The 72,089-nt window shown below is 46.1% G+C and overlaps 1 protein-coding gene across 1 annotated transcript; it reads left to right on the top strand.

The window, feature by feature from the left end:
- The first annotated feature begins 20,827 nt into the window (after nt 1–20,827).
- On the top strand, nt 20,828–44,249 carry asmt (acetylserotonin O-methyltransferase). The gene is made up of 7 exons (XM_078222491.1): nt 20,828–20,999; nt 25,215–25,344; nt 34,479–34,547; nt 39,332–39,450; nt 40,510–40,650; nt 42,730–42,852; nt 43,540–44,249. Exons 1-7 carry the CDS (start codon nt 20,828–20,830, stop codon nt 43,749–43,751), a joined length of 966 nt encoding a protein of 321 aa, XP_078078617.1. The 3' UTR covers nt 43,752–44,249.
- Nucleotides 44,250–72,089: the final 27,840 nt, after the last annotated feature.

Consider the following 72,089-nt stretch of genomic DNA (forward strand, 5'->3'; position numbering starts at 1 on the left):
CTTCCCATCCCATCCATACCCATGACAGGTAAGTGATATGTGTGAGAATGAGTTTTGAGGGATTAGGCAATGCAAGAGTTAAATTACCCCACACACTTCCTCAAAACGAACGCTGCTTGGGCTGTGTTAATTTCTGCCAGCTGGAAATAGATTCTGGATTTTTAACATGCTCTTAATTTGAAAAGAGGAGAAATGAAAGTAATAAACTTTGCATTCTTAATATTAAACTGCAATCCAGCAAAGCCTAATGCTGAAAAATATTAAAAGAGGATAATGTTTGATTATATTTCTACAACACACAAAGGTTTTGTGTACTCCCACCGATAAAGAGACAAGGCTGTAGGCAGCTGAGTCAATGTTCTCTCTTGACAACAATAATCAGATTTTTGCAGTAACAAAACCACTTGCGACACTGCACCTACCAGAAGGCAGAAGATGGACCAAAGCCTGTGTATTTTTGCAGAACAGTAACTTTAGAGCAAAACTTAAAATGTAGTTCAATTCTTGCGATGTCTAATCCCCGAAACACACTCATATAAGCCCACATCCTTGCATCTCCTGGGACTCCGCCAATGCTTCTCTGCAAACCAACAGGAGTTGTACAAGAAGGGCCTTGAAATAACTTTTTCCAGCTTCCCCTCTCCCCAGTGTCAGAAGGCTGACCTCTGTTACTCCACATGCTGGGATAGGAGAGGTGGGCAGAAGCATGCATCTGATCCCCTCCAGTCTTCAGCCACACCACCCAAGTTGATGAATTCTTTAAGGTTATGAATTCCCGTGCTTTGGTTGCTGTAGTGTTTGTTTATTTCCCTCTGGTGTAAGGTGACCAGTTTTATTCAGAGAATGAGAAGAGCTGCAATGTGGATGTGTTGAACCCAGTCCTTAAAACGCCTGTATAAAAGATGCACAGTGAAACAGCTTTGAAATATTGAAACAGAAACTTGGAAAATCCCAGCAGGTCTGACAGCATCCGTGGAGAGAGAATAAGAGCCAACATTTCAAGTTTAGATGATCCTTCGTCCAAGCTCTGAGGAAGGGTCATCCAAACTTGAAATGTTGGCTCCATTCTCTCTCCACTGATGCTGTCAGACCTGCTGAGATGTTCCAACATTTTCTGTTTTTGTTTCAGATCCCAACATCCACAGTATTTTGCTTTTTATATTGAAATCTTTACTTTCAATCAGTCGCAGTGTCAAAGTATCATTGACCTTCAATCCCAATCAGATCATTCTGACAAATCAGTATTAGAAGTTTCAAAGAGCTTAAATAAACTACAAGTTGTACATCACCTGGCAGACTGGCTCAGAACATGTAGAAAACTGAAGCAAATAATGTGTGCAAAAAGCAAAACGTGTTGTCCGATTAACGAGCAAGAAGATCGCAATACGATCCTTTGGTGGCTGTGGTTGGATCAGAGATTACACTTTCTAAAAGTGTTTTCAGTAATTCTTTATTAGCAAAATAATATGCTGAGCATTGAGAGTTTGAAAAAAAATAAATGCTCTCTCCCCTGACTTTATTTAGTATGGGTTTTAACAACACCAGGTTAAAATCCAACAGGTCCTGGTGGACTTTAACCTGGTGTTGTTAAAACTCTTACTGTGTTTACCCCAGTCCAACGCCGGCATCTCCACATCTTTATTTAGTATGGCAGCCTTGGCAAATGCTTTAGCGCACCATCTAATTTGCAGTGTGGTGCATGTTCTGTCCTGTGTGAAAATTCTTTGTTTGAAGTTGTGGGAACAGATGCTGTTCCGTTTCCAGTTGACTCTTTACCATCATTTGCTGACTTCCAAATGTATGATCCTTTGTTTGGTTCCACCACATTGTTTGAAATTGTCCTGTATTTATTTTGTGTTTCTCCCCCCGCCGCCCCCCCCTCCCCCCAAACACACATGATTGTTAATTGTTTGTAACTTCCAGTAAACAAAAGCTTTTTTTGTTTGAAATGTCGTTCTCCTTCGTCTTTTTAATTGAGAGACCTAGATTAAAGGCCCAGGTATTTGTAACCTAATTTTCACCTCTTCTAATGTAATTCACCACCACCCTGAAAAAGTTCAGAGTGCTAATTGATTAAAATTCGTACATCCAAAGTGGACTGCATCCATTATCTATTTTCCATGCATAGGATGCATGCCCTATTTCACTTTCAGACTTAGAATCATTGAATCCCTACAGTGCAGAAGGAGGCCATTCAGCCTATCGAGCCTGCATTGACAAAAGTCCTACCCAGGCCCAACCCTATAACCCCACATGTGTACTCTGCTCGTCCCCCTGACATGAAGGGGAAATTTAGCGTGGCCAATCCGCCTAACCCGCACATCTTCGGACTGCGGGAGGAAACCGAAGCACCCGGAGGAAACCCACGCAGACACGGGGAGAACATGTAGATTCCGCACAGACAGTGACCCAAGCCGGGAATCGAACCCCAGGTCCCTGGCGCTGTGAGGCAGCAGTGCTAACCACCGCCACCATGCCATGGTTCATAGTAAGCAGCAGATAAGATTCTTTCTTGTTCATGCAGACATCATAAGGAAGGCCATCATTTATTGCCCAACCCTAATTGCCCTTAAAGGTGGTGACTTGTGTACAAGTAGGTGCCTTGGTACGCATTTTCATAAGGCACTTGAGAATCAGCCACATAGCTGTACATCTGAAATGACATCTGGGCCAGACCTGACAAGGACAGCAGGTTTCCTTCCCGAATGAACCACATGGGAGTTTTATTTATGACAATCTGGTAGTTAGGTCACCGTTGCGGATATACTGTGACCCCTCCAGTCCAGAGTGCTTGGAAGCAAGCCATTTCTACATTTCAGGATTGCAGAATGACTTTAAAATACTGAATTACAAGCGTGAGAACCGGAAAACATTAGATACCTACGTACTTGAAACATAAGACCGAGATAAAACATTACAAAGAAGTAATACATGCTTGTTTTTACTGCGCCCATCCCTTGCAACACCTGAACAGTCAAGGGGCAGATGCATGAATTGTTTGGGTTTGCTCAAAAACTTTCAGAACTGTTAGTGTTTCCAAACAATCGCTGGACTTCTACCGCACGCCCCAGCACGGAATCGGAGCGGGCGAGGGGCGGACAACAGAAATGTCCATTGACCTCAGGCTCGAACGTGGGCGTAAAATCCTGTCCAATATATTTCTGGACTCTGGAGATTGCTTTGTGTGTAGGTTTTTATTCCAGGTTTAGTCTTTAATTAATGGAATTTAAATTCCCTAGCTGTTTGTGGGCGGCACGGTAGCACAGTGGTTAGCACTGCTGCTTCACAGCTCCAGGGTCCTGGGTTCGATTCCCGGCTCGGGTCACTGTCTGTGTGGAGTTTGCACATTCTCCTCGTGTCTGCGTGGGTTTCCTCCGGGTGCTCCGGTTTCCTCCCACAGTCCAAAGATGTGCGGGTTAGGTTGATTGGCCATGCTAAAATTGCCCCTTAGTGTCCTGGGATGCGTAGATTAGAGGGGTTAGTGGGTAAAATATGTAGGGATATGGGGGTAGGGCCTGGGTGGGATTGTGGTCGGTGCAGACTCGATGGGCCGAATGGCCTCTTTCTGTACTGTAGGGTTTCTATGTTTGGTGGGATTTGAACTCATGTCTCCAGCTCATTATTCGAGGCTTCCAGATTACTAGTTTAGTTACAAAACCACTAACCTACCAAACCCCTACAGAGGTAAGACAGTATGATTCAGTAACAAAAGAGAGCTAGAAAATGACCAATTAGAATCTAGTGCAGGATTTACCAATCTTTTTGCTCGTAGGAGGGGCTACATTTGCATATTTTTCTCACACAAACAGAAACTGGGATCAGGAGTAGACCATTCGGTCCTTCAAGCCTGTTCCAGTATTCAATATGATCATGGCTAAACTTCAATCTCAACGCCATGATTCCCACTTTCTTCTCATTCCACTTCCGACATTTAAAATCAAAAAAATCTTGAATACGTTCAGTGACTTGGTCTCCAGTGTTCTCTAATTAGAGAATTTCACAGGTTCACAACCTTTACAGTCCTAAATGGTCTATCCCATATCCTGTGTGCCCTAGTTCTAGACTCCCCAATCAGGGAAAGTATCCTCCCTGCATCTAATCTGTCCAGCCTTGTTAGAATTTAATACATTTCAATCAGATCTTTTCTCGCCCTTATGAACTTTTGGGAATACAGGCCTAATTGAACCAATCTCTCCTCATAGAGCAGTCCCACCAACCCCAGTATCAGCCTAATGAACCTCTGCTGCACTCCTGTTCTGCAAAGTATATCCTTAAGTAGGAAGACCAAAACTGCATGCAGAGTGGGTTCGCCAAGTCCCTGTATAACTTCAGTAAGACATCCCTACATCTGAACTCAAATTCTCTTGTAATGAAGGCCAATATATTATTTGTCTTCCGAATTGCTCGCTGCAGCTACCTCTCCAATTACATTGACTGGCCTCCTAGGATGCCCAGATCTCTTTATAAATCACATTCATCATGTAGGTGTACGATATTCAGCCAAAGGCTTTCTGGTCCAAGCTGATGAGGCAGGTGTCCACACCCCTGTTCCGCACATAGGCAATCATATCCTTGAGTAGTGCGAGGCTATCAGAGATCATCCTGCCAGGAAAAAAGCAGATCTGGTGAGTATGGATCAGTGACTACAGAGCAGACTTAACCCGCTTGGTGATGATCTTGAGAGAATTTTATTCCACATTCGACAGTGAAATGGTTAACCAACTTCTATTATTTGCCCCTTCTGCTTGTGGATGAGGCTCATGATGCCTTTCTTCATTGATTTTGACATGCTCCCAAAACTCTGCCCAGACTGCTTCACTGCAATGCTGACTATAGAACACTCTTCCCAGACTGCTTCACTGCGATGCTGACTACAGAGCACACTTCCTTGACTGCTTCACCGCGATACTGACTGCAGAACACTCTTCTGCCCATTTCCTTTGGCGTGGGGCCAGAGGAAATGGGCGAGGTATTAAATGAGTACTTTGCGTCAGTATTCACCAAAGAGAAGGACTTGGTGGATGATGAGTCTGGGAAAGGATGTGTAGGTAGTTTGAGTCATGTTGAGATCAAAAAGGAGGAGGTATTGGGATTCTTGAGAAACATTATGGTAGACAAGTCCCCAGGGCCTGATGGGATATACCCCAGAATACTGAGAGAGGCAAGGGAGGAAATTGCTGGGGCCTTGAGAGAAATCTTTGTATTCTCACTGGCTACAGGGGAGATCCCAGAGGATTGGAGAATAGCCAATGTTGTTCCTTTATTTAAGAAGGGTAGCAAGAATAATCCAGGTAATTACAGGCCGGTGAGCCTTACATCAGTGGTAGGGAAATTATTGGAGAGGATTCTTTGAGACAGGATTTATTTCCACTTGGAAATAAGTGGACGTATTAGTGAGAGGCAACATAGTTTTGTGAAGGGGAGGTCGTGTCTCGCAAACTTGATCGAGTTTTTCGAGGAAGTGACGAAGATGATTGATGAGGGTAGGGCAGTGGATGTTGTCTACATGGACTTCAGTAAGGCCTCATGGCAGACTGGTGCAGAAGATGAAGTCGCATGCGATCAGAGGTGAGCTGGCAAGGTGGATACAAAACTGGCTCGGTCAAAGCAGACAGAGGGTAGCAGTGGAAGGGTGCGTTTCTGAATGGAGGGCTGTGACAAGTGGTGTTCCTCAGGGATCAGTGCTGGGATCTTTGCTGTTTGTAATATATATAAATGATTTGGAGGAAAATGTAACTGGATTGATTAGTAAGTTTGCGGATGACACAAAGGTTGGTGAATTTGCGGATAGCGATGAGGACCATCAGAGGATACAGCAGGATATAGATCAGTTGGAGACTTGGGCAGAGAGATGGTAGATGGAGTTTAATCCGGACAAATGTGAGGTAATGCATTTTGGAAGGTCTAATACAGATAGGAGATATACAGTAAATTGCAGAACCCTTAAGAGTATTGATAGGCAAAGGGATCTGAGTGTACAGGTACACAGGTCACTGAAAGTGTCAATGCAGGTGGAGAAGATAGTCAAGAAGGCATACGGTATGCTTGCCTTCATCCGCCGGGGTATCGAGTTTAAAAATTGGCAAGTCATGTTGCAGCTTTATACAACCTTAGTTAGGCCGCACTTAGAATAGAGTGTTCAATTCTGGTCGCCACACTACCAGAAGGATGTGAAGGTTTTGGAGAGAGTACAGAAAAGAGTTACCAGGATGTTGCCTGGTATGGAGGGCATTAGCTATGAGGAGAGATTGGAGAAACGTGGTTTGTTTTCATTGGAGCGACGGAAGTTGAGGGGCGACCTGATAGAAGTCTACAAGATTATGAGAGGCATGGACAGAGTGGATAGTCAGAAACTTTTTCCCAGGGTGGAAGAGTCAATTACTAGGGAGGCATAGGTTTAAGGTGCGAGGAGTAAGGTTTAAAGGAGATGTACGAGGCAGATTTTTTACACAGAGTCGTGGGTGCCTGGAACTCATTCCCGGGGAGGTAGTGGAAACGGTTATGATAGTGACTTTTAAGGGGTGTGTTGACAAATACATGAATAGGATGGGAATAGAGGGATATGGTCCCCGGAAGGGTAGGGGGTTTTAGTTAATTCAGGCAGCATGGTCGGTGCAGGCTTGGAGGGCCGAAGGGCCTGTTCCTGTGCTGTAATTTTCTTTGTTCTTTGTTCTTAGGCTGCTTCATTGTGATGGTGACTGCAGGACACTTTCTAAACTGCTTCACTGCAATACTGACTGTAAGACACTTCCCAGACTGCTTCACTGCAATACTGACTGTTAGACACTTCCCAGACTGCTTCACTGCGATGCTGACTGCAGGACACACTTCCCAGACTGCTTCACTGCAATACTGACTGTAAGACACTTCCCAGACTGCTTCACTGCGATGCCAATGAGCAAATTTCAGAAAGATAAGGGTTGGCACAACAATAGCCTCCCAGGCTGCCAACACTGCACTCCCTGTGCCCCACGCACCCGGCTTCTGGGCTCCACCTTTGCCATATCTTCGCTTCCCTCGTCCCAGCTCAATCAGTTCCTCCAATTAGAGCCTGTTCCTCTCCCTCACTTGCTACTGATAGGCTCATTAATCAGAAGCAGAGAAATGGCCTGTGATTGGAGGAGCAGCTCCATGCAAATCTTCCATTGGAGCTCACATCATTAACAGGGAATTTTGTGAACATAGAGTGGGTTCACAGGCTCCACCCAGGCCACAGGCCACACATCAGACAAGCCTGATTTAATACAAAATAATGAAAACAATCGATGGAGAGCATTTTAAGAAAGAAGCAGATGAACCAACTTAAACGCTTAAAAACGCAATTTGAATAACACTTTTTCTAACTGAAATACAATTCTGAAAATTTAAGTATCGAAACTGATACTTCTCACAACATGTTTGCACTTCTGTCCCTTTGAAATATGTTTAAAGGTTTGACTTTGAGGATCTGGCCCATGGTAGCACAGTGGTTAGCACTGCTGCCTCACAGCGCCAGGGACCTGGGTTCGATTCCAGCCTCGGGTCACTGCCTATGTGGAATTTGCACATTCTCCCCGTATCTGCATGGATTTGCTCTGGGTGCTCCGGTTTCCTCCCACTCTCCAAAGATGTGCGGGTTAGGTGGATTGGCCAGGCTAAATTGACCCTAGTGTCAGGGGAATAGCAGGGTAAATATGTGGGGTTATAGGAAAAGGGCCTGGATGGGATTGGGGTTGGTGCAGACTCGATGGGCCGAATGTCCTCCTTCTGCACTGTAGGGATTCTATGATCTAAAATGCCTAAAGTCGAAGGGAGGCACCAGCCATATTGATATGTTCTGAGCATCTTGGATTGCAGACTTGCAGCCATTAATGTCAAGGTGTAGGGTTTCCAGTCCAGGTACCTAATGGACTGGAAACCCTACACCTTGTTCTCTACACATTCTCCACCCCTTGATCCTTTTAAGATTTGCTCCTGAAAATCTTTGACCAGGTTTCTGGCCATCTACCCTAATATCTCCTTATGGAGCTCAATGTCAACATTGTTTTGGTAACTCTACCATGGAATGACAGATGTATGATGTTTTTCTGTGTCCTTGTTGTATCAGCCTTCCAGAGTCTCCCTTCATTTTATGGGGATATTTGAATTTCTTTCTCCCTTCAAAAACTCTTCAAATCCACTGGAGAAGGAATTGTCAATGCTTAATCCCAGACATGTTTCACATTTTTAAATATTAATGACTGTTCTTCTGACTGCAGTTAGCTCTAGACTTGACTAGTCCGAATGCACTGCTGCCTGGTCTCCCACACTCTCTATCCCAGAAACATGGCCCCATCTAAAACTCTACTGCCCCTGTCCTAACTCACACCACATCTTGTCACACATCATCCCTCTGCTCACTGACCAATGTTATGTTAAAAGGCATTTCATAAAGAGAAGTTGTTGTCATCTAGCCTTTTTTTAAAAAAAAATCATTATAGGATGTGGGCATCACTAGTTAGGCTGTTTCTATGTAAGGAAGGGTAAACCTATAGTTAGATTCCGACTGTTCATATGTGTGCGGGTTTCAGATGAAGCTGTGTTTCTATTGTGCTTGGAGAGGGTTGCAGTGTGAAAAGTAAACATGAGGTTGGAGAAAAAGTTGTTGCTTAGCAACCGGTACCCTTTAAAGGTAAAAAGGCTTTTTGAATCTAGTTTTAGCTGAATTTGTTTGCAGTTAAGCACAGGACATTGGGGAGTGAATTTCCCTCAAATTTGTGGGAAGAAAGCTGGACAGGACAAGAAGGCTACAAAAGTTAGACTTGCCAAAAAAGAACAGATAATGTCCTGACAACCAGGGAATTGGGACAGAAAGAACGTCCCAAGAAGACTGAAGTTCAGAGAACAGAGATCAAGAAACTGAACAAAGTATTGTTCAAGAGAATTCAGGGGAAAATCAGAAAAGGAATTGGTGTGTGAAAGAGACTGCTGCAGTAACCAGATTTAAAGTGGGAAAGCAGACTTCAGAGGTAAATCAAAAGTTTGATACAGTCTGGGAATTGAAAGTTAAAGTAGCAAGAAGATAAAGAAATCCTGAAGCAGGAGTAGGCCATTCGGCCCTTCGAGCCTGCTCCACCATTCATTTTGATCATGGCTGCTCATCAAATTCAATATCCTAATCCCCCTTTACCCCCATACCCCTTGATCCCTTTAGCCCCAAGAGCTATATCTAATTTCTTCTTGAAATCACACAATGTTTTGGCCTCAACTACTTTCCGTAATAGTGAATTCCACAGATATTAGAATCGTAACACCTTTGAAATTAAATTGCAAGAGTAAGGTGAGAGTGACACATTCAGAAGACTAAAAAATAAATTTAAGACTGAAATCCAAAAGCTCTCCGTGTAAAAAAAAAATCAACACATGATTAGACTACCAGGTAAACTAGTGGTCCGAAAACCTTCAAAACATTTTTCTAAATTATCCATCCTGGAATAGCTGGCAAGTCTAGCATTTATTACCCGACCCTAATTGTCTTTGAACTGAATCATAGAATCCTACAGTGCAGAAGGAGACCATTCAGCTCATTGAGTCTGCATCGACCACAATCCCACCCACGTCCTATCCCCATAACACCATGCATTTACCCTAGCTAGTACCCCTGACGCTAAAGGGCAATTTAGCATGGCCAATCCACCTAACCCGCACATCTTTGGACTGTGGGAGGAAACCGGAGCAACTGGAGGAAACCAACGCAGACACGGGGAGAACGTGCAGACTCCTTACAGACAGTGACCCAAGCCGGGAATTGAACGCAGGTCCCTGGCACTGTGTGGCCATGATGTGTAGATGCCGGCGTTGGACTGGGGTAAACACAGTAAGAAGTTTAACAACACCAGGTTAAAGTCCAACAGGTTTATTTGGTAGCAAAAGCCACACAAGCTTTCGGAGCTCTAAGCCCCTTCTTCAGGTGAGTGGGAATTCTGTTCACAAACTACAATTCTCCCTCCTCACCTTGCTCCATTTCAAGGCCCCGTATTTCCACCTCTGCAGGATCTAATTGCTAAGTTGTTTAGGGAGGTAGATGGCGGTGCAGTCATAATGTCACTGGACTGGTAATCCAGAGGCTCGTTATAACGCTCTGGGGAAAATGGGTTCAAAACCCTATTCTGCAAAACCCAGAATTCTATTTGTGAACAGAATTCCCACTCACCTGAAGAAGGGGCTTAGAGCTCCGAAAGCTTGTGTGGCTTTTGCTACCAAATAAACCTGTTGGACTTTAACCTGGTGTTGTTAAACTTCTTACTGTGTGGCATCAGTGCTAATCACTGTGCTACCGTGCCGCCCACAGTGACACAGTAGTTAGCACTTCTGGAATGTTTTGCTGGGCCAGTTAAGGTAATCAGGTTGCCATGAACCTGGAGTCATGAAAGGATGGCAGATGACATTAGTGGACCATATGGGTTTTTAAGCAACAATCTGTGATCATTGCCCCATTGCTAAGACCAGCTTTCAATCACAGATTTTATTCAATGAACCCACCAGTTGCTGTGGTGGGTTTTGAACCCATTTTCCCCAGAGCGTTATAACGAGCCTCTGGATTACCAGTCCAGTGACATTATGACTGCACCGCCATCTACCTCCCTAAGCAACTTAGCAATTAGATCCTGCAGAGGTGGAAATACGGGGCCTTGAAATGGAGCAAGGTGAGGAGGGAGAATTGTAGATTATTTCTCAGTCAATGAATTATATCGAGCTGAACTGACATCAAGCAAAAACGTACTCCTTTAAAATCAATTTGTCGCTTCACTGCATGTGTAACAGAATAGGCCAATTAAAGTAGTCTCTTGGGTGTCTAACCTGGTTCTCTTCACACCTGAGTTACCTCAGGCTCATAGAATCTCAATGCATTCAAAAGAGTCAAGGCTTGCTACCACAAGTTCCAAAAAGCACTTGTGGCGACTAACCTGTGGACATAATAACGTTCCTCCCATGGGGGTGCAAACATTTTGATGGCGCTGCTTTTGCTGAAGAGTCGTGGCTAAATAGAACAAAAAACAAAGAACAGTACAGCACAGGAACAGGCCCTTCGGCCCACCAAGCCTGCTCCGATCACATTGTACTATCTAGACCAACCGCTTGTATCCCTCTATACCCTGTCTGTTCATGTGTCTATCCAGATAAGTCTTAAATGCCACTAACATGTCTGCCTCAACCACTTCACTTGGCAGTGCATTCCAGTCCCCTACCACCCTCTGTGTAAAAAAACTTCCCCCACACATCTCCACTGCACCTTTCCCCTCCTACCTTGAACTTGTGCCCCTTTGTAGGTGTCATTTCTGCCCTGGGAAAAAGCTTCCAACTGTTCACCATATCTATGCCCCTCATAATTTTATAAACTTCTATCGGGTCATCCCTCAGCCTCTGTCTTTCCAGGGAGAACAATCCCAGTTTATTCAATCTCTCCTCACAGCTAATACCCTCCATACCAGGCAACATCCTGCTAAACCTTTCCTCTACTCCCTCCAAAGTCTCCACGTCCTTCTGGTGGTGTGGTGATCAGAATTGGACACAGTATTCCAAATGTGGCCTAACCAACGTTTTATACAACTGTAACATAATTTGCCAACTTTTATACTCGATGCCCCGGCCAATGAAGGCACGCATGCCATATGCTTTCTTCACCACCTTTTCCACCTGTCCTGCCACTTTTAAGGATCTGTGAACTTGTACTCCCAGATCTGGAGGGGGTGCAGAGGAGATTCGCTAGGTTGATTCCGGAGTTGAGAGGGTTGGCTTATGAGGAGAAACTGAGTAGACTGGGGCTATACTCATTGGAATTCAGAAGAATGAGGGGAGATCTTATAGAAACATATGAGATTATGAAGGGAATAGGTAAGATAGAAGCAGGGAGGTTGTTTTCACTGGCAGGTGAAACTAGAACTAGGGGGCATAGACTCAAAATAAGGGGGAGCAGATTTAGGACTGAGTTGAGGAGGAACTTCTTCACCCAAAGGGTTGTGAATCTGTGGAATTCCCTGCCCAGTGAAGCAGTTGAGGCTACCTCATTGAATGTTCTTTGATAAATTTTTGAACAGTAAAGGAATTAAGGGTTATGGTGAGTGGGCGGGTAAGTGGAGCTGAGTCCACGAAAAGATCAGCCATGATCTTATTGAATGGCGGAGCAGTCTCGAGGGGCCAGATGGCCTACTCCTGCTCCTAGTTCTTCTTCTTCTTCTTATCGCTCTGTGTGTCTATGCTCCTGAAGGTTCTGCCATTTATTTTATAGCTCCAACCTGAATTGGATCTACCAATAGTGAGAAATTACCCCGTTCTGGAGCAAAACAGCTATTTAAGATAGTTGGAACAAACGGTTTTCTTGAAGGGGTTGGTGGGGAGGTGGAACTCCCTGCCAGAAACTGTTTTTAAAGCAGAGTTGATGATTATTTTTAAAGGGAATTGATTGCTTGAGAAAGGAGTGAGGAGCTCAAGACGTATGTGATTAAAATGAAGAAAGTGCAGGAGGGTGGGATTAATAACTCAGAAACAAAAATACCTTAAACCGTGGTGGTTCCAATGACCCATTTCTGGACTGCAATGTTCTATGATTTTTTGTATCATTTTATTACATAAACTGCATCAACTCACGTCCTCTCCAAATCTCCCAAGCTTAGCTCTTGCCTTATTCATGGTTCTTCCCTATTCTTCTTTCCAATCTCCTATGACTCTCAAGCTTCCAACATATTAAAGAAGTAATTCTGAGAAAGAGAATTAATCAGCATTTGGAGAGGCAGGGATTAATCAAGAACAGTTCGCATGGTTTTGTTAAGGGACGCCATATTTGACTCACTTGACTGAATTTTCCGAAGAGGTGACCAGGTGTGTAGATGAGGGAAATTCATTCGATGAGGACATTAGTGAACCAGATGGGTTTTCAAAACAATCGATAATAGTTTCACAATCACTATTACTGGGGTGAGCCTTAGTCCAGATTTTTTTTTTCTAGATTAATTAATGGAATTAAAATTCCCCCAGCAGGATTTGAACCCAGGGTCCAGAACCGCTGGATCACTGGTCCAGTGATATTATCACTGTACCTATGCCATCATACAAAGGAACAGGCCCTTCAGCCCTCCAAGCCTGCGCCGATGATGATGCCTGCCTAACTGAAACCTACGCACTTACGGAGTCCATATCCTTCCATTCCCATCCTATTCATGTATTCGCCTAGATGCCCCTTAACTTCTGCTATCGTACCTGCTCCCATCACTTCCCCGGGCAGTGCATTCCAAACATTCACCACCCTCTGTATAAAAAACTTGCCTCGCACATCAACTCTAAATTTTTCCCCACGCACCTTAAACCTATGTCTCCTAGTACTTGTCCTACCCCAGGAAAGAGCATCTGACTATCCACTCTGTCCATGCCCCTCACAATCTTGTAAACCTCTATCAGGTCGCCTCCTCAACCTCCGTCGTTCCAGTGAGAACAAACCGAGTTTAATCAAGTTCTCCTCATTGCTAATACCCTCCAGACCAGGCAACATCTTGGTAAACCTCTTCCGTACCCTCTCCAAAGCATCCACATGCTTTGATAGTGTGGTGACCAGAATTGTACGCAGTATTCCAAATGAGGCCTAACTAAGGTTCTGTATAGCTGCAGCATGACCTGCCAATTTTTCTACTCAATGCACCATCTCCCATTTAAGTGGACTGTACTGTGAGGGAAGAGGCTGTAAAATATTCTTGGTGGCCAGGACCCCAAGAGTCCTTAATCTGGCTCAGGTCATGAGAGATACAAATAGCTCGACCTTAAATGCATATTATCTTTTTTCCCTTTCAATTCTGTTAATCTAAGTGCAATAGTAATCAAAGTGATAATGTCAAAGTGGATCACATGTCCTCATAAGCTACTTAAATGATTAGAAAGATACCTGGAATAAGCACTTCAGTAGCCAGACTGCAGTTGGAGCAAAAGGGCAGGATCATTGTCTGTGAGATCAGAGTTTCTGTCGGTTACATCGACCCACTCCATATTAAATGGATAACACCCAACTCTGAAGCACTGAGTTGCTGTTAAGTCGACGCAGGTCTTATAATGGAAGACTCCAAACAGGAACTCGAATATCCGCAGAAGCTGTTGAATTATATGGATGGATTTCTCATTTCTAAGGTAGGTTCAAGATTTCACACAGATGGGAAAGTAATCCGTCACGGTGACACAGTGGTTAGCCTCATAGTAAGAAGTCTCACAACACCAGGTTAAAATCCAACAGGTTTATTTGGGAGCAAAAACCACTAGCTTTCGGAGCACTGCTCCTTCGTCAGGTAAGTGGGAGTTCTGTTCACAAACAGGGCACAAAGACACAAACTCAATTTACAAAATAATGATTGGAATGCGAGTCTTTACAGGTAATCAAGTCTTAAAGGTACAGACAATGTGAGTGGAGAGAGGGTTAAGCACAGGTTAAAGAGATGTGTATTGTCTCCAGATAGGACAGTTAGTGAGATTTTGCAAGTCCAGACAAGTTGTGGGGGTTACAGATAGTGTGACATGAACCCAAGTTCCCGGTTGAGGCCGTCCTCATGTGTGCGGAACTTGGCTATCAGTCTCTGCTCAGCGACTCTGCGCTGTCGTGTGTCGTGAAGGCCGCCTTGGAGAACGCTTACCCGAAGGTCAGAGGCCGAATGCCCGTGACCGCTGAAGTGTTCCCCAACAGGAAGAGAACACTCTTGCCTGGTGATTGTCGAGCAGTGTTCATTCATCCGTCGTCGTAGCGTCTGCATGGTCTCCCCAATGTACCATGCCTCGGGACATCCTTTCCTGCAGCGTATCAGGTAGACAACGTTGGCCAAGTTGCAAGAGTATGTACCGTGTACCTGGTGGATGGTGTTCTCACGTCAGATGATGGCATCCGTGTTGATGATCCGGCACGTCTTGCAGAGGTTGCTGTGGCAGGGTTGTGTGGTGTCGTGGTCACTGTTCTCCTGAAGGCTGGGTAGTTTGCTGCAGACAATGGTATGTTTGAGGTTGTGCAGTTGTTTGAAGGCAAGAAGTGGGGGTGTGGGGATGGCCTTGGCGAGATGTTCGTCTTCATCAATGACATGTTGAAGGCTCCGGAGAAGATGTCATAGCTTCTCCGCTCCGGGGAAGTACTGGACGACGAAGGGTGCACTGTCCACCGTGTCCCGTGTTTGTCTTCTGAGGAGGTCGGTGCGGTTTTTCGCTGTGGCGTGTCGGAACTGTCGATCGATGAGTCGAGCGCCATATCCTGTTCTTATGAGGGCATCTTTCAGTGTCTGGAGGTGTCTGTTGCGATCCTCCTCATCTGAGCAGATCCTGTGTATACGGAGGGCTTGTCCGTAGGGGATGGCTTCTTTAACGTGTTTAGGGTGGAAGCTGGAGAAGTGGAGCATTGTGAGGTTATCCGTGGGTTTGCGGTGCAGTGAAGTGCTGAGGTGACCGTCCTTAATGGAGATGCGTGTGTCCAAGAATGCAACCGATTCCGGAGAGTAGTCCATGGTGAGTCTGATGGTGGGATGAAACTTGTTGATGTCATCATAGAGTTGTTTCAGTGATTGTTCACCATGAGTCCAAAGGAAGAAAATGTCATCGATGTATCTAGTGTATAGCATCGGTTGGAGGTCCTGTGCGGTGAAGAAGTCTTGTTCGAACCTGTGCATGAAGATGTTGGCATATTAAGGTGCGAATTTGGTCCCCATGGCTGTTCCGTGTGTCTGGATCAAGAACTGGCTGTTGAATGTGAAGACATTGTGGTCCAGGATGAAGTGGATGAGTTGTAAAATTGCATCTGGAAACTGGCAGTTGTCGGCGTTGAGTACTGAGGCAGTTGCAGCAATGCCATCGTCGTGGGGGATGCTGGTGTCGAGTGCCGAGACATCCATTGTGACGAGGAGTGCCCCCTGGTTCAACTGCTCCATGTGTGCTGAGTTTCTGTAGGAAGTCCGTCGTGTCGCGACAAAAGCTGGGGGTTCTTTGTACAATGGGTTTCAGGATGCCCTCGACATAGCCAGAGAGGTTCTCGCACAGGGTCCCATTGCCCGATACGATAGGACGGCCGAGTGTGTTTGCCTTGTGTATCTTCGGGAGGCAGTAGAGATCTCCAACGTGGGGAATATGTGGGATGAGAGCACGCATGGTCATAGTGCCTCAGAGTGCTAGGGACCCACGTTTCTATTCCTGGCTTGTGTCACTGTCTGTGCAGAGTCTGCGCGTTCTTCTTGTATCTGCATGGGTTTCCTCTGGGTGCTCTGGTTTCCTCTCAGTCTGAAAGACGTGCTGGTTAGGTACATTGGGCCATGCTAAATTCTCCCTCAGTGTACCCGAATTTGCGCCGGAGTGTGGCGACTTGGGGATTTTCTGTAACTTCATTGCAGTGTTAAAGTAAGCCGACTTGTGACACTAATAAATAAACTAAAATTCATTCCCCAAGGCATTCATGACATTTCTTCTAAGGTACATTTACCAATTGCTTAGATTTAATGCCACGGGAGTCATTTTGAGTTTGTGTCATTGTTTAAAACGGGTGACAAACAATCATGCAGCTGAGTTTTATGTCTCTCAAGAATTTTATTTCCAAATGCCTGAAGAGGAATAAAAATTCAGAAGGGCGAAACATTTGCTTCACCGATCTTTTGAGGAAGTTACATCTCAGATGGGGCTGCAGAAAACCCTATGAATGTATTTGGCCAAGTTTGGGGGAAAAGATTGTTAATCAAGTTAAAATCTGCGTGGATCAGGGAAACTCTTGGGAATGGACTGAGGGTGGAAAGAAATGGGGTACTTGTTAGAGGAGCTTCGCCAGGTAAATCCATAGACAGGGTAAATGCAAGAAGGATGTTCCCAATGGTAGGGGTATCCAGAACAAGGGGTCACCGTCTGAGGGGTACAGGGTAGACCGTTTAGGACAGAGATGAGGAGAAATGTCTTCACCCAGAGAGTGGTCAGCCTTTGGAATTCACTGCCACAGAAAACAATTGGGGCAAAAACATTGGATGTTTTCAAGAAGCAGTTAGATATAGCACTTGAGGCGAAGGGGATCAAAGGATATGGGGGGGGAAGGAAGTGTCAGGCTATTGAGTTGGATGATCAGCCATGATCATTATGAATGGCAGAGCAGGCTGGAAAGGCAGAATGGCCACCTCCTGCTCCTATGTTACTATGTTCTAATCTAGGAGCCCCCAAGGGACCAGACCTCCCTCTTAGTTACATCGATGAACTCAAATCAGAAACCCAACACCAACTGACCAGATGTGCCGATGTTACTAAGCCAGGAGGGCAGTAAAAACGGAAACGACTAGACAGAAATTACAAAATGAATTGGACAAAATACATAGGTGGGCAGAAAAATGGTATGTATAAGGTGCCAGGTATAAGAAGGAAAATTAGATAACACAGGGCGGCACGGTGGCACAGTGGTTAGCACTGCTGCCTCACAGCGCCAGGGACCCGGGTTCGATTCCGGCCTCGGTCACGCTCTGTGTGGAGTTTGCGCGTTCTTCCCATGTCTGCGTGGGTTTCCTCTGGGTGCCCCGGTTTCCTCCCACAGTCCAAAGGTGTGTGGGTTAGGTTGATTGGCCATGCTAAATTGAGCCTAGTTTCAGGGGGATTAGCAGAGTAAATATGTGGGGTTACGTGTGGGGTGGGATTGTTGTCAGTGCAGGCTCGAAGGGCTGAATGGCCTCCTTTTGTACTGTAGGGATTCTATGATAACACCTGCTCTGTGAATGTTGTTGAGAGAAAGCAGAAGCTGAAAGCCTATCAGCAGTGTCAGTGAACTTAATATATCCAACCAATACAGAGCAGCAACCAATAAGACCAATAGCATGTTCAATAGCCAACACAGCAGAAGAAACAGCAGGAGATAAAATGATCAAATTCTATGATGTTCTAGTCAGACTAGAAAAGATGTGGCTGAGGGGGTGAACTAATAAATGTCTCTTTCAGAAAGGGTAGACATGGAGAAAATATTTCCACTTGTGGGGAAATCCAAAACTAGAATAAATATTAGACAGCCCTGAATGAATCTGTATCACAAACCAACAAAAATGTCTCTTCTTAGAGAGTAGTTATAATATGGAGAACTTGCTACCCAAATAGAGTATAGGCAGATAGCACACAGCTGGATTTAAGGGGAAGTTAGATTAATGTCAGTTTTGGTCTCCTTATTTAAGGAAGGATGTAAATGGAAGCAGTTCAGAGAAGGTTGACTCGGCTGAAACCTAGATTGGATGGGTTGACTTACAAGGAGAGGCTGGACAGTGGCACGGTGGCGCCGTGGTTAGCACTGCTGCCTCACAGCGCCAAAGACCTGGGTCCGATTCCCAGCTTGTGTCGCTGTGTGTGCAGAGACTGCACATTCTCACCATGTCTGCATGGGTTTCCTCCACATTTTAATTTGATTTTGATTTATTATTGTCACATGTATTAACATACAGTGAAAAGTATTGTTTCTTGTGCGCTATACAGACAAAGCATACCGTTCATAGAGAAGGAAACAAAGAACAAAGAAAATTACAGCACAGGAACAGGCCCTTCAGCCCTCCAAGCCTGCACCGACCATGCTGCCCGACTGAACTAAAACCCCCTACCCTTCCGGGGACCATATCCCTCTATTCCCATCCTATTCATGTATTTGTCAATACGCCCCTTAAAAGTCACTATTGTATCTGCTTCCACTACCTCCCCCCGGCAGCGAGTTCCAGGCACCCACCACTCTCTGTGTAAAAAACTTGCCTCATCCATCTCCTTTAATCCTTGCTCCTCACACCTTAAACCTATGCCCCCGAGTAATTGATTCTTCCACCCTGGGAAAAAGCTTCTGATTATCCACTTCTGTCCATGCCCCTCAATCTCGTGAGAACAAACCAAGTTTCTCCAACCTCTCCTCATAGCTAATGCCCTCCATACCAGGCAACATCCTGGCAAATCTTTTCTGTACCCTCTCCAAAGCCTCCCCATCCTTCTGGTAGTGTGGCGACCAGAATTGAACACTATATTCCAAGTGCGGCCTAACTAAGGTTCTATAAAGCTGCAACATGACTTGCCAATTTTTAAACTCGATACCCCGGCCGATGAAGGCAAGCATACCGTATGCCTTCTTGACTACCTTCTCCACCTGCATTGCCACTTTCAGTGACCTGTGTACCTGTACGCCCAGATCCCACTGCCTATCAATACTCTTAAGGGATCTGCCATTTACTGTATATTTCCTATCTGTATTAGACCTTCCAAAATGCATTATCTCACATTTGTCCAGATTAAACGAGAGAGTACAGAATGTAGTGTTACAGTCATAGCTAGCGTGTCGAGAAAGATCAATTTAATGCAAGGTAAGTCCATTCAAAAGTCTGAAAGCAGCAGGGAAGAAGCTGTTCTTGAGTCGGTTGGTACGTGACCTCAGACCTTTGTATCTTTTTCCCGACGGAAGAAGGTGGATGAGAAAATGTCCAGTGTACGTGTGGTCCTTAATCATGCTGGCTGCTTTGCCGAGGCAGCGGGACGTGTAGACAGAGTCAATGGATGGGGGGCTGGTTTGCATGATGGATTAGGCTACATTCACAATCTTTTGTAGCTCCTTGCAGTCATGGGCAGAGCAGGAGCCATACCAAGCTGTGATACAACCAGAAAGAATGCTTTCTCTGGTGCATTTGTAAACGTTGGTGAGAGTCGTAGCTGACATGCCAAATTTCCTTAATCTTCTGAGAAAGTCGAGGCATTGGTGGGCTTTCTTAACTTTAGTGTCAGCATGGGGGGACCAGGACAGGTTGTTGGCGATCTGGACACCTAAAAGTTTGAAACTCTCGATCCTTTCTACTTCATCCCCGTTGATGTAGACAGAGGCATGTTCTCCTTTATGCTTCCTGAAGGTGCTCCGGTTTTTTTCCACAGTCTGAAAGACGTGCTGGTTAGGTGCATTGGCCATGCTAAACTCTCCCTCAGTGTACACAGACAGGCGCCGGAGTGTGGCGACTGGAGGATTTTCACAGTAACTTCATTGCAGTGTTAATGTAAGCCTACTTTTGACTCTAACAAACAAACTTTCCTTTAAGGTTAGACTTGAAGTTTTGAAGAGTAAGAGGTGACTTGATTGAAACATATAAAATCCTGAAGGGTGTTGACAGGGTGGATGTGGAAAGGATGTTTCCTCTTGTGGGAGAATCTAGTATGAGGGGCCACTAAAAATGTAAAAATAGGGGTCACCCACAGATCTAAGAAGAATTCTTTCCTCTCAGAGAGTAATGGGTTTTTGGAACTCTCTTCCTCAATAGGCAGTGGAAGTGGAGTCTTTGAATATTTTCAAAGCAGAGATGGATAGATTCTTGATTGACAAGGGGGTGAAAAGGTAGGAGGGAAGTTACAATCAGATTAGTCACCTGACATGGCAGTGCAAACTCAAAGGGCTGAGTGACCATACTTCATCTGCCATCAGTCTGCCCATTCCACCAACTTGTCTATGTCCTTTCAAAGTTCTATAATATCCTTCTCACAGTTCACAATGTTTCCAAGTTTCAAGTCATTTAGCATCCACCACAAAAAACTGACCTAATCCTTAAAAATAGCACTCCTGCTGCAAGGTTAGACATACAGCCTCTCGGTGCAGAGCACTACCAACTTAAACCAGACTGACAACAAAATCTGAAGGGTCAAACCTCCTGGTAAGAATGGTTAATGGCACAGCGGATTCTGAGTAATTTCCGACACGTTGTCAGATCTTTTCAGTGAGTCAATTAATTAAACATGGAGTCTCCACAAAGTCTTGACAATTCCACCAATTTTGGTGAACAGAATGAAAAAAACAACTGGCATGTCGCTGACGCACACTTCCACACTATCTTGCTTGTAGACAATGTTTGCTGCCTGTGAGCTGGGAGTATTCGATCTCCTACTGGAGGAAGGAGGTCCACTCTCTTCCAATGCCATTGCAGAGAGACTTGGCACGAGCGCAGACGGCATGGACAGACTCCTCGCTGCGTGTGTCGGCCTTCAACTCCTGGAAGTCAAAGAACACCAAGGTGAAGGTAATCAAACTCCAGACATGTTTTAATTACCCAAGCAATTTGGGCGGGATTTTCCAGCCGCGCTCACCCCAAGACCAGAAAATCCCGCCAGAGGTCAACTGTCTATTGCATGGTCTGTGTCCCACCCACTCCAATTCCCTGTGGGACGGGGAAATTCCGTCCTCAGAGTATGTTTGAGTGGAAGTTGGGTGGTTGACAGCGGATGTGGGGGTGAGGGAGATGTGGGGAGCAATTTACAAGATTTTAATTTATATAGAAATATCGAAAATAGGAGCAGGAGGGGTTCATTTGGCCCTTCAAGCCTGCTCTGCCATTCATTATGATCACGGCTGATCATCCAAATCAATAGCCTGATCCCGCCTTCCTCCCATATCCTTTGATCGCCTTCGCCTCAAGTCTCACAACTTTGATTGAGTTTTTTGATGGGGTAACCAAGAAGAGGGCAGTGCAGTTGATGTTGTCTACATGGACTTTAGTAAGGCCTTTGGCAAGGTACCGCATGGTAGGTTGTTGCATAAGATTAAATCTCACGGGATCCAGGGTGAGGTATCTAAATGGATACAAAATTGGCTTCTTGACAGAAGACAGAGGGTGGTTGTAGAGGATTGTGTTTCAAACTGGAGGCCTGTGAGCAGCTGTGCGCCCCAGGGATCAGTGCTGGGGCCACTGTTATTTGACATTTATATTAATGATTTGGATGAGAATTTAGGAGGCATGGTTAGTAAGTTCGCAGATGACACCAAGATTGGTGGCATAGTGGACAGTGAAGGGGGTTATCTCGGATTGCAACGGGATCTTGATCAATTGGGCCAGTGGGCTGACGAATGGCAGATGGAGTTTAATTTAGATAAATGTGATGTGATGCATTTTGGTAGATTGAACCAGGGCAGGACTTACTCAGTGAATGGTAGGGCATTGGGGAGAGTTATAGAACAAAGAGATCCAGAGGTACATGTTCATAGCTCATTGAAAGTGGAGTCTCAGGTGTACAGAGTGATAAAGAAGGCATTCGGCATGCTTAGTTTCATTGGTCAAAACATTGAATACAGGAGTTGGGGCGTCTTGTTGAAGTTGTACAAGACATTGGTAAGGCCACACTTGGAATACTGTGTACAGTTCTGGTCACGCTATTTAAAAAAGGATATTATTAAACTAGAAAGAGTGCAGAAAAGATTTACTAGGATGCTACCGGGACTTGATGGTTTGAGTTATAACGAGAGGCTGGATAGACTGGGACTTTTTTCTCTGGAGCGCAGAAGACTTAGGGGTGATCTTATAGAGGTCTATAAAATAATGAGGGGCATAGATCAGCTAGATAGTCAATATCTTTTCCCAAAGGTAGGGGAGCCTAAAACTAGAGGGCATAGGTTTAAGGTGAGAGGGGAGAGATACAAAAGGGTCCAGAGGGGCAATTTTTTCACACAGAGGGTGGTGAGTGTCTCGAACAAGCTGCCAGAGGCGGGTACAATTTTGTCTTTTAAAAAGCATTTAGACAGTTACATGGGTAAGATGTGTGTAGAGGGAGTTTGGCCAAATGCGGGAAATTGGGATTAGCTTAGTGGTTAAAAAGAAAGGGCGGCATGGACAAGTTGGGCCAAAGGGTCCGTTTCCATGCTGTAAACCTCTATGACTCGATGACTCAATGGTGTTAAATATAACACAGGCAGGATTTTATACTTTAATGTCTCTGCTAAAAATAGTGCACAGAGAAAATTAACTTACTAATTAAAGGGTAAATTCCCTCGACTCACCTTCCAAACTATGCGGTGGCAAAGTGGAGGTGTCGCTTCACAACTAATTTAGGCTCAATTGGTCTCAAATCCCACCATAGCAGCTGTCGCAACTTAAGATCAATAAAATCTGGAATTGAAAGCTCACCTCAGTAATGGTGACCGTGAAACTATCGATTGCTGTAAAATGCCCTTCAGGGAAGGAAATCTGCCCCCTTACCTGGAATAGTTTACATTTTTTTTATCCATTCATGGGACAAGGGTGTCGCTGACTGGCCAGCATTAATTCCCCATTCCTAATTGCCCGAGGGCAGTTGAGAATCACTCACATTGCTGTGGCTCTGGAGTCACATGTGTGCCAGACCAGGTAAGGACGGCAGATTTCCTTCCCTGAAGAGCATTAGTGAAGCAAATGGGATTTTCCAACAATCAACAACAATAGTTTCATGGTCATCAGTAGATTCTTAGTTCCAGGTTTTTTTAAAATTCAAATTTCACCATCTGTGATGGCACGGTGGCACAGTGGTTAGCACTGCTGTCTCACAGCGCCAGGGACGTGAGTTCGATTCCCGGTTTGGGTCCCTGTCTGTGTGGAGTTTGCACATTCTCCCCGTGTCTGCGTGGGTTTCCTCCGGGTGCTCCGGTTTCCTCCCACAGTCCAAAGATGTGCGGGTTAGGTGGATTGGCCATGATAAATTGCCCCTTAGTGTCAGGGGGACTAGCTAGGGTAAATGCATGAGGTTACAGGAATAGGGGCTTGGTTTTGTGGTCGGTGAAGACTCGATGGACTGAATGGCCTCTTTCTGCAGTGTAGGATTCTATGATCTGCCGTGGCAGGATTTGAACCCAGGTCCCCAGAACACTAGCTGAATTTCTGGATTAATAGTCTAGAGATAATACCTCAAGGCCATCACCTTCCCATTAATCCAATGACTCTTAACTGCCCTCTGTAATGGCCTAGCAAACCAATCATTTCTAGGGCAATCAGGGATGGGCAACAAGTGTTGGCCCCCTCAGTGACACCCACATCCCAGCAAAGAATTTTAAGAAATCTATCTAATTTTTCACCTTTGGAAATCTCACTTTGTGCACAGTCAGTAATTTGAGTGAAAGAAGATGTCACAGACACAAACTCATGAAACGTTTCATGACCACGACCACACGTGAGTAATTTTCGATTTTACTCCACCAGGCTCTCCAGCCTCTCTGCTTGCCCCTCATCTTGTCATGTTGGTACTGGAGATGAGCATCTCTGCATCTCCATCACAGATCATATCAGTGGTGTCCCTCACCCGGGGAGTACTGAATGATGCCAGAATGGAGTGCCACCCAGAGAGTGAGGTGGTGGTGGAGTGGTTTGTCACTGGACTGGTAATCCAGAGACTCAGCTAATGTTCCGGGGACCTGTGTTTGACTCTGTAAAGACTTTAATCAGGCAATTGAGGTGGGCCTATTAGGATATGAACTCCCCAATCAGGGAGCCTCTTGTTTTGTACTTAACAAGGAGTGTCAGTTCCTCTGGGTCTCCGAGTATAGACTCCTAACTGAAAGCACTCTATATGCTGCTGTCAGACTTGTAAATGAAGGGATTTTGATGGAGGGATTTCTGCCTCCGAGGACTTATTACATTCTGCACTCTATTGTTTTCTTCTCTGTGAATGGTATGCTTTAGATCATAGAATCCCTACAGTACAGAAGGAGGCCATTCGGCCCATCGAGTCTGCACCGACCACAATCCCACCCAGGCCCTATTCCCACAACCCCGAGCATTTACCTGCTAATCCCCCTGACACTAGGGTCAATTTATCATGGCCAATCAACCTAACCTGCACATCTTTGGACTGTGGGAGGAAACCGGAGCACCCGGAGGAAACCCATGTAGACACGGGGAGAGTGTGCAAACTCCACACAGATTGTGACCCGAGGCCGGAATTGAACCTGGGACCCTGGCGCTGTGAGGCAGCAGTGCTAACCACTGTGCCACCGTGCCACCCCTTTGTCTGGACAGCGCACAAGAAACAATACTTTTCACTGTATGTTAATACATGTGACAATAATAAATCAAATCAAATCAGAGTTATTGCAGAATCCCACCATGGCAGGTTGTGAAATTTGAATTCAATAAATATATGGAATTAAGAATTTACTGATGACCATAAAACAATTGTCGGAAAAACCCATCTGGTTCACTAATGTCCTTTAGGGAAGGAAATCTGCCGTCTTTACCTGGTCTGGCCTACATGTGATTCCAGAGCCACAGCAATGTGGTTGGCTCTTAAATGCCCTCAGGGATGGGCAATAAGTGCTGGCCCAGCCAGTGACGCCCACATCCCATGAATGAATAAATAAAAAGAAACTGTAATGGAGGAAAGAGACTGAAACTAAAAATCTCTGCTTGAAAAAGACATTGAAGTTTCTTTTTAGTTGTACACTGCACAGAGAGTGGATTGTGAATAAATATGATCATTAATTCTCCAACTTACAGCCTTGTACAGCAATACAGATCTGTCCCAAATGTATCTGACCAAGGAGAGTCCAAGGACGCTCTACTATTCAGTGGCATACTATTCACAGACCATCTACCATTGCTTTGCCTACCTGACTGATGCCATCAGGTGAGAGAAACTTCAATCAATCTTCTGCGTTCATTCCCTGATCGCTTTTATGTTACACTTTAGATCATTTTTATAAGGTGAGTTGAAACAAGATGGATTTGCATTGGGGTATTGTGATTGTCAATCGCGTTCTGGTTGCCACACTACCAGAAGGAAGTGGATGCTTTGGAGAGGGATTAGTTGGAGGGGCAGATTATTATTTAAATGGGTCTAAATTGTGAGAGGTGGATGCTCAGTGAGACCTTAGAGTCCTCGTGCAACAGCTGCTGGAAGTCAGCGCGCAGGTGCAGCAAGGAGTAAAATATTCAAATTAATTTACCTTGATCAATAAGGGGGTCAAAGGTTATGGGGAGAAGGCAGGAGATTGGGGATGAGAATCATATCAGCCATGATTGAATGGTGGAGCAGACTTGATGGGCCGAATGGCCTAATTTTGCTCCAATATCTTATGGTCTTATGGTCTTATAGCATGCAAAGAAGGTTTACCAGGATGTTGCTTGGTCTGGATGATTTTAGGGATAAAGGGAGGTTGGATAAAGAACAAAGAACAAAGAAAATTACAGCACAGGAATGGGCCCTTCGGCCCTCCAAGCCCGCACCGACCATGCTGCCTGACTGAACTAAAACCCCTACCCTTCCGGGGACCATATCCCTCTATTCCCATCCTATTCATGTATTTGTCCAGATACCCCTTAAACTCGGATTGTTTTCACTGGAAAGATGGAGGCTGAGGGGGTGACCTGATAGAGGTCTACAATATTAAGAGACATAGATAGGGTTGATAGTCAGAGGGTTTTTCCCCAAAGTGAAAATGCCGACTACAAGAGGGCACACGTTTGAGGTGAGAGGTGGTAAGTTTAGAGGACGGGGAAGATTTTTCGTACAAAGATATGGTGGGTGCCTGGAATGCACTGCCAGTGGAGGTGGTGGAAACAGGCACGTTAGGAATGTTCAAGGTGTATCTTGATAGATGTATGAACAGGAGGTGAACAGAGGGAGAGAAACCACAGATTGGCACAGGCCTGGTGGGCCGAAGGACCTGTTCCTGTGTTGTGTTGTTCTTTATTCTTTGGACTGGCAGGAAGGTGAGGTCCCGAAGCTCAGCTAAGTTGCCAACAGTAAGGGAGTGAAATTCATGTCCCCCCTTCACCCCTTTGTGGCTGGCTCAGCAGAAACAATGGCAGAAGCTTAGCTATGGGTAACCCACCCAATTTCTCACTGGAGAAGTGTTAAGAGGGGAAATGAAATCAGAAAACTTAGTCACCTGGAGAAAAAAAAGAAAAGGTTTATATTTCACCCAGTAAATTTGACATAATTTGAATAAATATGAAGTAATATCTGCATTAGAATCAGAGTATATTGAAGAACAACTGCTTTATAGGATATTGGGCCCAGTTCGGTAGATGTTGAAGAATTCTTAGTAGTCTTAGAAATATTTAAAAATAAATGGTAAAGGGTTTGGACTAGGAGTTTATCATAGAATCCCTACAGTGCAGAAGGAGGCCATTTGGGCCATCGAGTCTGTACCGACCACAATCCTACCCAGACCCTATTCCCATAACTCCGCGCATTTACTCTGTTAGTCTCCCGACATTAAGGGGCAATTTAGCATGGCCAATCCACCTAACCCGCACGTCTTTGGACTATGGGAGGAAAACGGAGCACTCAGAGGAAATCCATGCAAACTCCACACAGACAGTGACCCAAGCCAGGACTCAAACCCGGGTCCCTGGCGCTGTGAGGCAACAGCGCTAACCACTGTGCCACCATGCCGCGAATTTGCTGCATGCCTGCTGGTACACATGGTTCTGTCTAACACTTGGCTGACCCTGGGTGTGGGTCCAGATGTCTCCGACACTACTATGTGGGTGGCACATTGTGCAGTCCCACATTAACCCTTTATGTGCCAGACCCTTATACTACGAAAAGGTTGGAAATACTGAGCAGGTTGGGCAGCCTGCTGCCAGTGGAATCTACCAGTCCCGCCAAAGTCTGTGTTCTTTTGCATGGTTTGCTTGCCCCATCACTGGGGAACCCGCTGTGGGCAGTCGACCAGAAGATCTCGGCTGGCGGGAAGGGCCAGAAGATCTGGCCCAAAATTTCAACTCCGGGATTTTCCATCAGAAATGGCCATGGACCTGAAATATTGGGTGGGATTCCCCCATTATGAGGCTATGTGCAGTGGTGGGTGGCTCCCGAGGTGCCTGTCCCAATGATCAGAATGGCAGGATCCCACGCCAGATTCTGCATTTGGAACCTCATTGATTTTACACATGTTCCCCTCGTACCCTCCTTGCAGGCCAGCAGCTGATTTGTCTGCCTGAACCTTGGCTGACGGGTTCAAAGGTCATGGGCGCCATATTTAAATTCCACTCTCGCGCACTCAGATCACTCTCTCCAACCCACCTGTCTTCAGCAGATGGTGCAAGATGCCAGCAACCCAGAAGGAAGAGGCAAACAGCCTCGGGAAGAAGTCTGTTCCTCGATTCAGCCACCACTGCCAGCCCCCCTCCAACCCTCCCCCCCCCCCCTCCCACCCCCAAAACCCTCCCCCCCCCCCACCTCCTCCACCCCAGCCCATCGCCTGTGAGGCACCCATGCCCCCCCCCCTTGACCTCTACCCACCCCTTCTTACTTATTAATGTCCCAAGTAGACTTACATTAACATTGCAATTAAGTTACTGTGAAAATCCCCTGATTGCCACTCTCTGGCGCCTGTTTGGGTACACTGAGGGAGATTTTAGCAATCCACCTAACCAGCACGTCTTTCGGACTGTGGGAGGGAACCAGAGCACCCGGATGAAACCCACGCAGACACGGGGAGAATGTGCAAACTCCACACAGACAGTGACCCAAGCCGGGAATTGAACCCGGGTCCCTGGCGCTGTGCAGCAGCAGTGCTAACCACTGTGCCACCGTGCCGCATCTGGAGTCTTTGTGCATCCCCTTCCAGTAAACAATGTGTTATCCCTTTCACCCCTTGTTTGCTTTTCCTCTGTGTTTCATTGTTCCTCTTCTTCATTCACCCCCCTTCCCATCTGCCTGCCATCGTGAGCCTTTGCTCTGTCCTCACCCACCCCTCCCTCCATGCACACTGCCTGAAAGGGAGGTCGAAGCAGATTCAATAGTCACTGTCGAAAGGACTTTGGATATTTGCTTGAAAGGGCCAAAAGGTGCAGAGCAGGTAAGGGCCATGCAGCATAGGAGCAGAGGTCAGCCATTTGGTCCATCGAGTCTGCTCCGTCATTCAATGAGATCATGACTGATCTGATACGATAACCTTCAAATCCACTTTCCCGCCTTATCCTTAATTGGGCAGCACGGTGGCACAGTGGTCAGCACTGCTGCCTCACAGCGCCAGGGACCTTCATTGATCCACTGGAGCAAACTGAGAGGGGTGTTTGAAAGCAGCAGTGCTGGTAAGAGATTAATTGGATTAATTGAATTGTTTATTTATTTAATTAGTCAGCTAGTGTGTGTATTTTTTTGGCCTTTACTTTAACAGCAGTTTTTCAAGTTTAAAGTGAAAACTAGAAGTGGGCAGCAAAGGAGTCTGGGAAGGGTTTTTTAAGCGCGTGAAGTATAAAAGGTAGGCTGCAGTATACAGCGGGCAGCGTCGGGAGCGGGCAGTGGAGTGTGTGGGAAGCAGAGTGTGAGCTATAAGACTTTGGCTCACAGGGCTTAGGCAGAAAGGGCGAGCAGGGGTGAGTTGAATTCATTTTTGCACTTTCTACCTGGTACTGGCAAGGTATCTAGAGGGGATGGGTGTGCAGGCAGTGCAATGTTCCTCTTGCACTATGTTTGAGGTGAGGGACGACGACAGTGTCCCTACTGATTACACCTGTGGGAAGTGCACCCATCTGCAGCTCCTCCAAAACCGTGTTAGGGAACTGGAGCTGGAGTTGGAGGAACTTAGGATCATCAGGGACGCAGAGATGGCCATAGACACAAGCTTTAGGAATACAGTTACTCCGAGGATTGAAAACAGATGGGTGACGGTGAGAGGGGCTGGGAGGAAGCAGTCCGTGCAGGGATCCCCGGTGGTCGTTCCCCTTAGCAACAAGTATTCCGCTTTCGATACGGTTGAGGGGGATGACATACCAGTGGGGAGCCGCAGTGAGAGGATCTCCAGCACTGTGTCCGTCTCTGTGGCTCGGGAGGGAAAGGGGGAGAGCGGGAGGGCGATAGTTATTGGGGACTCGTTAGTTAGAGGGATAGATAGGAGGTTCTGTGGCAGCAAAAGAGACTCACGGATGGTATGTTGCCTACCGGATGCCAAGGTCCGTGATGTCTCAGACCGTGTTTTCCAGATTCTGAAGGGGGAGGGGAAACAGTCACAAGTCGTGGTGCACATTGGTACCAATGACATAGGTAAGAGAAGGGACGGGGATTTAAAGCAGGAATTTCTGGAGCTGGGCTGGAAGCTGAGAGCCAAGACGAAACATGTGGTCATCTCTGGTACGTTGCCGGTACCACGTGATAGCGAGTTGAGGAACAGGGAGAGAGTGCAGTTAAATATGTGGTTGCAGGGATGGTGTAGGAGGGAGGGTTTCAGATACGTGGATAATTGGAACACGTTCTGGGGAAGGTGGGACCTGTACAAACAGGACGGGGTGCACCTGAACCAGAGGGGCACCAATATCCTCGGAGGGAAATTTGTTACGGCTCTTCAGGGGGGTTTAAACTAATTTGTCAGGGGAGTGGGAAAGGGAGTTGTAGTCCAGAAGTCAGTGAGGGTGGTGAGGTATTGGGGAAGGTATCAGGGTCAAGGGTGGGTACTGGTAGACAGGAAGGTGGGTTGAAGTGTGTCTACTTCAATGCAAGGAGCATCCGGAACAAGGTAGATGAACTTGGGGCGTGGATTGGTACTTGGGACTACGATGTTGTGGCCATTACGGAGACGTGGGTAGAACAAGGACAGGAATGGTTGTTGGACGTTCCGGGGTATAGATGTTTCACTAAGTGTAGGGAAGCTGGTAAAAGAGGTGGAGGAGTGGCATTGTTAATCAAGGATAGTTTAACGGCTGCGGAAAGGCACTTCGTGGGGGATCTGCACACTGAGGTAATATGGGCTGAAGTTAGAAATAGGAAAGGAGCGGTCACGTTGCTAGGAGTTTACTATAGGCCCCCAAATAGTAATAGAGATGTGGAGGAAGAAATTGCTAAGCAGATTATGGATATGTGTGGGGGTCACAGGGTAGTTGTCATGGGGGACTTTAACTTTCCAAATATTGATTGGAACCTTTGTAGGTCAAATAGTTTGGATGGGGCAGTTTTTGTGCAGTGTGTGCGGGAGGGTTTCCTGACACAATATGTGGATAGGCCGACAAGAGGTGAGGCCACATTGGATTTGGTACTGGGAAATGAACCGGGCCAAGTGTTAGATTTGGTTGTGGGAGAGCACTTTGGAGATAGTGACCACAATTCGGTGTCTTTTGTTATTGCAATGGAGAGGGATAGGGCCGTACGGCAGGGCAAGGTTTACAATTGGGGGAGGGGTAATTATGATGCGATTAGGCAAGAATTAGGGGGCATAAGTTGGGAACAGAAACTGTCAGAGAAAGGAACTAATGAAAAGTGGAATTTTTTCAAGGAACAAATACTGGATGTCCTTGATAGGTATGTTCCTGTCAGGCAGGGAGGAAATGGCCGAGTGAGGGAACCATGGTTCACAAAAGAGGTGGAATGTCTTGTGAAAAGGAAGAGGGAAGCTTATGTAGGGATGAGGAAACAAGGTTCAGATGGCTTGATTGAGGGTTACAAGTTAGCAAGGAATGAGCTGAAAAAGGGGCTTAGGAGAGCTAGGAGGGGACATGAGAAGTCCTTGGCGGGTCGGATCAAGGAAAACCCCAAGGCTTTTTACTCTTATGTGAGGAATAAAAGAATGACCAGGGTGAGGTTAGGGCCGGTCAAGGACAGTAGTGGGAACTTGTGTATGGAGTCAGTAGAGATAGGCGAGGTGATGAATGAATACTTTTCTTCAGTGTTCACCAAGGAGAGGGGCCATGTTTTTGAGGAAGAGAAGGTGTTACAGGCTAATAGGCTGGAGGAAATAGATGTTCGGAGGGAGGATGTCTTGGCAGTTTTGAATAAACTGAAGGTCGATAAGTCCCCTGGGCCTGATGAAATGTATCCTAGGATTCTTTGGGAGGCAAGGGATGAGATTGCAGAGCCTTTGGCGTTGATCTTTGGGTCCTCGCTGTCCACGGGGATGGTGCCAGAGGACTGGAGAATGGCGAATGTTGTTCCTCTGTTTAAGAAAGGGAATAGAAATGACCCTGGTAATTATAGACCGGTGAGTCTTACTTCGGTGGTTGGTAAATTGATGGAAAGGGTCCTTAGGGATGGGATTTACGACCATTTAGAAAGATGCGGATTAATCCGAGATAGTCAGCACGGATTCGTGAAGGGCAAGTCGTGCCTCACAAATTTGATAGAATTTTTTGAGGAGGTAACTAAGTGTGTTGATGAAGGTAGGGCAGTTGATGTCATATACATGGATTTTAGTAAGGCGTTTGATAAGGTCCCCCATGGTCGGCTTATGATGAAAGTGAGGAGGTGTGGGATAGAGGGAAAGTTGGCCGATTGGATAGGTAACTGGCTGTCTGACCGAAGACAGAGGGTGGTGGTGGATGGAAAATTTTCGGATTGGAGGCAGGTTGCTAGCGGTGTGCCGCAGGGATCAGTGCTTGGTCCTCTGCTCTTTGTGATTTTTATTAATGACTTAGAGGAGGGGGCTGAAGGGTGGATCAGTAAATTTGCTGATGACACCAAGATTGGTGGAGTAGTGGATGAGGTGGAGGGCTGTTGTAGGCTGCAAAGAGACATAGATAGGATGCAAAGCTGGGCTGAAAAATGGCAAATGGAGTTTAACCCTGATAAATGTGAGGTGATTCATTTTGGTAGGACAAATTTAAATGTGGATTACAGGGTCAAAGGTAGGGTTCTGAAGACTGTGGAGGAACAGAGAGATCTTGGGGTCCATATCCACAGATCTCTAAAGGTTGCCAGTCAAGTGGATAGAGCTGTGAAGAAGGCCTATAGTGTGTTAGCTTTTATTAACAGGGGGTTGGAGTTTAAGAGCCGTGAGGTTATGCTGCAACTGTACAGGACCTTGGTGAGACCACATTTGGAATATTGTGTGCAGTTCTGGTCACCTCACTATAAGAAGGATGTGGAAGCGCTGGAAGGAGTGCAGAGGAGATTTACCAGGATGCTGCCTGGTTTGGAGGGTAGGTCGTATGAGGAAAGGTTGAGGGAGCTAGGGCTGTTCTCTCTGGAGCGGAGGAGGCTGAGGGGAGACTTAATAGAGGTGTATAAAATGATGAAGGGGATAGATAGAGTGAACGTTCAAAGACTATTTCCTCGGGTGGATGGAGCTATTACAAGGGGGCATAACTATAGGGTTCGTGGTGGGAGATACAGGAAGGATATCAGAGGTAGGTTCTTTATGCAGAGAGTGGTTGGGGTGTGGAATGGACTGCCTGCAGTGATAGTGGAGTCAGACACTTTAGAAACATTTAAGCGGTTATTGGATAGGCACATGGAGCACACCAGGATGATAGGGAGTGGGATAGCTTGATCTTGGTTTCAGATAAAGCTCGGCACAACATCGTGGGCCGAAGGGCCTGTTCTGTGCTGTACTGTTCTATGTTCTATATTCAATTCCAGCCTCGGGTAATTGTCAGTGTGGAGTTTGAACTTTCTCCCCGTGTCTGCGTGGGTTTCCCCCGGGTGCTCCGGTTCCCTCCCACACTCCAAAGATGTGCAGGTTAGATTGATTGGCCGTGCTAAATTGCCCCTTAGTGTCAGGGGGATTAGTGGGGTAAATATGTGCGGTAATGGGGAAAGGGTCTGGGTGGGATTGCTGTCGGTGCAGGCTCATTGGGCCAAATGGCCTCCTTCTGTACTGTAGGGATTCTATTCTTTTATTCTATTCTGACTCTTGATTCCCTTACTGATTAAAAATCTGTCCATCTCAGCCTTGACTATCCTTCAGAGTAGAGTAATGACATAAGAACATAAGAACACAGGTAATAGGAGCAAGAGTAGACCACTCGGCCCATCGAGCTACTCCACCATTCAATACAATCATAGCTGATCTTCGGCTTCAACTCTACTTTCCTGCCCACTGCCCACATCCTTTAATTTCCTGAGGGACCAAAACTCTGTCTGTCCCAACCTGAGATGTATTCAGTGATGGAGTGGTTGAGGATTCCAAAGATTCACAATCCTCAAATGAATTAGTTTCTCCTCATCTCCATCCTGGGTGGCGCGGTGGCACAGTGGTTAGCACTGCTGATCCTTCAGAAGGAACTCTTCAAAATGCAGCTAATGAAAATACAACAAAACTTACTCCTACTCATAAATCAAAGAAAAGGTTTAGTAAAGAAACATCATTACTCCAAACTTGGGGCCTCATCCAGGGCCACTTCAAGCTCCCCACAATTCTACATAGTTCCTTATTTATAGTGAATCAGTTGGTCAGCTAACTATTACATCTTGTTCCCATTGGTTGCATTAAATCCAATACAAAGTTGTCACTGGTTACATTCTAACACTGCTGCCAGGGACCCGGGCTCGATTCCTGGCTTGGGGTCACTGTCTGCGTGGAGTTTGCAAGTTCTCCCCGTGTCTGTGTGGATTTCCTCTGGGTGCTCCGGTTTCCTCCCACAGTCAGAAAGACTGTGCTGGTTAGGGTGCATCGGCCATGCTAAATTCTCCCTCAGTGTGCCCGAACAGGCGCCGGAGTGTGGCGACTAGGGGATTTTCACAGTAACTTCATTGCAGTGTTAATGTAAGCCTGCTTGTGACACTAAAATATAGAAACTTTAAACGATCGGCCCCTTCACCCTGAGACTGTGCCCCCCCTGTGTTTCAGCTTCCAACGGAAACAAACCTCCCACTGCTTGGATATCTCTTTCAAAGGGCGGGCACTGACGTGATGGGCCAAATGGTTGCTTTCTGTGTAGGAAGTATCTGTTATTTCGTGTCTGGAAAAAAATAAAGTGAGATGAAAGCTGGGTTCCACGCAGCGAACGTAATAGCTTTCTGTGCACGAAAATCCATATGAAGGATTGATCTCATATTTTGCATTTCTGCAATATAATTTGTCTTTTAATATTCTGCTTCAGGGAAGGGAAAAATCAATATCAGAGGGCATTTGGCATTTCCTCCAAGGAGCTCTTCGATTCCCTCTATAGGTAAGTTCTTACTGTTCTCTGCCCTGTTCTTTAAACTCCTTGGCAACCAGAATTTAAATGGGCAAAAAGAAGAAGACAATTTTCTTTCATCATAACGCGAAAATGACTTTGCTTTACCTTTCGCCCACTGCGTACAATTCTTTGATGTGTTCAGGGCCTAGAATTTTCCATGAATTAATTGCAGGTCACTTTTGTGGCAGACATGTATTATTGCACTCACCAAGACATTAAAGTCATTTTCTGATTTTTAAAAATTCATTCACGGGATGTGGGCATCGCTGGCTGGGCCAGTATTTACGGCCCATCCCTAATATTTGAGAGTCAACCACGTTGCTGCGGGCCTGGAGTCACGTGTAGGCCACCCCAGGTAAGGACGGCAGATTTTCTTCCCTAAAGGACATCAGTGAACCAGATGGTTTTTACAACAATCGACAATCGTTTCCTGGTCATCAGTAGGCTTTTTTGTTAATTTCAGAATGTTATTCAATTCAAATTTGCCCATTTGTCGTGGTGGGATTTGAACCCGGGTCCCCAGATCTTGCCCTGGGTCTCTGGATTACTAGTCTAGTGACAAGACCACTATGCCACACCTCAAACACATTGAAGACCTGGGGGGCGGCAGTTTCCAGTCTTCCCCACTTGCAGGATTAGCATTCCTGCCAAAAGTGGCCCTCTACCCCCCCTCTCCAACAGGTTCCCCGGTGGCTGGACAGGTGAGGGGCGAACCATGGCTTCTTTCTGCAACGTATTCTCGGAGGTCACCCCTCATTCATCTAATCGCTAGTGAACATGGAGACAATTCAATCAGTTTTACATTATGGGATCCTCTCATCTCAGGGACCAATCCCATGAAACTGAGAGTCAGAATGAGTGCCAATATTCTGTCCTGGTGTAAAAAACTGGTGAATCATTTCACAACACCATCCCTACACTCCTCCAAAGATGTCGGCAGAAAATATTTTAGCATATATAATTTCATCATCCACAGGATGTTGGCATCACTGGCAAGGCCAACACATATTGCCCTTAGGAGGAATGTCGGAACTTTGTGAAATGTGGGAGTCCTTTGTAGCAGTTTTGATGGAACTGAGTGGCTGGTTAGGCCATTTCAACGGGCAGTTAGGAATCAGCCACATTGCTGTGAGTCAGGAGTCACGTTTTGCTTTTCATTGTTGGATGTGAATGTAATTAACAAGGCCACATTGAGAAGGTGGTGGCGAACCGCCTTCTTGAATCGCAGCAGTCCCTGAGGTGTAGGTACATCCACAGTGCTGTTAGGGAGGGACTTCCAGGATCTTGACCCATCAACAGTGAAGGAACAGCGATATATTTCCAAGTCAGGATGGTGAGTGGCTTGGAGAGAAACCTCCAGTTGGTGAAGTTCCCAAGTTTCTGCTGCTCTTGACATTCTAAATGGTAATGGTTATGGGTTTGGGAGGAGCTATCAAATTAGTCTTGGTGATTTGTTCTGTTGCATCTTGTATATGGTACACATTGCTGCCACTGTGTGCTGGTGGTGGAGTAACTAATGCTTAAGGTGGCAATCAAGCGGGGCTGCTTTGTCCTGGATGGTGTCGGATTTCTTGAGTGTTGTTGGAGCAGCAACCCTCCAAGCAATTGGAGAGTCTTCCATCAAACTCCTGACTTGTGCCTTGTAGATGGTGGACGAACATTGGTGAGTTAGGAGATAAATTACTTGCTGTGGAATTCCCAACCTCTGTCTGCTTTTGTAACCACAGTATTTATCTCGCTAGTCCAGTTCAGATTCTGGTCAATGACTTGGATACAGAGATAGTAGGTACCATAACCAAATTTGCAGTTGACACTAAACTAGATGGGATAGTAAGTTGCAATGAGGACATTAGAAATTTAAAATTGCATATAAATAGCTTAGGTGAGTGGGTCAGAATGTGACCGATGGATTTTTGTGTGGATAAATGTGAGGTTATCCATTTTGTTTGGAAAAATGGAAAGGCAACTTATTATCTAAATGGAGAGAGACTTCAGAATGCTTCAGCGCAGAGGGCTCTGGGTGTCCTTGTGCATGAGTCGCAGAAAACTGGCAACAGGTACAGCAGATAATAAGGAAAACAAATTGAATTTTGACATTTATAGCTACAGGAATAGGATAGAAAAATAAGAAAATGTTGCTGCAACCATACAAGGCATTGGTGAGGCCGCACCTGGAGTACTGTGTACAGCTTTGGTCCCCTTATTGGAGGAAGGATGTAATGGCATTAGAGGCAGTTCAGAGGAGATTCACTAGATTGATTCCAGAGATGAGGGGTTTGTCTTACAAAGAGAGTTTGTGCAGTTAGACCTGGATTCTAGAGTTTAGAGCAGTGGTTCCCAAAGGGTGCGGCGCGCCACACTGGTGCGGCAAGAGAGGATGGCAAGCGTGGCGGGAAGATTCAAGGACAATCAAAGAAACATTTAAACATGGATTAGATATTTTTCCAAAGTGATTGTTTTATACTTTCTGGATGTCCCATGATCATATTATAAAGTAGTTGTGTTCTATGTTATGCATCAAGCACTGCTAGGAGTTGTTTTTTATTTGTTTTTGAATGTATTTCTTATCAATAGAAAATTTGGTGTGGCGCGAGCAAATTTTTATTCCGAAAGTGCGGCCCAGTGAAAAAAGTTTGGGAACCACTGGTTTAGGAGAATGAGAGGAGATCTAATTGAGCTGTACAAGATGATAAGGGGGTTGACAAAGTAGAAGTGGAGAGGATGTTTCCTCTTGTGGGGCAATCTAGAACAAGAGGTCATAGTTTTAGGATAAGGGTTGGCACATTTAAAGCAGAGATGAGAAGAAACTGCTTCTCTCAAAGGGTTGTGAATCTTTGGAATTTACTACCCCAGAGTCCAGTGGATGTCGGGACATCGAGTAAATTTAAAGAGGAGGTAGACAGATTTTTAATTAGTGATGGCTTGAAGGGTTATGGAGAACGGGCAGGAAAATGGAGTTGAGGCTGAGATGAGATCAGCTATGATCATATTGAATGGCGGAGCAGGCTCAAGGGGCTGACCTGCCTACTCCTGCTCCTAGTTCTTATGCTCTTTAATCTCCTTTATTCACAGTTCACCATTATTTATTTATTTATTCATTTTAACCCCTGTTTCCACTGGTTCTTCCCACCCTCTTATTGTCAGATTAGAACCTTCGAAAGCTATGGAAGCCACTGTTGATTCTCAAATCACCTATTAAGAAAGTTCTGTCCTGAAAAGTACATTTCGGCATGGGTCCTTTCATGTTAGCATCTCTGGTGGCACGGTGGCACAGTGGTTAGCACTGCTGCCTCACAGCGCCAGGGACCTGGGTTCAATTCCCGGCTTGGGTCACTGTCTGTGCAGAGTCTGCACATTCTCCCTGTGTCTGTGTGGGTTTCCTCCGGGTGCTCCGGTTTCCTCCCACAGTCCAAAGATGTGCGGGTTAGGTGAATTGGCCATGCTAAATTGCCCCTTAGTGTCCCAGGATGCATAGGTTAGAGGGATTAGCGGGGCAAATATGTGGAGTTATGGGAATAGGGCCTGGCTGGGATTGTTGTCAGTGCAGACTCGATGGGCCGAATGGCCTCCTTCTGCACTGTAGGGATTCTATGAATTTATGACTGAGCTGAGGAGGAATTTCATCATTCAGAGGGTGATGAATCTTTGGAATTCTCTACCCCAGAGGAAGCTCAATCACTGTGCATGTTCAAAACAGAGGACGATAGATTTCTGGACACTAATGACATCAAGGGATATGGAGACAGTGGTGAAAAAACTGCAAAGGTAGATGATCAGACATGATCTGTTTGAATGGCAGAGGAGGATCGATGGGGCGAAAGGACTACTCATGCTCCAATGTTCCTCTTTTCCTTGGTCATTAAGTTAAGAGATGGAGCATCTTAGCCCCTCAATTGGTTAAAGTTTGCAAAAACTTGGAAAACTATCTTACCCTGGGTGGCACGGTGGTTAGCACTGCTGCTTCACAGCGCCAGGGACCCAGGTTCAAATCCGGCCTTGGGTCACTGTCTGTGTGAAGTTTGCACATTCTCCCCGTGTGTGCGTGGGTTTCCTCCGGGTGCTCCAGTTTCCTCCCATGGTCCAAAGATGTGCAGGTTAGGTTGATTGGCCCTGAATGTCAGGGGGATTAGCAGGGTAAATACGTAGGGTGGCGGGGATAGGACCTGGATGGGATTGTTGCTGGTGCAGACTCGATGGGCCGAGTGGCCTCCTTCTGCACTGTAGATTCTATGATTCTATGATTAGGCTGCTGCCTTGTAGTCACTATTACTGCCTAAACGAGACCACCTTCACTCATTTACTTGTGTGGCTTGGCAAGACAACGTCATGATGAAATTGTCCTGTGGGAATTTTACTTTACCCTATTTGTGGAGTTTGCACATTCTCCTCGTGTCTGCGTGGGTTTCCTCCGGGTACTCCGGTTTCCTCCCACAGTCCAAAGATGTGCGGGTTAGGTTGATTGGCCAGGTTAAAAAAAATTGTCCCTGAGATGTGTAGTTAGCGGGTAAATATGTGGGGGTAGGGCCTGGGTGGGGTTGTGGTCGGTGCAGACTCGATGGGCCGAATGGCCTCCTTCTGCACTGTAGGGTTTCTATGTTTCTATGTTATTTCTATGTTTCTATTTAAAGGCAATTTCCTTGACCTGTTATTTTAACTGAGGTTTTGGGTGAACAATCACTGTTAAAATAATGGCAAAAGAATAGAGTATGACTGAGTTGCACATTTTAACACTAATATCCCCACTTCAACATTTAAATGCTGTGATATCATAGGTCTGAGGAAGAGATGTTGAAGTTCATGCAGCTGATGAATTCGATTTGGAATATCTGTGGAAAGGATGTGGTAACTGCCTTTGACCTTTCAACTTTTACTAACATCTTTGACCTTGGTGGTAAGTGACCCGTGACTGCCTGTCTATACCCGTCTCAAAATGTTTGACTGGAATTTTCCTGCCCTTCGCGCCAATGGGATTTTCCGGTCCCGCTGCAGTGGACGGAGATTTGGCTGAGCGCCAAACTCTCCACCCTCGCGTGCAGTGGCAACGGGGCGTGAACGGCCCTTTGAGGGTGATTCTCTCAGCCCGCTGCGCTGTTTCCGCAGCACAACAAGCCGGGAGGCATCAGTGGAGGCCGCTTAGCGGGCTTCCCACTGGGCGCCACGGCCCCCACCCCTCTCCGGGGCCAAGATTTGTAACGTTATTTCAACATTTAAATCAGAATTTGACTCTCATTAGCGGGCCTGGGCCTGGGCCTGAAGTCTACGGGCCTACTGGTGAGGATTTTTACATCATCAGCCTTTTAGTTATTTTTTAGTATCTGGTTACTATTATAAGCTATCGTTCCTGATCTTTGCATAACTTTTATTCACATAATTACCTCACCCAGCAGCCTAATGAAATGATTAAAAAGAAATGTGCTGAGTTGCGGGGATAGGGCGGGGGTGTGGGCCTGGGTGATATGCACTTTCGGAGGTCCAGTGCAGACTAGATGGGCTGAATGGCCTCCTTCTGCACTGTAGGGATTCTATGGTTCTATTCCATGGTCCTTAATCTTTGCAATTACAATGATTTCTGTTCACCAGCTAGGTAAATACAACTGCAATGTTTATTTAGATATAACTATAATGGATATAACTATAACTATAAGCCAGTCAGCTTCCAGGATCGAACTGATACAAAACCCCTCACTTGCAAGGGTGATCCCCCAGCCTGGTCCCTGGTTGGTTACCCAGGTCACGTGACTCCCTCGGCAGATCAACCCATGTGCGTTTAATGTACTAGTCATTGGGAACTGAGTAACATAATTATTATCGACGTGTAAAATAACTTAGGAGGGACATGGTGGGTTTCCCATTTGTGGGAGGGTCTTCTCGGTACATCTCCCCACAAAGGGGACAAACACCACAGCAATGTCACCAATTTAAATTTTAAAAGGTTTCTTTTGTTTTGAAGGTTGTACTGGCGCCATAGCCAAGGAATGTATCTCCGCATATCCGCAGTCCAGGGTAACGGTCTACGATCTTCCCAAAGTCTTGGAAATGGCAGGAAAACACTTTGTGTCCCCAGATGAAAATCGGATTGCATTTCATGAAGGCAGGTAGAACCATGGGAATTGCTAGATGGCAAAGTGACCACTGTCCACCTGCTTCGCCTTCCACCATCCTAGTCAGCTTGTGATACAAAGATAATGGGCGGCACGGTGGCACAGTGGTTAGCACTGCTGCCTCACAGCGCCAGGGACCCGGGTTCGATTCCCGGCTTGGATCACTGCCTGAGTGGAGTTTGCACGTTCTCCTTGTGTCTGCGTGGGTTTCCTCCGGGTGCTCCCAGTTTCCTCCCACAGTCCAATGACGTGCGGGTTCGGTTGATTGGCCATGCTAAATCGTGTCAGGGGATTAGCAGAGTAAATATGTGGGGTTATGGGAATAGGGCCTGGATAGGATAATGGTCGGCGCAGACTCGATGGGCTGAATTGCCTTCTTGTGCACTGTAGGGATTCTATTCTATGAGTTGTTGACTGACTGTGTCCATCAGCCTCGATCATTTAGTCTGCAACCGACCCAGACATGGGATGAGAAAAAGAAACACCGGTGGTGAGAGCTTTGGGAATCTCCAAAGTTATTTGTTCCCCCTCTAAAACGCTACACTTACCAGATGTTGTGTCTCAAACTACCGCATTCATGTCCCATATTGCTATTTTGGGAATTAGGGACAAATTGATTAAGGCAATCTCAAGTTGCCCATGTACAGGCAACGCTACGTTCTACCCAGCTAAACATTGTTCAGTTTTGTTAGTCGCACTGTTCAGTTTTCTAAGTGCCAGAAGGATGTTTCTACTAGAACCAGGGAGCTCAGTTTTAGAATTAGAGGTCTACGATTTAAGATGGAGATGAGGAACTTTTTCTTTGCTCTGAAAGGATTGTCTGTGGGATTCTTTTCTCCAGAATGAGGCTGGCTCATTGAATTTATTCAAGGCAAAGTTAGACAGATTTTTGACAGACAAGGAATTCAAGGGCTATGGGAGGCAGACAGCAAATTGGAGTTGAATCCTATCAGGTCAGCCATGATATTGAATGGCAGAGCAGGTGTATAGGGCTGAATGGCCTTCTCTTTCTCCTATGTTCTTCATAGAATCATTGAATCCCTACAGTGCAGAAGGAGGCCATTCAGCCCATTGAGCCTGCACAGACCATAATCCCACCCAGGCCCTATACCCGTAACCCCACATATTTACCCTGATTTTCCTCTGACACTAAGGGGCAATTTAGCATGGCCAATCAATCTAACCCGCACATCTTTGGACTATTGGAAGAAACCGGAGCACCCGGAGGAAACCCACGCAGACACGGGGAGAATGTGCAAACTCCACCCAGACAGTAACCCAACCCGGGAATCGAAACCAGGTCCCTGGCACTGTGAGGCCGCAGTGCTAACCACTGTGCCACCGTACCGCTGTGCATTGGGACTCTCTTATTGGGAGTCTTTCCTTAGAATATTCAATTTCAGCAAAAGTTAAGCCACCAAACCTTAAATCTGTTGCATAAAATAATGGAATTTAGGTAATGCAGAGGTGGTGTGGGTTATAGAGGCATAGAGGTATACAGCACAGAAAAATCTCTGCAGGTGACTGGGTGTGGGTCACTACAAAGTTACCCATACTTTCAGATGCAAAGCAATTGGCCAACTGAATTTTGAACTTCTTGGCGAATTACCGTACAACCTGTACCTGGACACCTCGAATGGTGGGAATTCCCACAGCGCCTCCTTGGGGTACCCCCAGGCACAACGCCCCAGAGCTTGGAAGCTGCATGCACATATCGCCAATAAAAAGCTAACATCATTAATAACAACCATTAAACTGCAGGATTGCTATATAAATCCATCCGGTTCACTAATGTCCAATAGAAAGGGAAGCTGCCATTCTTATCCATCTTTCCTGCGTCCAGAATCACTGCAATCTGTTTGGTTCCTAACTGTCCTCTGAAATGGCCTAGCAAGCTACTTAGTTGTATACAAGAAGGTCCACCATCTTCTCAAGGTCAATTAGGGATTGCTAAGTGCCAGTGCCCTCAAGAAGGGAGGGGAAACTATTTTAACAACTCGAGACTCTTCATTCAATGGCACCTATCATAGTACATTATTGTCCTAACATCACCCTCTCTTCAAATACAGGTGACTTCTTCAAAGACCCTATACCCGATGCTGACCTCTACATTTTGGCTAGAATTATTCATGACTGGACTGAGGATAGGTCCCTGGAGCTACTTACTAGAGTTTACAAAGCTTGCAAACCTGGTGAGTCAATGCCAACAATGTGGAATATTAATGGGTACAGTTGATACTCTGCAGGAAGGGGAGATGATGGTATAGTGGGAATGTTACTGGGCTAGAAACCCAGACCATGCTCTGGTGACACAGGTTCAAATCCCACCATTGAATTCAACTATTAAATCTGGAATATAAAGCGAGTCTCACCAATGATGACAACTATCATCGATCGTTGCAAAAAGCCATCTCGTTCACTAATGTCCTTGAGGGAAAGAAACTGGTTGTCCTTACCTGGTCTGGCCTACATGTGGGTCCAGAGCCACAGCAATGTGGTTGACTCTTAACCACCCTCTGAAATGGCCTCTCATGCCATTCAGTTCAAGGGGCAATTAGGGATGGGCAACAAGTGCTGGTCATGCCAGCGACGCCCACACCCCATGAAAGAATGACCTTGCACATGTTTGTTGCTTCTACCAAAACCCAGTGCAGTTCTGCCGTAACTTCTTGAGAGTAAGAAGTCTGCTTGAACTTGTTGGAACCCTAGGCCGGGATCCAGATACACCGGGTCCCCTGCTCCTGCAGCAAATGTTACTCCATTCTGGTCCGAAAATCCGGGGCGGGGAGTTGGAATTCACAGGGGAGCAATTGCCAATTGAATGGGAAGGAAAGAGTAAAAAAAAGTGAATTCACGTGGTCTGTGTCACTTTTAATTAGGCAGTGGAGTGCTGCTGGTTGAAGCACTGCTGAACGAGGACAGAAGAGGACCCATCACCACCCAGTTGTACTCTCTGAATATGCTGGTGCAGACGGAGGGAAAAGAGCGCATGTCCTCGGAGTATGTCAAACTTCTGGAGTCAGCTGGATTTAAGGACGTGCAAATCCGAAGGACCGGAAAAATCTATGATGTAATTTTAGGAAGGAAGTGAACTGTTATGTGTATTGAAAGTTTATTTATTAGTGTCAGGAGTAGGCTTACATTAACACTGCAATGGAGTTACTATGAAAATCCCCAAGCCGCCACACTCCGGTGCCTGTTCGGGTACACTGAGGGAGAATTTAGCATCTAACTAGCATGTCTTTCGGATTGTGGGAGGAAACAGGAGCACCCGGAAGAAACCCACGCAGAAACGGGGAGAACGTACAAACTCCACACAGACAGTGACCAAATCCGGGAATCGAACCCGGGTCCCCGGTGCTGTGAGGCAGCAGTGCTAACCGCTGTGAGGCAGCAGTGCTAACCACTGTACCACCGTGCTAACCACTGTGCCACCGTGCCGCCCTATGTTTCGCTCTTGCTGGGTATTAATTAATTAAAATAGATAGAATAATTCTCAAAGGGAAGGTAAGTCTAGCAGAAAGATTCCCCTCAGTGCATTCTCCTTGCTCATGTGGAATAAAAACTTATTTTTAAAAATGTTTATCAGCAAATATAGCCAATCCTAATTTCCTGGCTCACATATTCATTTGTTGATTTTTTTCCTGTTTCTGTTTTCGTTGGGTCAGTTATCACAGATCAGTATCCACATTCCGCCAGTATTTATCCAGGTAGCACTAGTTACACCAGGCATGACCCATCGAGGTGGTCGTCCCAACAATGAAAACTTATGAATGGAAATCATTCAAAGGTCCCGGCTTGAAGATTTTCATGTGTTTAATCCCACTGGAAACCCATCAGTTCTCTCTCAGGTCATTGTTGTTAAACTGTTGATGGGTTATAGCCCTGCGTGTACCTGCATTGCTCCATCGCCAATGCCCATTCAGAACAAAGAACAAACAGAACAAAGAAAATTACACCACAGGAATAGGCCCTTCGGCCCTCCAAGACTACACCGACCATGCTGCCCGTCTGAACTAAAACCCCCTACCCTTCCAGGGAACATATCCCTCTATTCCCATCCTATTCATGTATTTGTCCAGGCGCCTCTTAAAACCCACTATCATATCCGCTTCCATGACCTCCCCCCGGCAGTGAGTTCCAGGCACCCACCACCCTCTGTGTAAAAAACTTGCCCCGTACATCTCCTTTAAACCTTGCCCCTCGCACCTTAAACCTGTGCCCCCTAGTAACTGACTCTTCCACCCTGGGAAAAAGCTTCTGACTATCCATTCTGTCCATGCCTCTCATAATCTTGTAGACTTCTATCAGGTTGCCCCTCAACCTCTGTCGTTCCAGTGAGAACAAGTTTCTCCAACCTCTCCTCGTAGCTAATGCCCTCCATTCCAGGCAACATCCTGGTAAATCTTTTCTGTGCCCTCTCCACTTGTTACTGATTATTCAGAAGATTAGTCATTGCATTCCTGGAGTGACTCATTGTATGAACCACCTTGGAGTGTGATCAAAGTCCAAGTTCTTTTTCCTCTCTAAGCCCCTTCCATACAGTTACTGATTGAAAGCTGTAACACGATGGGGGAGGGGGTTTAATACCCTCCCATGAGGCCAGTTACATGGTGGTTAGTGGCAAGTAATAGGGTTAGAGAGTGCTAGGTAGAAACCCTTTTAACTTCTAGCCTCTAATTAAGCCTGGGTGCGGAGGACTCATGGATAGTCCTCCCACCTTTAAGATGGTCAACTAATGCCCAATTAAGGGCTCCCTCCCATCACCAGTGGTATTCAATCAGTGGTGGGCAGGGCAATCACCACCTGAAGTGTTTTCCAGGTTGCTTGCAGGGTTCTGATGGAGGACAGAGGGATGGCTCCCTCGTCCAAAGGCTCTCAGCGCCTGATCAAGGGTCTTGGTTCAGGAAGAGGGGCTCACTAAGAGCCATTCTCCCTGCCCAGGCTACCAACCTCTCCCATGACTCTCCATCCTGTTCTCACTCACCTATGGTCTGGGTTCCTCAGCGATTCCAAGCCTTTCCCTGGGTGGGTGCATTGCCAGCAGCTGCCACCACTCACGCTAGCACTGCCTGGATTGGACAGCTGCCTGTCTTTCATTGGCTAGCAGTTCTCCAGGGAGTGTGGAGGGGCTGGACGTCGGGTCCCTGGTCCCATGGAAGTCCTGCTGCTGGCTACTTAAGTGCCTGAGGAGGCATTTAATGCTGAGAACTTGTGGGAGAGGAGAACTGAGCTCAGCAGGAGGTCGGCCACGGGGGCAGGAAAATTAGCAGCACCCTCATTGTAGACTGACTGTCTCTGCATATGCATGAAATAGTCAGCACAGACAAAGGGGATGTTTCACTATATCTATCAACAGGACACAGCCGAATGTCCTTGCTAACAGCACTGAAACTGTGATTAAGACATGATTAAGTGACTATTGTCTGAATGGACATTCCATCCATCTACCACTACAGATTATGAAATTACTAATGGGACGCAATTAAACAGCTATTGTCTCGGGACTACTTCTATGACTCTACCTCTTTGTATCATATGTAAATAATTTACCAGTGTGCGTTATCCTTACTAGAGGTTGTGCCCTATAAAAAGCTGACTGTACACAGTTGAGCAGGCAGACTGAAGCAGCCTTAGGAATTCTTCAATTCTCTTCTCCTTCGGCAATAAAAGATCCATCACTCGTGAACGCTGTGTCCAAATATCTTTCGAGCTCTGACAAGCATGGGCGGCATGGTAGCACAGTGGTTAGCACTGCTGCTTCACAGCTCCAGGGACCTGGGTTCGATTCCCGACTCGGGTCACTGCCTGTGTGGAGTTTGCGCATTCTCCTCGTGTCTGCGTGGGTTTCCTCCGGGTGAACATAAGAACATAAGAACATAAGAAATAGGAGCAGGAGTAGGCCATCTGGCCCTTCGAGCCTGCCCCGCCATTCAACAAGATCATGGCTGATCTGAAGCGAATCAGTTCCACTTACCCGCCTGCTCCCCATATCCCCTAATTCCCTTATCGATCAGAAAACTATCTACCCGTGATTTAAACATATTCAACGAGGAAGCCTCCACCACTTCAATGGGCAGCGAATTCCAGAGATTCACTACCCTCTGAGAGAAGAAGTTCCCCCTCAACTCTGTTCTGAACCGGCCCCCCCTTATTTTCAGGCTGTGCCCTCTAGTTCTGGTTTCCCTTCTAAGTGGAAAGAATCTCTCCATCTCTACCCTATCCAGCCCCTTCATTATCTTATATGTCTCTATAAGATCACCCCTCATCCTTCTAAACTCCAACAAGTACAGACCCAATCTGTTTAATCTCTCCTCATAAGCCACACCCCTCATCTCCGGTATCAACCTGGTGAACCTTCTCTGCACTCCCTCCAAGGCCAATATATCCTTTCACAAATAAGGGGACCAAAACTGCACACAGTATTCCAGTTGCGGCCTCACCAGTGCCTTGTACAGTTGCAGCAAGACCTCCCTGCTTTTATATTCTATCCCCCTCGCGATAAAGGCCAACATTCCATTCGCCTTCTTGATCACCTGCTGCACCTGCAGACTGAGTTTTTGCGATTCGTGCACAAGGACCCCCAGGTCCCTCTGCACAGTCACACGATGTAATTTTTCTCCATTTAAATAATATTCCAATTTACTATTATTTCTTCCAAAGTGGATAACCTCACATTTGCTAACGTTATATTCCATCTGCCAGATCCTCGCCCACTTGCTCAGCCTATCCAAATCTCTCTGCAGACTTTCCGCGTCCTCCACGCAATTCGCTTTCCCACTCACCTTCGTGTCATCAGCAAACTTGAATACCCTAGATTCAGTCCCCTCCTCCAGATCATCTATGTAAATGGTAAACAATTGAGGCCCCAGCACCGATCCCTGCGGCACGCCACTGGTCACCAACTGCCAACCAGAAAAGCACCCATTTATCCCAACTCTCTGCTTCCTGTTAGATAGCCAATCCCCAATCCACGCCAACACCTTACCCCTAACTCCGTGTACCCCAATCTTCTGCAGCAACCTGGGTGCTCCGGTTTCCTCCCACAGTCCAAAGATGTGCGGGTGAGGTTGATTGGCCATGCTAAAAATTGCCCCTTAGTGTCCTGAGGTTTGTAGATTAGAGGGATTAGCGGGTAAAAATATGTAGGGATATGGGGGTAGGGCCTGGGTGGGATTGTGGTCAGTGCAGACTCGATGGGCCGAATGGCCTCTTCCTGCACTGTAGGGTTTCTATGATTTCTATGATTTCTATGAAGCCCTTCTGCAAAGGACATGATGTGAGTTCTCCAGCCAGTGGGCAAGACCCCCATTGTTTCAGTTAATCGTCCAATATTATGATTTCTCATGATTAGGTGGCTTGCAATCAATTCTCACCAATTATTTAAAGGCTTGTTGGGTTCACAATTAGATACTGATTAATGATACCTCGGACACCATGGGTGGCACGGTGGCACAGTGGTTAGCACTGCTGCCTCACAGCTTCAGGGATCCAGGTTCGACTCCCGGCTTGGGTCTCTGTCTGTGCAGAGTCTGCACGTTCTCCCCGTGTCTGCATGGGTTTCCTCCGGGTGCTCCAGTTTCCTCGCGCAGTCCGAAAGATGTGCTGGTCAGGTGCATTGCTAAATTCTTCCTCAATGTACCCAAACAGGCGCCAGAGTGTGGCAACTAGGGGATTTTCATAGTAACTTAATTGGAGTGTTAATGTAAGCTATTTGTGACTAATAAACATTCTGGGAGAAGAAGTTCCTCCTCAACTCTGTCCTAAACTGACCCCCCTTTATTTTGAGGCTGTGCCCTCTAGTTCTAGCTTCCTTTCTAAGTGGAAAGAATCTCTCCACCTCTACCCTATCCAGCCCCTTCATTATCTTATAGGTCTCTATAAGATCCCCCCTCAGCCTTCTAAATTCCAACGAGTACAAACCCAATCTGCTCAGTCTCTCCTCATAATCAACACCCCTCATCTCTGGTATCAACCTGGTGAACCTTCTCTGCACTCCCTCCAAGGCCAATATATCCTTCCGCAAATAAGGGGACCAATACTGCACACAGAAGGAAGTCATTTGGCCCATCGAGCCTGTACCGACAACAATCCAACCCAGGTCCCATCCCCGTAACCCCACGTATTTACAGTCCTAATCCCCCGACACGAAGGGGCAGTTTATCATGGCCAGTCAACCTAACCTGTTGACCTCGAGCAGGTTTATCCGGTTTTGGGGTGAGTGCGTCTGGAAAATCCCACCCTATATGTTTTTATGGTATTTCCCTCTTTTGGGGTCACCCCTTGAAACCTATCTCTTTGATCATGTTTTTGCTCAGTTGTCCTGCTATTATCTTAAGTAGCTCAATGTCAAATTTTCTTTGATATGTGAGGAAAAATCTTAATACTTTTGCAATATTGTATGTCACATACCGGGAAAAAAGCTTGTGTGTGAGTATGGCTGTGACTGGTTTAATTAACTTAAAGATGGTGAGATTGCAAAGACCAGAACATGAAGGCAAGTGGTTGAAATGGTAATTAACAGGAGGTCAATGAAAGCAGCTTGACTAGGATTATACATTGGGCAGATAACAGAAGTGTTCATTTAAAATTCAATCCCTTCTTTATTCCTCTAACTCTAGAAAGATACAGCAGTCCTGTTAAAAGAAGCTACATTTACGCTTTGCACGTAATCCTCAAACTTGGTGACTATGTTCCTAAGGTGAACTATTGGACTTCAAAAGAAATCTATACAATTGGGAGATTGTAAACTTGTGAGGCAAAATAGTAAGTTTACTTTATACATATGGTAGCCATAAAGTTTTTTTTTAAAAAGTTGATCAATTCTGGGAAGAAGAACTTCAAAAGGACTATTGGAAAAATAGAATGGGAGATCAAAGGGAAAAGTGAGACCGAAGGTTGTTTGTTGTGACTGTGAAACTGCCAGACCTGTGAACACCAGTTCAGAGAAGAGAAACCTGTGTGAGATTGCCACTAAATCATCAAGGGCGTGATGTGATAATATTGCTGGATTATTTTGTATAGATTAAAAATCTATGAGGATCTTGCCATCAAAAGAGAGTTTTAGCTTTGAGTTTCTTTCAACCAAAATCTTTTGGGAAATGTTTGTAGTAATATCAACTATGTAATGGTGTTTTTCTGTCTTTAACTATTATTTTCTTTTTTTTATTTTAATAGATGGTTAAATTTAATATTTTAAATCATTACAAGTGGTCTGGGAACGCACTTATCTTGACTTCAGATAACTCCTCCTAATATACAAATTGCAAACTGTTGTGGCAGTTTGCTCCAAGTTTCCCTTTGGGATTTGGGCAGCTGGGCACTTGCCATCTGCCGTGCCGCAACACGTAACATTTTGTCAGGGCAACCAGGGTTAGTTAATAAAGCAAGCATTACTCTGTGAACATACCAAAAAGAAAGTTGAACTTAGTTTGACCATTTTAATCGGTGTCTAAATCCTAGAGCTGTATTTCCTTCCGGGGTCAGGAGACCAACTTCAGGAAAACCTCTGGGTCCCGACCTCACACCCCTTGACATAATGTTTCAGTGCCAAGCCAATTAATGGCCAGAGGGCATGCTCCCATCCAATGGAAGGGATGGGTGGACTACTGAGGCTGGGGAAGGCAATAAAAGTCCCTGCAGTAATGAAACATCAGCAATCCTACTATCCAAAATGGGATGTACTCACAGGAGAGAAAGTGGTCCACAACTTGAATGGAATTCATAGCTATAGGGTTTTTTATTCAGTGCTATAACCACTGCACGACAACCTCAGAACTCTGTCTAAATGAATGGATGTTGAATGTTCTAATGAAAAACCACATCAGCTGTGTTTCTCTCTCCTCGTAGATGTGACTGTGAGTGTTTCCAACCCTTTCCCAATTTCCAGCATATTTTGCTTTTGTATTTGGGTTTTGAGTGAGTTGAACCGTGAGTCGAGGGGTGGGATTTTCCAACCACGCTCGCCCCAAGGCCAGAAATTCCTGCCCAAGGTCAACAGACCTTTAAGTAATCCGCCGAATTTCCTGTCCTGCCCACTCCAATTCCCGCAGTGAGCAGGGTGAGAGTTTCCTACCTAGAGGGTCAAGGCTGATACAAGTCTATTTTTTGATACAAGTCCTGGGCGAGCCACTGGTTGCTGAGGCCTGTGTCTGACGGGACAGTTAAGATGCACAAATAATTGCCACAATACTGCTCCAAACGCACACGGACTCACCCAAACCCATTTAAAACTCTGAACCAACTCCACAGAGGGCATTTTCAACCATTCATTCAAATGGATTTTGAACCGCACCACAAACATACACCACTAGAGGGCAGACACAGCGAGCAAATAGCATCTGTTTGTTTCGTATGTAAATTCTCAGGAGGACCCTGGGTCACCTCTCCTTCAGGATTGTCCTAACATCCCGAACAACAACAACCTACATTGGCATGGCACCTTTAACATAATAAAATATGCCAAGTCATTATCAAGAATAAATTATGATCCTGAGCCAGTTAAGGAGATATTAGGACAGATGGCAAACAGCTTGGTCATTGAGTCAGGTTTTAAGAAGCATCTTAAAAGGAGGAGAGGTAAGGAAGTGGATAGGAATAGGGAAGGAATTCCAGAACTTAGGGCGACATGGTGGCACAGTAGTTAACACTGCTGCCTCACAGCGCCAGGGATCTGGGTTCAATTCCGGCCTCAGGTGCCTGTGTGGAGTTTGCATGTTCTCCCCGTATCTGTATGGATTACCTCTGGGTGTTCTGGTTTCCTCCCACAGTCCAAAGATGTGCGGGTCAGGTGGATTGGCCACGCTAAATTAACCCTAGTGTCAGGGGACTAGCTAGGGTAAATGCATGGGGTTATGGGGATAGGGCTTGGGTGGAATTGTGGCTGGTGCAGACTCGATGGGCCAAATGGCCTCCTTCTTCACTGTAGGGATTCTAGGTTCTAAAGCACAGCTGCCAAAACTGAAGTTAGTACAATTGGTCCTTAAAATTTATTGATTAGTGTATTACATTAGTAGGCTTACATTAACACTGCAATGAAGTTACTGTGAAAATCCCCTAGTCGCCACACTCCGGCACATGTTCAGGTCAATGCACCTAACCAGCACATCTTTGGACTGTGGGAGGAAACTGAAGCACCCGGAGGAAACCCATGCAAACACAGGGAGAACGTGCAGACTCCACACAGACAGTGACCCAAACCGGGAATCTAACCCTTTTTTAAGGCAAGGAAAGATAAATTTTTGAACAGTAGAGGAATTAAGGGTTCTGGTGAGCGGGCGGGTAAGTGGAGCTGAGTCCACAAAAAGATCAGCCATGATCTTATTGAATGGCAGAGCAGGCTCGAGGGGCCAAATGGCCTACTCCTGCTCCTAGTTCTTATGTTCTTAAGTTCTTTAACCCGGGTCCCTGGCGCTGTGAGGCAGCAGTGCCGCTAACCCAAGCTGGCTGTGGTCTTGGGCAATAGTCGAGGATTGAAGGAGTGTGGATATCTTGGAAGGTTGCAGTGCAGGGCAAGGGAGTGGTAAGTTCTTGGGGGGGATTTGAAAAAATAAGGAGGTATTGCTGAACTGAGAGCCAGTGTCAGTCAGCTGACAGGAACGTGAAGGTGAGTGGGATCTGGGGCGAGTTCAGAAATGGAATGCAGAGTTCTGAATGAGGTGAAGTTTATGGAGCGTGGGAGCTGGCCAGCAGCCAGGGGAGCATTGGGAATAGTCACGACTAGAGATAACATAGACATGGGTGAAGGTTTCAGGGACAGATGGACTGAGGCAGGAGTTAAAGATTTATTTCGCAAACACCACTATGACTGACCAGGGGGAAAGTTTATAGCGCCCTTAAAAAACCCTTCTGTTTATTATTTATAAAAATATTAATGATGGAACAGAAGAGGCTGTTTGACAGAATCATCCAATTAGATTCCTGATAGAAGTCTACAAAATTATGAGGGGCATGGACAGAATGGATAGTCAGAAGCCTTTTCCCAGGGTGGAAAAGCCAATTATTCGGGGGCATAGGCTTAAGGTGCGAGGGGCAAGGTTTAAAGGAGATTATAGAAAGGATATTATTGAACTAGAAAGAGTGCAGAAAAGATTTATTAGAATGCTACTGGGACTTGATGGTTTGAGTTATAAGGAGAGGCTGGATAGACTGGGACTTTTTTCTCTGGAGCGTAGGAGGCTGAGGGGTGATCTTATAGAGGTCTATAAAATAATGAGGGGCATAGATCAGCTAGATAGTCAGTATCTTTTCCCAAAGGTAGAGGAGTCTAAAACTAGAGGGCATAGGTTTAAGGTGAGAGGGGAGAAATACAAAAGTGTCCCGAGGGGCAATTGTTTCACACAGAGGGTGGTGAGTGTCTAGAACAAGCTGCCAGAGGTGGTAGTAGAGGCGGGTACAATTTTGTCTAGTTACATGGGTGAGATGGGTATAGAGGGATATGGGCCAAATGCGGGCAATTGGGATTAGCTTAGTGGTTTAAAAAAAAAGGCGGCATGGACAAGTTGGGCCAAAGGGCCTGTTTCCGTGCTGTAAACCTCTGTGACTTTATGACTATGACTCTATGAGATGTACGAGGTAGGTTTTTTACACAGAGGGTGGTGGGTGCCTGGAACTCACTGCCGGGGGAGGTAGTGGAAGCAGATACGATTGTGACTTTTAAGGGGCGTATTGACAAATACATGAATAGGATGGGAATGGAGGGATATGGTCCCCGGAAGGGTAGGGGGTTTTAGTTAAGTCAGGCAGCATGGTCGGTGCAGATTTGGAGGGCCGAAGGGCCTGTTCCTGTGCTGTAATTTTCTTTGTTCTTTAGATAATGACAAATCCATTCACTTTCCAATTGGCTTGGACCTAATGGACCACCAATAGCGGGGCTGTAGGGGGGGGCAGTTAGAGCTGGGAAGTCACATGATGAAGCTTCAAGGATACTAGGGTTGGTATATTTAGGATAGTACCTTTACAGTTTCACTATCAACATTAGCAGTGATCACTCTTAGAATCATAGAATCCCCACAGTGCAGAAGGAGGCCATTAGGCCCATCGAGGTTGCACCAACCATAATCCCACCCAGGCCCTATTCCTGTAACCGCACATATTTACCCTGCTAAGCCCCATGATGTAAAGGGGCAATTTAGCATGGCCAATCCACCTAACCCGCACATCTTTGGACTGTGGGAGGAAACCAGAGCACCCGGAGGAAACCCACACAGACACGGGGAGAATGTGCAGACTCCAAACAGACAGTCGCCCGAGGCCGGAATTGAACCCGGGTCTCCGGCGCTGTGAGGCAGCAGTGCTAACCACTGTGCCACCCTCGTTCAACCACCTGCGAGTTTAATTCCCTCCAGGTTGGCGTAATAATCTGCATCTGGAATTTTAACACTACGGCTAGCCTGGTAAAATAAAATGACTGTATTAAACTGTATTAACTGGGAGCATGTGTAAGAATGCTCACCAACATGTTAGAAGTACATTTGAAGAGGACTAAAACCAAATATGGGTTATGTAGAATTCACAAACTCCTTTACACTGCTCCCTGAACTCACCCACGTGCGGAAAATTGCAACAATGTGTAATATTGCTGAACAGAGAGAACAGGTTGTCGAAGTTTTTCATCTTGCACTCATCAGGACAAATGCAGAAATGCCAAATTTCAAACAATCGCAACAATTTATACGACAGGAAAAAAGATTACTGATTATTTGCAAGTTGACCCTGATTGGCCAAGGTGTTACCATGGAGAAAATAACAGGCAACTATAGACTCCCAAGATCCTGGGTAATTGAAAAAAAGGTGCAAGGCTTGGACATATTCCTGTTGTTTGCAGAAAATGGATCCCAGTCTCTGAATGTATGTTGCTTCTAGCAAGTGTAAATGAGCCACATTACGAGCTCAACTGATGATCTCGATTGGATGTTAATTTATAATTTCCTTTCCATAATTTAGAATCATAGAATCATAGATTCCTACAGTGCGGAAGGAGGCCACTCGGCCAATTGAATCTACGCCGACCGCAATCCCACTGAGGCCCTATCCCCATAACCCCAGTCATTTACCCTAGCTAATTCCCCCTGACACTCGGGTCAATTTAGCATGGCCAATGCACCTAACCCGCATACCTTTGGACTGTGGGAGGAAACCCATGCAGACATGGGGAGAATGTGCAAACTCTACATAGACAATGACCCAAGTTGGGAACCAAACCCGGGTCCCTGGAGCTATGAGGCAGCAGTGATAACCACTGCACCACCATGCTGCCCCTTAATTTTAATAATTTTAAGAAGGATACTGATTAATCACTGCAAAATTCCAGATTTTTTTAAGAACAGTACCTTCATGCTTCCTATGATGCGAATTTGATGCTTTGCATCCTTAAACACCACAGGATGGGGACATCAGCCCACTTATCACAAATGGACCTATGGTGGGGCAATTAAAATTAGGGATGGCCAATGGGTTTGAATTAGAGGAACACAGATATCTTGGAGGATTGAGGAATTGATGGAGATCAGAGAGGTCGGGAAGGGTAACGCCATGAGGGATTTGAAAACAAGGATGTTCTTCTAATCTTCTGTTGTAACATTGGCAGAAACACAGCAGTTATTGTCATTTTCCATCACTTACTGGCATTCCAATGTCATGTTTAACAAGGGCTACATTCTGAACTGATTTTACTGCATTTTGTGGAGCGGCAGGGTGGCACAGTGGTTAGCACTGCTGCCTCACAGCACCAGGGACCTGGGTTCAATTCCAGCCTTGGGTCACTGTCTGTGTGAAGTTTGCATGTTCTCCCTGCCTGGGTTTCTGCCGGGGGCTCCAGTTTCCTCCCGCACTTCAAAGATGTGCAAACTGGAGGAGCAGCATCTCATCTTCCAGCGAGGCACTTCCAGTCCCAACATCGAATTCAACAACTCCAGATGATTCGCTCTACCCCACCTCGGCCCCCTCTGTTTTCATTTTATTTAATTTTTAACTGTGCTCTACCTTTTATTTCTTTATTGTCTTTCTTTATTTTTCTTTTCCCAACCCCCTTTCCCCCTATTTCATCTCCCATTTTTTTACCTTTTCTCCCTCTTTGCTTCCCCTTTCCCCCTTCTCAATTTTACCTCTCTCCCACCCATCTCCCCCCTCCCCCACATCTACATCTGTCACAGTTTACCCTCTGATTTCGGCTTCTCTGCCGTTTGGCCATTCACACCTTCTATTCTCTCTATGGGCTGCCATTAGCAGCCTTTCCCCTGGTTTCTGTGGCTGTGACTCATCTTTCATTCCCTCCCCCTGCAGTATAAATATCTCCCACTTTCTATGTCTTTTAGCTTTGACAAAGGGTCATCTGGACTCGAAACGTCAGCTCTTTTCTCTCCTTGCAGATGCTGCCAGACCTGCTGAGATTTTCCAGCATTTTGTTCTTTTGGTTTCAGATTCCAGCATCCGCAGTAATTTGCTTTTATCGAAAGATGTGCGGGTTAGGTGGATTGGCTATTCTAAATTGCCCCTTAGTGTCAGGGGGATTGGCAGGGTAAATACGTGGAGTTATGGGGATAGAGCCTGGGTGGTCGGTGCAGACTCGATGGGCCGAATGGCCTTCTTCTATATTGTCGGGATTTCGTGATTCTATTCTTTGCCTGTCTGACATATTTTCCCATTGTTTTCCTATTTAAACATAATTCAGAAGCTATTAAACCTGTGATCGATATCTATGTCGCTATCACAGAAAAGCAAGAAAAAATAAATTTGCATTGGCATCGCATTGTTCATAACCCAACGATGTCCCAAAGCATTTCACAACCAAAGCAATCGTTTTTGAAGTGTAGTCTCAGTTGCAAATTGAAACCCAGCAGTTAATTTGCACATAGCAATCTCACCAAAAGAACAATGGGATAGACAACGAATTAAACTCTTTCAAGGACGTTGGCTGAAGGGGAACTTTATTGAGGGCGGATGTTATCATTCAAAGAGCAGCTGAGGTTCCCCGAATGTCCTGGCCCTTGTTTATCCTTCAAGAATTTTCACTAAAACAGGTTATTAGGTTATAGCTCTCATTAGGCCCAAACTGTGCTGAAACTTTCAGCCTACACTGTTGGAGGGTGCTATCTTTCAGATTAAACGTTGCCCGGGACTCTCCCAAAGAAATTCTGAGCTCCCAATTTGCGTGAAAACGGGAGTAACTCCCACCGATTTTATTTAGCGGGATTCTCCGATTGAATCTCCGACTCTCTGAGAACTGCAGAGTGCCCTCGCGGAGTTCACGATGAAAATCCGGGGCCGGAGAGGCCGGCAGCCATTGCGCTGAGTGGGCCATTTCGCATGCGCTGATCTGTCAGCATTGCCGACCTCCCGATCGCTGGCCAGCCCTGCACACTGCATCACTGGCATACTGATCCCCCCGACCCCCTGATTGCTGGCTCCCAGACCTCCCCGGGCCAAACCCCCTCACCCCTATCCCCGGTGGGCAGTGCCAAGGTACCCTTGGGCATTGCCAGTTTGACCCTTGGGCAATGCCGGGGTACCAGGCTGGCACTGCCCAGGGGGCACCCCCCCCTTACCCTTGACCTTAATGGTGTAGGTTCCTTCCAGTGGGGTTGGGCCACGTGTTCCCCATTAGTGGGGAGCTGTTTTAAACCCCTCTGGAGGGAACCACTCCCGACATGGGCAGGGGGCGGTGGAAATGCTCGCGGGTCTGGAGACTTACAGGGCAGGACTTACTCAGTTAATGGTGGGGCATTGGGGAGAGTTACTGAATAAAGAGATTTAGGGGTACAGGTTCATAGCTCCTTGAAAGTGGAGTCAAAAGTGGCCAGAGTGGTGAAGAAGGCATTCGGCATGCTTGGTTTCATTGGTCAGAACATTGAATACAGGAGTTGGGACGTCTTGTTGAAGTTGTACAAGACATTGGTAAGGCCACACTTGGAATACTGTATACAGTTCTGGTCACCCTATTATGGAAAGGATATTATTAAACTAGAAAGAGTGCAGAAAAGATTTACTAGGATGCTACCGGGACTTGATGGTTTGAGTTATAAGGAGAGGCTGGATAGACTGGGACTTTTTTCTCTGGAGCGTAGAAAGCTGAGGGGTGATCTTATAGAGGTCTGTAAAATAATGAGGGGCACAGATCAGCTGGATAGTCAATATCTTTTCCCAAAGGGAGGGGAGTCTAAAACAAGAGGGCATAGGATTAAGGTGAGAGGGGAGAGATATAAAAGTGTCCAGAGGGGCAATTTTTTCACACAGAGGGTGGTGAGTGTCTGGAACAAGCTGCCAGAGGTAGTAGTAGTGGCGGGTACAATTTTGTCTTTTAAAAATCATTTAGACAGTTACATGGGTAAAATGGGTATAGAGGGATATGAGCCAATGCGGGCAATTGGGACTAGCTTAGGGGTTTAAAAAAAGAAGGGCAACATGGACAAGTTGGGCCGAAGGGCCTGTTTCCATGCTGTAAACCTCTATGACTCTATGTGACATCCCTGCCCTTGTGTTGGGGTTATTACGTATATGACAAGTGAAGTAGGGTGCATACATCCGCCATGCTGTTTAACTCAATGTTAGGAAGGCAGTAGCATCGTGCTATTGTCACTGGACTAGTAATCCAGAGACCCAGGGTCATGCTCTGAGGACCCGGGTTCACATCCCACCATGGTGGAGGATGTAATTTTAATTCAAAATTTGGAATTAAAAATCTATTGAAATCATTGTCGTAAAAACCCCATCCAGTTCACTAATGTCCTTCAGGGAAGGAAATCTGTTGTCCTTACCTGGTCTGGCCTACATGTGATTCCAGATCCACAGCAGTGTGAGTGACTCTTAACAATGTCCTCAGAGATGGGCAAAAATTCTGGCCCAGTCAGCAATGCCCATGTCTCATGACTGAATTCATTAATTTAAAAAAAAATTACACATCTCTCCCTTGAGGCCTTTTCTTGCTCTATGACTACAAATCTGGAAAAACAGAGGAAAACTTTTTATCATTTCACGGAATTGTTATGGGTGCAGGAGGTGGCCATTTGGCCCATCATGTCTGCACTGATTGAAGACCTCCCGCCTCACTGAGGAGACTGCAGGCCAATTCTAATCCAATAACCTGTTCTGAAAACCCTGCTCACACTTTGAGATCTGTGACAAGTCCCACCACAGCAGCAGAGACCAACCCACAAAATTATTAGCAACAGACAGCATGGTTTTGTACGAGGGAGGTCATGTCTCACTAATTTGATTGAGTATTTTGAGGAGGTGATAAAAATGATTGACAAGGGAAGGGATGTGGATGTTGGCTACATGGACTTTAGTAAGGCATTCGACAAGGTCCCTCATGGCAGGCTGGTGCAAAAGATTAAATCTCACAGGATCAGAGGTAAACTAGCTAGATGGATTCAGAAATGGCTTGGCCATAGAAGACAGAGGGTAGCGGGGGAAGGGTGTTTTTCTGAATGGAGGTCTGTAACTAGTCGTGTTCCGCAGGGATCAGTGCTGTGACCTCTGCTGTTTGTAATATATATAAGTGACTTAGAAGAAAACGTAGCTGGTCTGATTAGCAAGTTTGCGGATGATACTAAGGTTGGCGGAGTTGCGGATAGTGATGGAGATTGATAGAGAATACAGCAGGATATGCATAGGCTGGAAAATTGGGCAGAGAAATGGCAGATGGAATTTAATCCGGACAAATGCGAGGTGATGCATTTTGGTAGATCCAATTCAGGTGGAGCTATAAAATAAATGGCAGAACCATCAGGAGCAGAGACACACAGAGAGATCTGGGAGTACAGGTCCACAGATCCTTAAAAGTGGCAGCACAGGTGGAAAAGGTGGTGAAGAAAGCATATGGCATGCTTGCCTTCATCGGATGGGGCATCGAGTATAAAAGTTGGCAAATTATGTTACAGTTATATAAAATGTTGGTTCGGCCACATTTGGAATACTGTGTCCAATTCTGGTCACCACACTACCAGAAGGATGTGGAGGCTTTTGAGGGAGTGCAGAAAAGGTTTACCAGGATGTTGCCTGGTATAGAGGGTATTAGCTATGAGGGGAGATTGAATAAACTGGGATTGTTCTCCCTGGAAAGACAGAGGCTGAAGGGCGATGTGATGAAAGTTTATAAAATTATGAGGGGCAATGATAAGATGAGCAGTTGGAGGTTTTTTCCCAGGGCAGAAATGACAATTACAAGGGGACACAAGTTCAAGGTAAGGGGGAAAGATTCAGTGGAGATGTGTGGGGGAAAGTTTTTACACAGAGGGTGGTGGGGGCCTGGAATGCACTGCCAAGTGAGGTGGTTGAGGCAGATACATTAGCGACACATTTGAGGCTTATCTGGATAGACACATGAATAGGTGGGGAATAGAGGGATACAGGCGGCTGGTCTAGATAGGATAACTTGATCGGCGCAGGCTTGGTGGGCCAAGGGGCCTGTTCCTGTGCTGTACTGTTCTTTGTTTTTTGTAAAAAAAATCAATAACATTTTTAAATATATTCAACTAGCCCCATCTCCCAATGTTAATGAATGCTTTCTAAATTTCTGAGATCCCCACCTGGAACGACTCTTTTCCAGAAACTAACCGGTTGTTCCTTTCTCAATCCCTGTCTTTGCTTTGTTTAAGTGCATCCATTAGTTGTGAAATACATTGGCCGGAATTCTCCAGTCTCGTACCTGCTCCCCCACCCCCCCCCAACCACCCCCCCCCCCCCCCCCCCCCCACCCCCCCCCCCCCCCCCCCCCCCACCCCCACCCCGCCCCCACCATCGCTGCCAGCGAGAATGGAGAATCTGGCACTCAGCCAAAACACCATTCGCTGCAGCGGGACTGGAGAATCCCAGCCACGGCGATGTCAGAGAATTCCGGCCATTGTTTACAAATGGACAAATGAACCTGGGCGAAAACATTATCACACGGACTGTCAATAGTGGAGGCAATAATTACCCAATCAGGTTTTGATTTGATTTGATTTGATTTATTATTGTCACATGTATTGGCGTACAGTGAAAAGTATTGTTTCCTGCACACTCTACAGACAAAGCATACCATTCATAGAGTACATAGGGGAAAAGGAAAGGAGAGGGTGCAGAATTTTGAAAAATATTCAACTTGCCCCATCTCCCAATGTTAACGAACGCTTTCTGAAATTCTGTGATCCCCACTCTTCTCCAGAAACTAACCAGTTCCTCCAGCTTATGCATCCCTGCATCCTCGCCACAGTTCACCCTCCCACCCAACTTGGTGTCTAGATGGTGGGAGGAAACCAGAGCAAGTGGAGGAAACCCACGCAGACACGGGGAGAATGTGCAGACTCCTGCACAGTCACCCAAGCTGGGAATCAAACCCGGGTCCTTAGCGCTGTGAAGCAGCAGAGCTAACCACTGTGCCACCGCTACTCTGGTGGCACCAGGTTCAATCAGGTCATAGCTAGGATGTAGAGAAAGATCAGCTTAATATAAGGCAGATCCATTCAATAGTCTGAAGGCAGCAGGGAAGAAGTTGTTCTTCAGTTGGTTAGTAAGGTTTGTCCTTATCAAGTAACCATCCATTTTTATTAATTCCCTATGTTAGCAATGTAACTCGGGTATTGATTTTATTATTTGTTAGGCTTTACACTACAAATGGACAATAAATATGCTTTAATCTCAGAGAACATCTACACCGTTCTGAAATATATGAAAGCTATTTGAAATATCAAAGCAAAATTGCAAGTACCTGCTTCGAAAGCCCAATTTGATTTCTATCATTTTCTCAGTTCCATGTATTCATGTATATTTATTTTTCACCCTGTATTACTCGGAACTGACAAAAGGGGAACATCACTTTGATGAAGAGCCGGAATAATGGATCGGGCATGGCCTTGTAAATGAAATGAAGTAATTCACAAAATGCCCCTGTCTGTCAACTTTATCTGCAAGTACTTGTACAACTTGAGCAATGCAGATATGGGCCAATTGACAAGTTAAGGTATAAGAATTGTTTAATTTAAGTGCTGCTCCGGAACATATGATTTTACTATGCTGGATACTAATCTTTATTGTGTGCAGATGTAGTCCACAGACAACATTGTGGCCAGTCCAACGTGACTGGAATCACAAGTTGAACACAGTACTTGAAGTAGGGCAGCACTATGGCACAGTGGTTAGCACTGCTGCCTCACAGCACCAGGGACTTGGGTTCAATTCCCGGCTTGGGTGAACTGTGTGGAGTTTGCACGTTCTCCCCGTGTCTATGTGAGTTTCCTCCGGGTGCTCCAGTTTCCTCCCACAGTCCGAAAGATGTGCTGGTTAGACGCATTGGCCATGCTAAATTCTCTCTCAGTGTACCTGGACAAGAGCCAGAGTGTGGTGACTAGGGGATTTTCACAGTAACTTCACTGCAGTGTTAATGTAAGCCCACTTGTGACAAATAAATAAGGCAAGGATGTTCACTCCTTTTGTGATCAGTCCCTAGCATAGCCAATACACCTAACCAACACCAATACGCCTAACCAATACCTCACTCATAGAAACATAGTAAATAGGAGCAGGAGGAGGCCACTTGGCACTTCGAGCCTGCTCCGCCATTCATCACGATCATGGCTGCTCGTCCAATTTAATAGCCTAATCCTGCTTTCTCCCCATAACCTTTGATCCCATTCACCCCAAGTGCTATATCCAGCCGCCTCTTGAATACATCCAATGTTTTGGCATCAACTACTTCCTGTGGTAATGAATTCCACAGGCTCACCACTCTTTGGGTGAAGAAATGTCTCCTCATCTCCATCCTACATGGTCTATCCCGAATCCTCAGACTGTGACCCCTGATTCTGGACTCTCCCACCATCGGGAACATCCTCCCTTCATCTATCCTGTCTAGTCCTGTTAGAATTTTATAAGTCTCTAAGAGATCCCCCCCTCATTCGTCTGAACTCCAGCAAAAATGATCCTAACCTAGTCAATCTCCCCTCATACATCAGTCCTGGGGGACTTTAACTTTCCAAATATTGATTGGAACCTTTGTAGGTCAAATAGTTCAGCTGGGGCAGTTTTTGTGCAGTGTGTGCAGGAGGGTTTCCTGACACAATATGTGGATAGGCCGACAAGAGGTGAGGCCACATTGGATTTGGTACTGGGAAATGAACCGGGCCAAGTGTTAGATTTGGTTGTGGGAGAGCACTTTGGAGATAGTGACCACAATTCGGTGTCTTTTGTTATTGCAATGGAGAGGGATAGGGCCGTACGGCAGGGCAAGGTTTACAATTGGGGGAGAGGTAATTATGATGCGATTAGGCAAGAATTAGGGGGCATAAGTTGGGAACAGAAACTGTCAGAGAAAGGAACTAATGAAAAGTGGAACTTTTTCAAGGAACAAATACTGGATGTCCTTGATAGGTATGTCCCTGTCAGGCAGGGAGGAAATGGCCGAGTGAGGGAACTATGGTTCACGAAAGAGGTGGAATGTCTTGTGAAAAGGAAGAGGGAAGCTTATGTAGGGATGAGGAAACAAGGTTCAGATGGCTCGATTGAGGGTTACAAGTTAGCAAGGAATGAGCTGAAAAAGGGGCTTAGGAGAGCTAGGAGGGAACACGAGAAGTCCTTGGCGGGTCGGATCAAGGAAAACCCCAAGGCTTTTTACTCTTATGTGAGGAATAAAAGAATGACCAGGGTGAGGTTAGGGCCGGTCAAGGACAGTAGTGGGAACTTGTGTATGGAGTCAGTAGAGATAGGCGAGGTGATGAATGAATACTTTTCTTCAGTGTTCACCAAGGAGAGGGGCCATGTTTTTGAGGAAGAGAAGGTGTTACAGGCTAATAGGCTGGAGGAAATAGATGTTCGGAGGGAGGATGTCCTGGCAGTTTTGAATAAACTGAAGGTCGATAAGTCCCCTGGGCCTGATGAAATGTATCCTAGGATTCTTTGGGAGGCAAGGAATGAGATTGCAGAGCCTTTGGCTTTGATCTTTGGGTCCTCACTGTCCACGGGGATGGTGCCAGAGGACTGGAGAATGGCGAATGTTGTTCCTCTGTTTAAGAAAGGGAATAGAAATGACCCTGGTAATTATAGACCGGTTAGTCTTACTTCGGTGGTTGGTAAATTGATGGAAAAGGTCCTTAGGGATGGGATTTACGACCATTTAGAAAGATGCGGATTAATCCGGGATAGTCAGCACGGATTCGTGAAGGGCAAGTAGTGCCTCACAAATTTGATAGATTTTTTGAGGAGGTAACTAAGTGTGTTGATGAAGGTAGGGCAGTTGATGTCATATACATGGATTTAGTAAGGCGTTTGATAAGGTCCCCCATGGTCGGCTTATGATGAAAGTGAGGAGGTGTGGGATAGAGGGAAAGTTGGCCGATTGGATAGGTAACTGGCTGTCTGATCGAAGACAGAGGGTGGTGGTGGATGGAAAATTTTCGGATTGGAGGCAGGTTGCTAGCGGAGTGCCGCAGGGATCAGTGCTTGGTCCTCTGCTCTTTGTGATTTTTATTAATGACTTAGAGGAGGGGGCTGAAGGGTGGATCAGTAAATTTGCTGATGACACCAAGATTGGTGGAGTAGTGGATGAGGTGGAGGGCTGTTGTAGGCTGCAAAGAGACATAGATAGGATGCAAAGCTGGGCTGAAAAATGGCAAATGGAGTTTAACCCTGATAAATGTGAGGTGATTCATTTTGGTAGGACAAATTTAAATGTGGATTACAGGGTCAAAGGTAGGATTCTGAAGACTGTGGAGGAACAGAGAGATCTTGGGGTTCATATCCACAGATCTCTAAAGTTGCCACTCAAGTGGATAGAGCTGTGAAGAAGGCCTATAGTGTGTTAGCTTTTATTAACAGGGGGTTGGAGTTTAAGAGCCGTGGGGTTATGCTGCAACTGTACAGGACCTTGGTGAGACCACATTTGGAATATTGTGTGCAGTTCTGGTCACCTCACTATAAGAAGGATGTGGAAGCGCTGGAAAGAGTGCAGAGGAGATTTACCAGGATGCTGCCTGGTTTGGAGGGTAGGTCTTATGAGGAAAGGTTGAGGGAGCTAGGGCTGTTCTCTCCGGAGCGGAGGAGGCTGAGGGGAGACTTAATAGAGGTTTATAAAATGATGAAGGGGATAGATAGAGTGAACGTTCAAAGACTATTTCCTCGGGTGGATGGAGCTATTACAAGGGGGCATAACTATAGGGTTCGTGGTGGGAGATACAGGACGGATATCAGAGGTAGGTTCTTTACGCAGAGAGTGATTGGGGTGTGGAATGGACTGCCTGCAGTGATAGTGGAGTCAGACACTTTAGGAACATTTAAGCGGTTATTGGATAGGCACATGGAGCACACCAGGATGATAGGGAGTGGGATAGCTTGATCTTGGTTTCAGATAAAGCTCGGCACAACATCGTGGGCCGAAGGGCCTGTTCTGTGCTGTACTGTTCTATGTTCTATGTAGTCCCTCCGTCCCCGGAATCAGCCTGGTAAACCTTCGCTGCACTCCCATGAGAGCAAAAACATCCTTCCTCAGAAAAAGAGACCAAAACTGCTCACAATATTTCAGGTGTGGCCTCACCGAGACGTTGTATAATTGCAACAACACATCTCTTCTCCTGTACTCGAAACCTCTCGCAATGAAGGCCAACATACCATTTGCCTTCTTTACCGCCTGCTGAACCTACATGCTTACCTTCAGCGACTGATGCACAAGGACACCCCAGTCCCACTGCATACTCCCCTCTCCCAATTTACAGCTATTCATATAGTAATCTGCCTTCTTGTTTTTGCTTCCAAAGTGAACAACCTCACATTTATCCAAATTCTACTGCATCTGCCATTGATTTGCCCACTCACCAAACCTGTCCAGATCATTCTGAAGGATCTCTGCATCCGCATCACAGTTCACCCTCCCATCCAACTTGGTATTCAGACTGTGGGAGGGAAACCAGAGCACCTGGAGGAAACCCATGCAGACACGAGGAGAACATGCAGACTTCCACAGAGACGGTCACTCAAGCCAGGAATCGAACCCGGGTCCCTGGCGCTGTGAGACAGCAATGCTAATCACTGTGCCACCATACCGCCCATAGTGATAAAGGTCACTGAACTGGTAAACCAGGACTGGTTTTACCAGGATGTTGCCTGGTATGGAAGGGCTTAGTTATGAGGAGAGATTGGGTAAACTGGGGTTGTTCTCACTGGAAAGACGGAAGATGAGGGGTGACCTAATAGAGGTGTATAAAATCATGAAAGGCATAGATAGGGTGAACGGTGGGAAGTTTTTTTCCAGATCGGTGGTGACGTTCACGAGGGGTCATAGGTTCAAGGTGAGGGGGGGGAGGTTTAACACGGATATCAGAAGGACGTATTTTACACAGAGGGTGGTGGGGGCCTGGAATGCGCTGCCGGGCAAGGTGGTGGAGGCGGACACACTGGGAATGTTTAAGACTTATCTGGATAGCCACATGAACGGAGTGGGAATGGAGGGATACAAAAGAATGGTCTAGTTTGGACCAGGGAGCGGCGCGGGCTTGGAGGGCCGAAGGGCCTGTTCCTGTGCTGTATTGTTCTTTGTTCTTTGTTCTAAACCACACACCTAGAGCAATGTTCTGGAGTTCCAGGTTCAAATCTCACCACGGTAGGTGGTTATATTTGAACCTGAATTCTGAAATAAACCTAAGGTTGTGAAAGGGATCATATAAATACAAGATGTTCTTGCGCCTGTACTTCCGGTGGGGACCAACCACCAAAGGAGTGGGCATCCTTGCTGAATATTCCTCAGGCACAGACTGCTAATGTTCCAACTGCTGAGATAAGGCAGCTCAGTACAGATTGAACCCGAGACCTCCTAGCCTGTGTACCTCACCCGTTACTGCATTTACTCATTAGCCAGCCAGCCAGCTGCTGACCCTTTTTGTGAGCAGGCACGGCCCTGGGTGTGCACACCAGCAGCTAATTCCCTGTAACTGTTTCACCAGCTCATTTATTTTCTGAAGGAAAGATAAAGAAGGGGACAGAGATTGCTACACTCCCCGCCCGCTGCCTGATTAAGTCTGGTACTTACAATAGCAAGGTAATTTAAATGCCGATTCTATAGCCTCATTCTTTCTCACCTAGGGTCAGATCAAATTCAATACCAGTGTGTGAAGGACCAGTAAATTCGTTCATCCTATCCACATTGATCTCATCCAACTTATTTCATGGCAACAATGGAGTTCAGTCACCCAGGACTCCAGTAGCAATCTATCTGAAGGAGAGAAGAACGCTATACAGTGAATTTTCCAATAATGGGTATTAATTGTGCCACCTCTTCTCACTTGACGGCATCTCTTTAGCCTCAGAAATATTTGTTTCACTTCTTGAATCTGTCGATGGATTGTTCCTGTTGACTGAAATAGATTTTACCATCTTTTCCTTACTCTTTATCATTGGAGTTTATACCGACCTTGTCGTGACCCTGCAGCCTTTAGTCAATTTTCATTTTGCCTCAGATTTTTTTTACAAGAAAACTTAACACGTGATCTCAATAAAGTGACTTGGCATTTCCTGCCGAAAGCCAATGAATCTTAGGGAGGCGTTTGTTTATGAAGGCACATTCCAAGATACCTACAAATTAGTTAGATTTAGCTGTGCTCCTTAAGATACTACCACGAGCTTTCTTTTGTAATCATAGAATCCTACAGTGCAGAAGGAGGCCATTCAGCCCATTGAGTCTCCACTGACAACAATCCCACCTGCGCCCTATCCCCGTAACCCCACATATTTACCCCACTAATCCCTCTAACCTACGCATCCTGGGACAGTAAGGGTCAATTGAGCATGGCCAATAAATCTAACCCGCACATCTTTGGACCGTGGGAGGAAACCGGAGCACCCGCAGAAAACCCACGCAGACACGGGGAGAATGTGCAAACTCCACACAGACAGTGACCCAAGTCTGGAATCGAACCCGGGTCCCTTGAACTGTGAGGCAGCAGTGCTAACCACTGTGCCACTGTGCCGCCCACAGTATAAGTATAATGTAAGTATACATGGAAGTTTATTTGATTTGTCCACTTGCTTCAGTTCATATCATTCACATCTTCAGGCTCACACTCAAAGTTACAGTCACGTTGCCTGGAACTAAGCATGGATTGGGCTAAAATTCTACCCAAAGCTATTATCGGCAACAATTGCCCCTTCAGTTAACAGCACAAACCATTCAGTCCTCAAACCATATCATCACCGAGCTCTCCCTCACCCAACATCACTGAAGAAACCAGAGGAAAATTGTCCTTCCGTCTCCTTCTTGATAGTGTTTTTAAAGTTTAAAGTTTATGTATTAGTCACAAGTAGGCTTACATCTTGATCTTTCTCTACACCCTAGCTATGACTGTAACATTACATTCTGCACTTTCTCCTTTCCTTCTCTATGAATGGTATGCTTTGTCTGTATAGTGTGCAAGAAACAATACTTTTCACTGTATACTAATACATGTGACAATAATAAATCAAATCAAATAATTAACATTGCAATGAAGTTACTGTGAAAATCCCCTCGTCGCCACACTCTGGCTCCTGTTTGGGTACACTGAGGGAGAATGTAGAACGGCCAATGCACCTAACCAGCACATCTTTCGGATTGTGAGTGGAAACTGGAGCACCCGGAGGAAACCCACGCAGACACGGGGAGAACGTGCAGACTCCTCACAGGCAGTGACCCAAGCCGAGAATCGAACCCAGGTCCCATGAGGCAGCAGTGCTAGTCACTGTGCCACCGTGCCGCATGTGGATGACGTTCTTAGGAGATACCTCAGAAGATGCTCAGGAGGACCAGCCCTGGAAGCCCCCCTCTAAGGATTGCCCGTGTATTGGCCGGTAATTTCAAACTTCCGCAGGGAGATTGCACCTGGAGCCATCCGATAATGCCATTTAAATCACAAAGTTTGGATGGTTCCAACTGTCTAACAGGAATAGTTATCCCGGGAATGTTGGAAGAATTGAAACCACTTCTAACTCCTGGATAACTATAGTACCAACACAGCATCCCCCCCCCCCCTCCCCCCACCCAAACCCACCCCACCCCCTGCCATTGTTCGACCATCCCACATGAGCCCCAACTACCCCGTTTACCAGCCCTGCTTCCCCAATGGATACCCTGACTGCCACTCCACTACCTGACTACCCCCCCACCACAGTCCCAACCCAACCCCCCCTCCCCCCTCCGCCCCCGACCTCTGACTACCTCCACACTCCCTGACTACATCCCCAACCTGCCTGTCACCCAACTGAATGCCCTCCGAACACCCCCTCTCCGCTCCCATAATGGGACCACAAGTGCCCGACAACCCCCCCCCCCGTACACTCAGTACTCCGCCACATTCCAACTGCCCCTCCTGACTACTCCAACCCTCCCCTGGAGACCACGCAATGGTCTACCCACTGTCTATCCGGACGCTGCCTCCCTCCCCCACACCCTCCAATCCTCCCCACTCACCAGGGCTTCTCAAAATGGTTGGGGTAATGAAACCTACCTGTTATCTGACTTAATGATGCCGTAAAAAAGGAATCACAAGCTTCCGGAGAGCTGTTGACTCAGGTGAGTCACGGAGCAGAGCTTCGAAAGCTCGTGATTCCAAATAAACCTGTTGGACTTTAACCTGGTGTTGTGAGACTTCTTACTGTGCCCACTCCAGTCCAACACTGGCATCTCCACATTACGTAAAAAAGGAGGCAAGTCTTTCTTTCTGTAAGTCTGCTGCTCTTGACTGAGAGAATTCCTGAGCATCTGCACTGCACTATTCCCACCCAGCTAGAGTCAGAACATCAGGGGAAAAAGGCATGGCTGCATTTCAGGAGGTCTTGTGACGCAGTAATAGTGCCCCTACCGCTAAGTGAGAAGCCCCTGGATCAGATCCAACTCCAGGACTGGTTGGTCATGGTGTGGTTCAACGGGTTGATAATCAGCTCAGGAATCCTTCCCCCCAACTATTCCCAAAAAAAGGGCAGAAAGCAATGTCTGGGTGTAAAGATGGCAACTATGATGTGGAGATGCTGGCGTTGGACTGGGGTAAACACAGTAAGAAGCCTCACAACACCAGGTTAAAGTCCAACAGGTTTATTTGGAATCACGAGCTTTCGTAGCGCTGCAGGTGACTCACCTGAGGAAGGAGCAGCGCTCTGAAAGCTCGTGATTCCAAATAAACCTGTTGGACTTTAACCTGGTGTTGTGAGACTTCTTACTGGGTGTAAAGATACACTTAAAGAAAACATTTCAGTGCAAGTAAACAGGGACTGAGTGGAAATGTGACTGATTGCCCCTATACAGAAGATCAGGCCTAATATTTATCTATATAGCAACAATCTGTACATTTTAATATCACTGATAGCAACAAACGTTGAGATATATTGACAATATGTTGAGGCACTACGCAGAGTAGTGAAGAACGAAAGAGAGAGAGAGAAAGAAAGTGAAGAGTTAAAGAGAAAAGGAAAGAGGAAGGGTGGAATTTTCCCGTCCCGCCCATCACAGGAATCGTAGCGGACGGGACACGGACAATACACGGAAATTCCCACCTCCGACGGGAATTTCCGGCCTTGGGGCGAGCGCAGCCAGGAAATCCCGCCCAAAGTGTAAAAGGAAGATGAAAGAGAGAAAGGAAGTGAAGACAAAGAAATCAGAGAAAAGGAAAGAGAGAGAGAACAAAAAAGAGAAGGAAGGAGGAAGAGTGAGGAACATAGAACATAGAACATAGAACATTACAGCGCAGAACAGGCCCTTCGGCCCACGATGTTGCACCGACCAGTTAAAAAAAAAACTGTGACCCTCCAACCTAAACCAATTTCTTTTCGTCCATGAACCTATCTACGGATCTCTTAAACGCCCCCAAACTAGGCGCATTTACTACTGATGCTGGCAGGGCATTCCAATCCCTCACCACCCTCTGGGTAAAGAACCTACCCCTGACATCGGTTCTATAACTACCCCCCCTCAATTTAAAGCCATGCCCCCTCGTGCTGGATTTCTCCATCAGAGGAAAAAGGCTATCACTATCCACCCTATCTAAACCTCTAATCATCTTATATGTTTCAATAAGATCCCCTCTTAGCCGCCGCCTTTCCAGCGAAAACAATCCTAAATCCCTCAGCCTCTCCTCATAGGATCTCCCCTCCATACCAGGCAACATCCTGGTAAACCTCCTCTGCACCCTCTCCAAAGCCTCCACATCCTTCCTGTAATGTGGGGACCAGAACTGCACACAGTACTCCAAGTGCGGCCGCACCAGAGTTGTGTACTCTCCAAATAACTATAAATCCTATCCCTTATAATTTTTTCCAACATCTTGCCGACAACAGAAGTGAGACTCACCGGTCTATAATTCCCGGGGAAGTCTCTGTTCCCCTTCTTAAACAATGGGACAACATTCGCTAACCTCCAATCTTCTGGTACTATACCAGAGGCCAACGACGACCTGAAGATCAGAGCCAGAGGCTCTGCAATCACTTCTCTTGCCTCCCAGAGAATCCTTGGATAAATCCCATCCGGACCAGGGGATTTATCTATTTTCAGACCCTCCAGAATATCCTGCACATCCTCCTTATCAACTGTAATACTGTCTATTCTACTCCCTTGCAACCCAGTGTCCTCCTCAGCTATATTCATGTCCCCTTGCGTGAACACCGAAGAGAAATATTGGTTCAATGCTTCACCAATCTCCTCCGGTTCCACACATAACTTCCCTCTGCCATCTATAACTGGCCCTAAACTTGCCCTAACCAACCTTCTGTTCTTGACATACCTATAGAACGCCTTAGGATTCTCTTTAACCCTATCCGCCAAAGTCTTCTCATGTCCCCTTTTAGCCCTTCTAAGCTCGCTCTTCAACTCCCTCTTAGCCAATCTAAAGCTTTCTAGTGCACTACCCGAGTGCTCACGTCTCATCCGAACATAAGCCTCCTTTTTCTTTTTAACCAACAAAGAAACTTTTTTGGTGCACCACGGTTCCCTAGCCCTACCAATTCCTCCTTGCCTGACAGGGACATACCTATCACAGACTCGCAGTAGCTGCTCCTTGAAAAAACTCCACATGTCGGACGTTCCCAGTCCCTGTAATCTCCTAGTCCAACCTATGTTTCCTAATTCTCTCCTAATAGCCTCATAATTACCCTTCCCCCAGCTAAAACCACTGGCCCGAGGTTCATGCCTATCCCTTTCCATCACTAAGGTGAACGTAACCGAATTGTGGTCACTATCACCAAAATGCACACCAACTTCCAAGTCTAGCACCTGGTCTGGCTCATTTCCCAGGAAAGAGATGAAGAAAGAGAACAAGTGAGGAAGAAAGATTTGCAGATGTGTATTCCTTTTCACAACTTTGCAGAGTCCTTTTCAGCCAATTAATTACTTCTGAAATGTAGTCACTAGTAATTTAGTAAATGTGGGAGCTAATTTGCACAGAGCAGGTGTGTGATAAATATATGATGTGATAATGATCAGATAATCTGCTTTCGTTTTGTGATGTTG

The sequence above is a fragment of the Mustelus asterias genome, chromosome 10 (assembly GCF_964213995.1).
Source record: "Mustelus asterias chromosome 10, sMusAst1.hap1.1, whole genome shotgun sequence".
Classification (NCBI taxonomy): Eukaryota; Metazoa; Chordata; class Chondrichthyes; order Carcharhiniformes; family Triakidae; genus Mustelus; species Mustelus asterias.

Coding starts and splice junctions, on each gene's coding strand:
- asmt (XM_078222491.1), top strand. CDS start 20,828: ATGTTTGCTGCCTGTGAGCTGGGAGTATTCGATCTCCTACTGGAGGAA. Junction 21,000..25,214: donor CAAAGAACACCAAGGTGAAG/GTAATCAAACTC, acceptor TCCAACTTACAG/CCTTGTACAGCAATACAGAT. Junction 42,853..43,539: donor TTACAAAGCTTGCAAACCTG/GTGAGTCAATGC, acceptor ACTTTTAATTAG/GCAGTGGAGTGCTGCTGGTT.